Consider the following 72,089-nt stretch of genomic DNA (forward strand, 5'->3'; position numbering starts at 1 on the left):
ACAGGCACGGGCAGAATTTACAAGGGATTATATGTACAGGGGACAGGGCCACATGGACCACTGTCAGGAATTAGCATTTTTAGAAATTAGCACTTAGAACATAGGATATAAAATTACTGTAGCACAAAATTACACATGTAGCACACAACCAGGAACTACTGGTAACAGGTAAGTACCACCTATGCCACCCTAACCACCTTAGGAAAATATCGCGCAGGGAACCAGGACCTCACTAGCACCACCTGTACTAGGAGAAAACAACCACCTAAGTATCACAATACCTGTAGGGGTATACGCATATTACACATGACGCATAAAAACACATTCAGAGGTGCAGGTTAGGAACAATAGCGCCAAACACACATTAGCCACCACCTGTGGCATTCCCTAGGCCAACTGGCCTTGTCGGGGCTAGGACGCCCTATGTCCAGCAGAGTTAGGGCAAGACTGTGCAGGCTGCGCAAGTCAAAACGCAGAGGGCCACAACCTAAACGTTGCAGCTGCCCACTAAGTGCTGGGCAGCTGGGAAAATGAACCTGGCACCGGCGTGCCTCCTGGGCCCTCTCTGGGCTCGGGGATGCCCTACAACAATGGGGGAGCCTCGTGGGCTCAAAACAACTAGAAATGCTCCCTAGAGCCTGTCAGGGCTCTATTAAAATATTGCCCCCGACGTTGGAGTCCCGCTCGGGTGACTCGCGAGCCTCGCAGGCTCTCAAACAATGTGCCCCTTTGGTTGGAGCGCCTAGCGCTCTAAATACTCATGCCCCCTTGGAGCCTTCTAGGCTCTGAAAGAATGCGCCTTTTTGGAGCCTCGTGGGCTCTGGACCAAGAGTGGGGGCCAATGTTGGAGCGGCCCGCTGCCTTCCGGGGCCGCTCTTTTCGGTAAAACCACTGCCCCTGTATGTTAGAGCCTCGGGGCTCTAAATCAAGAATGCCCCCGCCGTTGGAGTCCCGCTCGGGGGACTAGGGACAATCCTGTGGCCCGCGTTGGAGCCTCACCGGCTCTAGAAGCACTGCCCCCGCCCTTCGAGGGAGCGTCCGGTGCTCTGACCACCACAGTGTTGCCCCCACTCACCGGTACTCTGGCGGCTGCACTTGCGGGGCTCCCTTGAGGGATTCTCTGTGCGTCTCCTCCCGTCCTCCGGCAGGGCTCAGCTTCCGCCCGTGAGCCAGACGACGGACTTCCCTCGCTCCGAGCCAGGCCCCGCCCAAGTCTCGGCGCGGGTTGCCTGGCTTCCTGGATGTCCCGGGCAGAGGCGGTGATTTCTGATCGTGGTGATGCGGGGTGGGCACCCGCTAGGGGGATGCAACAAAAGCGGCAAGGTCCCTGGCGGGGTGGGCACCCGCTAGGGATATTAATTTTCCAATAAAGCGGGGTAGGCTCCCGCTCCAGCACCACAATGCGGGGTGGGCACCCGCCAATTAAATAATTAAATAAGCGGGGTAGGCACCCGCGAAGGGCACGGAATAATCAGCGGGGTGGGCTCCTGTTCGATCGGCAAAAACGGGGGAATCCCTATGTCGGGGTCCCCCCGTGAATTTATCGTAGCGCTGCTGGGGCCACAAATAGAGCGCTCCTAGCGCTATAAGTAAAATAAAAGCGCTTCCAGGCGCTTTGGGGAGAAGGAAAGTCCAGCAAAGTTCAGGAAGCTAGGCAGGGGGCAAGGCTGGGCCAGGGGCCAGCTCACTGGGCCCTCCAGGCAGGAAGGCAGTCCTTAGTGGTGGTTCCTCCTGGCCTGCAGCAGCAGCAGTCCCCCTCAGCTTGGATCCTGGAAGAGAACAACTTGTAAGGGGACACAGCCCCTTCTTATACTGTAAAACCCTTTGTTCTTGGTTCAGGGTGAGGGGGAAAACCAGTCGCAGCTGGTTGGGGAGCACCCTTGATGTGCTCAGCCCCTCACTCTATTCACTGGCAGGGCTAGGGTCATCAGTCGCACCACAGGGGGTGGAGCCAGCATTGTGTGGGGAAAACCCAGCCCTATTCAGGACCCAGGTGTACTCCTCCCACCCATCTAGCTGCTGATCTCCCTATTCACCACTGGGTGACTCCTCCTGACTCTGGGGATTCCCTAGCCCGTCACATGACCTCAGCCAGCCAATCGCCAGACGAGGCACACATTTCACACTGCACACAGAAGTGCCCACTTCTAGAAGTGGCACTTCCATACTAGGTACATGCACGCCGCACACATCATCGCGCAGCATTTCATCACACGAGTCCGCATATACCAGACTCGACCCTGCACACCCCACGCCTCAGGAACTACCAGGGACACATACATTCCCCATGCATTCCTATGGGAGGGCAGGCCTATCTCACCACATGCACTCAGAGTGCACACGCACTTTACTCTGGGACAAAGGGAAAGTGCGCAGAAACCAAAAATCACTACCACCAGGTCACCAGTAAAAGCAAAAAGTTCTGGGGTGAACCTGCCAGAAGGGCCAAGTCCAACAGAAGGCAATAAGGGTGCAGGCCCATACAGGGCTCAATGAATTGATAATAATCTAATGTTGGTTATATATATATATATTACCTACTGGCGGTCGCCAGTAGGTAGTTATAGTTAGGACCACGTTTCCATAGGAAAACCTCAACATTCTATTTTGAATAACTTTGGCGCCGGTCGACGAATCCTCACGAATTTCTCAAAATAGGTGGGGCGCTACGCTCCGCTCCTACCCTGAAAGTCTCGGGGGGATTCGTCAAGCGGGGGCTGAGATAAAAGGGGGGTCCCAAAACGCGTTTTTCCCATGCATTTTTCCATAGGACCTTTAGAACGAGCTACAGCCCGAACGGCTGAACAGAATTACTAGAAATTTGGCAGAGAGGTAGTCCCTAGGTCAAGGAAGTGCCTTTTGTAGGTTTGGTGTAAATCTGTTCAGTAGATTCTGAGAAAATAGCCTTTAAATCAATATATATATCTGAGCCCGCTTACGGTACGCTTACCGTACGCTTACCGTACGCTTACCGTAAGCTTACGGTGGCGTGCGCGAGCGCGATTCTGATTGGCTCTTAGATCTTAGTAAACATTCGAATCGGCCGAAACCAGGAAGCGGCGTCCGCCATTTTGTCTCTCGCACTGAGTGTTGTTTATCAAACATGATGGCCAAAAACATGTTACGGGGCTGTTTTGACAACTCCCTCCCACATAGTCATGTTGAGGGAGTCCCCAAACATCCCCCAAGAGCAAAAACGGTTTTATTTTTTTTTCGGCAATTTCGCGGGGTACGCTTACCGTACGCTTACCGTACGCTTACCGTAAGCTTACCGTACGCTTACGGTAAAAAAATAAAAATAAAAAAAACACTATCCACACTTACCCCACCCCCTGTGCTTTTGGTGGCCGCAGGCCACCAAATGTGCAGGGCTTATTAATAGAGAAAAAAAACGTAATTTTGGCAACATTAAATTATAAAATTGAAATAAAAAAAACACTATCCACATTGACCTCACCCCCTGTGCTTTTGGTGGCCGAAGGCCACCAAATGTACAGGGCTTATTAAAGTTGATAAAAACCGTGCACGGAACGAACTGCGTTAAGTGGGCGCGCACGCCACAAATGGCGTAAAGTAACTTAGCATTTAAAAAACCGTACAAATTCACTGAAAAAACCATAGGTTTCACACACGTTATAGTTAGGAAATAGCATTTAAAAAACCTTGCTAATTCACTGAAAAAACCATAGGTTTCACACATGTTATAGTTAGCTGGACATTTTACTGATAAAAAACCAATGAAATTCCCCCGTTATAGTTACTGTAGGCAACTATAACTCACGCGACCGTAATCCTCTGCTGATGACATATGTGTCTTTATGAAAAAAAAATATTTGTAATATATGTATAGCTAAAATTTAATGGAAGAAGATATGGGCAAATAAGTGTCTAAATACAGTATTAGCATCAGCAGAGGATTGCGGTCGCGTGAGTTATAGTTGCCTACAGTAACTATAACGGGGGAATTTCATTGGTTTTTTATCAGTAAAATGTCCAGCTAACTATAACATGTGTGAAACCTATGGTTTTTTCAGTGAATATATATATATATATGCCCATTTGTATATAGCATTAACTTGCAATAAGCAGCTTTATTTATGATAGATAGGGACGAGGATCCACTTGTAGAAGCCACTCCGTAGTGGAATTGCCTGACGCGTTTCGAAGCTCCATATGCTTCTCTTCATAGGCTTGAACGGAGACGGTGTGTGCAAACGCTGAACACACTTCGCCATTTTCATATTGCACACCCACCAATGGGAAGTTCGAATAAGACTGTGCATTGTGGGAAATGTGGTCCGGATAGCACACAAATCTTGTCCTGTATAGACCATGCAAGTGGACTTGTCCTCAATACTGTTTGCCGCTGCTGGCCCACATTGCCTACATGATAGTTACCATGTCGGGTGGCCCTCATAACATTACGGGGTGGTGCACACTCCGTGGCAGGACGGCCGTGTATTACTTTCTGCTCCAAAGGTTGTCCACCAGGTGAGTAGCACTCGATCAGCAGCTTTATTTATGATAGGTAGGGACGAGGATCTGCTTGTAGAATCCGCTCCGTAATGGAATTGCCTGACGCATTTCGAAGCTCCATATGCTTCTCTTCAGAGACTTGAACGGAGACGGTGTGTGCAAGCGCTGAACACACTTCGCCATTTTCATATTGCACACCCACCAATGGGAAGCTCAAATGAGACTGTGCATTGTGGGAAATGTGGTCCGGATAGCACATAAATCTTGTCCTCTATGGACCCTGCAAGGTCCATATCGGGTGGCACCCATAGCACACTCTGCGGCAGGACGGTCGCGTATTACATTCTGCTCCAAAGGTTGTCCACCTGGTGAGTGGTAACTTTTAATATTCCCACTCCAGCAAGTGTAACATTAGGGAAAGTGTTGGTTTGCAGGGAGTGGGGAAGGAGGGTCAATGCAACAGTAGGGAAAGTGTTGGATAGTGGAGGGGTGAAATTTACTATTCCAACTCCAGTCAATGCAACAGGAGGGAAGGTGTTGGACTGCTAAGTGGTACATTTACTCTACCCACTCCACTCAGTGCAACAGTAGGGAAAGTATTAGATAGCAAAGGGATAACATTTACTATTACCACTCCAGTCAGTGCAACATTAGGGATCGTGTTGGACTGCGGAGGGGTACATTTACTAATCCCGCAACAGTAGGTAAAGTGTTGGATAGTAGAGGGGTAAAATTCACTATTCTCACTCCAGTATGTGCAACAGTAGGGAAAGTGTTGAACAGTGGAGGGGTAAAATTTACTATTCCCACTCCAGTCAGTGCAACAGTAGGGAAAGTGTTAGACAGCTGAGTGGTAACATTTTCTATTCCTACTCCAGTCAGTATAATATTAGTAACAGACTAATTAACTTGAACAAAACAAAATAATTTCAAAAACATACTAAATGAAGAATATAAATATCTCAGTACTAAAATATCAAATTTATTGTTTTTCAATTAAATTAAATAAATTATATATTTATTGCATTGCTTAATATATATAATACATTACTAGGAATATTATTATTCTTAAAATGCAAAACTATATTCTCAAAATAATAATAACCAATACATAAAATGTTATTTATATATTTTTTAAAAACACAATTAACACATACAAAAATAAATAAATCAATTATAAAACATTAACTATTTTTAAATTTATTTGTACTTAAATACCTCTCTACTCTATATTTCTACAAAGTAAACAACACATATTTAAAATTAATTCTTTAAATGGTAATATTAACATATGATACATAACTAAATATTTATTAAAATAGGAATAATAATAACCTATTACTAAAATAATTATATTTAACTGCCTCCCCAACATTTGTCCATATAAAAAAAACATACATTTAAAAAAAAGTTATTTGCATCATTTCTATAATTAAATGTCAATCAAACAATTATTTTTAATATTTAGCTATAAAAAATAATTATATTTAATTGACTTTCCACCCCTTGCTCCTACAAATGGCACAGGTCACACTTAATATATAACAAAAAGAGTATCTTATTTACATGTTTTACATATTTATTTATCATTTCTATAATTATATTATATTAATATTATTAATTAATTATTATAAGTAATTTCCTACACACCCTTTACCCATACAAAAATAACACACCAATAAAGACATGTATCACATTATAAAATTTGCATAATTAATTATCAATAAAATACTTAATAATTAATTTGCAATAATTAATAATTAATTATAATGAATTTACCTCCCACCCTATACCCCTACAAAACACCCAAAATGTACCCGATACATGATTATAGATTGTTGATTAATACATTATATTTAATTTACCTGCCACCCTGTACCTCTACAAAACACACAACCCACAACTCAAACTTAATGTTAAAAAAATTATTATACAATTAACCTAAATCATTATCAATTAATACAAAATATTATTTAAATATTAATTATAATTAATTCACTTCACAACTACTAACAATGAAAAAACGATACTAAAACACATTAACAATTAAACAAACATTCTATAACATTTATAATTAATATACTTACTAAAATACATAAAAATAATGTAAAAATTATATTCTTTACAACTATATTTTAGTCAACTATATCAATAATTTCGATATTTGGTAAACTATTTTGATGATCTAGAAATTGTTAAAATCGATATTCCTTATCTTAAAATCGATATTCTTGACAACAATATTTTTGCACACAATAATTATGTGTGTCAGTATTTCAGACTTGATATTTCTGTCTGATAATAATTGATTTTCGATATTTTGTCGGAACACCCTAGATATGTGATGGAGCATAATGAAGGGCATCAAGGGGAGAAAAATAAGTCAGGTAATGTACATGTAGTGCATAAAACACAAAAAAGGTCTAGTTCCAAAGTGTTTACAAAAACTCAATGTGCAAGGGGAAGACATGTATGCTATAGGTGTGGGAGTACTAAACATATAACTGAGTCCAATGCTTGTCTCGCTACTAAGGCTAAGTGTTTCAAGTGCAAACAAATCGATCATTTTTCCAAAGTATGTACATCTGAGTGGCGAAGTGTGAGCAGACAAGATGTTAATACTGTGAGAGATATGTCGAGTGACTATTATGACAATGAGGTTCTCTCTTATGATGAAGGAGTGGAAGTATTGGTTGCTGATGAAAATGTAATGGTTGAAGCAGGGTGCATTGTAGGTGAAATAAAAGAGGCTATTATCCTCCGAAGTGTGTAGTAAGGATTAATGATATTAAAGTTGCGTGTGGGCTGATTCTTGCTCTCCCTACACCATAATAGATACAACCATCTGTGGGAAACTGAAGGATTGTAGGTTGTTACTCACAGATGTCAAACCAGAAGATGATTGTAGGGTGGAAATACCCATAATGAGATATTTTAATGGTATGCTACAGTATAAAAACAGGTCGGCAAGTAACAATGTTCATGTTGTGGAAAAAGGAAAAACATTATTGGGGTAGAGCGAACAAAAAGTTGTTGAAAAAGGGACACGGGTGATTATAGCATGCTTTGGTCTGAGTTAACTGTTGTGGAGGTAATCGTAAGGAGGTGTGGAAGGTTGGTAGTGCCCAGTATGTAATACGTTTGTGATGTTTGGAGTTGTTACAAGAGGGACATGGAGGAATGTCGGCCATGAAAAAAAAGGTCTTGTTTAGATGTTTTGTGGCCAGGTATGGACAAACAGATTGAGCGGTATGTGTGCAATTGCACTACTTGCACGTGCAGTGATAAATCCCATAGTGTTGTATGGGATGAAACACCCATTGAGCCAGCAGAATATTACAAGAAAGCATGGCAAAAGGGGGAAATCGATATAAGTGGTTGATTCAATTGTAAGTGTTAAGATGGGTAGAATGATGGTGCTAGAAGACTTCTATTCCAAGTGGCCAGAGGCAGCTTTTATGGAGGAGGTTAGAGCGCCTAACATGGCACGTTTTTGTCACGAAATCTTCAGAAGCAGAGGGTGCCCTAAATGGTTTGGATACAACAATAGGCCACAGTTTGTGGTGGATGAGTTCCAGCAGTTTTCGGGAAGTGAGGGCATAAAACATTATGAAACTGCTGTTTATCATCCCCGGCAAAACAGCCTCATGGAATGTTTCAATTGGGTTTTGAAAGTGTGTGCATTTGGCGATAGAGAGTGATCTGGGTTGTAAAAGATAAGTCAAGCACATGCTTTGCGGTTACAGGAAGACACCACATTCTGCCACAGGTGAAATACAATTTATTTGTATCCAAGAGTAGGGTCGCTTGAATAAAAGTAACACTGGTGTGGATGAACAGAGTAAGTAATCCAGAAACAAAGAAGGAGAATCGATAGAAAAGGTGCCTTGGTATCAAAAGAAGTATGTACAAGAGCATAGTGCTAAATTAGGTAGAAAATGTGTGTTTCAAAGTGGTGATTTTCTCAGAGTACATTTGGTTTCAAATGTAAGAAAGGGATTTTCTAAGTAGTGGAGTCCTAAAAGAATAAGAGAAGTGAGAGGCAATACCATATGGTTGGATGATGTAAGACAGTGGAACACAAGGAAAGTAACATTGTGCAATGAGTTTGAGTGCCGTATTTGGTTGGATAAAAATGTGAACACGAGTGGGGCGGACATGATGCTAAGGTATGACACACAGGTTTCTTTAAATGGTATTGCGTCTCGTATGAGGAGAAGACCATGCTGGGCCAAAGATTATGTATGTGCATATGTTTTTGTTTCTGTGCAGGTCAAATCCAATCTAGGATGTGTTTCTTGTCAAATGTCAAATCTAATCAAGGGTGTGTTTCTTTCTAATATTTGCTCGGTCAGTTTACAGTTCAACTAATGTAGATCGTAATTTGCTTTTGTTATAAGGATAATAATACATGTGAGATGAAATTAATCGAAATGTTATTGTTATACGATGTTTTTATTTATTTAGTTATTTGTGGAAAAAGGAGATATATTATGTTTTGACTAAGCAGGGTTCCATGGAAGGGCTGGAGATCCCAGAGCCATTAGGAAGTGGATTCCTGCCAGGGGCTGGATGGCTGTAACTGAACTGCAGCAATAAATAACTTTATCTTCAGGATTTGGAGGGCATCTTGTTTCCAAAACTCTTGCTTCTGACTCAAGAGTGATAGCTAGCAATGGCGAGGTCCATCAGTAAGGCGAAAGGGAGCCATTGGCTTTGCCAATGCTTGTTTGCCCTGTAACCAACTGCTGTTGATTTGATTGTTCACTTTTTCATGTTGTTTCTATAACTCACAAAATATAAAATGCTCTGGTGCTTTTCAGGCCTTGTTAGCGTTACATAAGGGGGCACAAACAAAACACGACTGTAATTTCATTGAAAACGAGATGTTGGGGAAATGTCAATGTTTAAACAATTATCGGAATGGTCTGGAGTGAGGGAGGCAGCCTATTCCTTGGTAACCGCATTACACAAGAGGAGGGACTGTCGCCATCAGTTTGAGGCTCTCTGTGAGGCAATGTCCTTGGATAGTATGTACTTTCAAATCACCTTTCATTTCCTTACGTGTCATCCTTTATTTCCTATTTAAAGCATGAATGCACCGAGTTATCTTTCTTTGCTGTAGTCTCTCTTTGCATTGTTTCTTGTTGCATGCACACACAGAGAAGCGCGCGCACTTACACAACTCCACCTCTCCCCCTGCTCCCGCCCCGCTCAGTCGGCTGTGAGGCGCTGGCGCATAAAACCAGAGCAGCTGCCGGGGGTTCAGTCAGTCCGCGTCCAGCAGTCAGGCAGAGAGATCATGAATCAGCTCGCGCCGCTCATCCTCGTGCTGGCGGTGCTGGCAGGGGGCTTCGGTAAGTGCATTCTCTGCGGTCGGTGGGCTGTGTGGGTGCTGTGGGAACTTGAATGTGGGTGATGAAAGGCAGACTGGGCACTACTGACAAGCTAAATATGAGCCCCGAGCAGCCAAAGGCAAACAGCATCGACGTACCCTATACCTTTGACTGTTGTATACTGCACGCACCTAGATATACAACACCCATGCATACATTGACTTAGGATACAATGGCAGAGCAACATAGCCATAGACATCCATGCATAAACATACCAGCAAACCTACAGCCACCCATGCACACAAACAAGCGTCATTGAAGAAAGACACTCACACACATCGGGCAGTTGACATGCAGTCATCAGCAGACACAGACCAAAACATGTGTTATGTTATGTGGGTTCCTTGTAAAGTGCTTCGTTACTTCTCTAAAACCATCACAAGGTACTACATGTGACAAGAGAGTAGAAAGCGGGAACAAGAGAGGGAATTCTGAAAGGTGGCCGATGAAGTGAACCTGCAGTCGGTAGGAACACAAACCTTCTGTATCTTCACCTTCATGAGGAGTACCCAGTGATGGCAGCCAAGGGTCCAGGGCCTCTTGGTGATCAGAACTCTCTAGCCGAGGCCAGAAGCAAGGCCCAGACAGGTCCAGGCTGGTCCAGTTGTTGCTGTTCAACTGAGTAGTTGCAAGGAGGCCTCTGAAAGTGTGGCTTGTCCCTGTAACTCAAGAAGTCACTCTGGAGAGCTTGGGTTCAAGGGAAGCAGGCCCAGTCTTCTTTCTTCAGATAACAGGGCAGTAAGTCTTCTGAATCCTCCACAGGTTCAGCAGAGTTCTGATGAGGGGTTCTAAAGGCACTACATTTATACCTCGTGCCGGCCTTTGTGAGAGGGAGTGCCTTGATTTACCCTCAGAATTAGATCTTGTCAGTTCCTTCCATATCCCCTGGTACTGGCGCAAAACTATTTAGGGTGGAAAGACAAGGGCAGGCATTGTGTTACATTCATTTGTGTGTGCTGCAGACATGGCCCTTTCAAGCGAAATCAGGGCAGGATACAGCTCCTCCCCAGTGACCAATTCCTCTCACACCTAGACATTCTTTGTTCTCATGCCTAGAATGAACACACAGCCCACAACAGGACGCCATTCACAGTCATGTGACATAGAACATTGTCAGAAACGCACAATTGGTTTGGTCAGAAAAATGTAAACTCCGTTAAAGTGCATTTTCAGATTTGTAACCTAAAATCCAACTTTATCATTAAAGAGGATTTAAAATTACAATTCATTTGAGTGTAAGCAGTATATCTTTATCTGGTCCCAAACTAACTGAAGTTAGCACTTATTAAGTGTAGTAAGGTAACCCAGTGTCAGTCTGTGGGAGAGATAGCCTTAGAGCAGTGGAAAATTATTTTAGGAGTTTTCACTGCCATGGAATGTAAAACCTAAACATACATGTCATAATTTCTAAGTAGTTTGTAACCTGCCCCATAAGTGCCTACCTTAGGGGAGAAGTATTAAAAAGAAAGGTAAAGAGCTGACAAAAGGATCATTTTGCCAGGCAAGATGGCAGTTTTAAAACTGCACTACTTGTTGCAGTGGCAGGCCGGAGACGTGTTTTGCAGTGCTACTTTAGTCGGTGGACCAATGGGTGTTGCTGTTCACTAATAGCATTTAATTTACAGGCCCTGGGCACAGGTCACACCATACAAGTGAATGAAATGTGCCAATTAGGTGCAGGACACTTTATGTTTCAGGCACAAGGACTTTACCACTAGTTAGCAGAGTCCTATTGCCAACAAAATGAGTACAACAAAAACATGAGAGTGAAGGCAACATTTTTGGGAGAATACCACACCATGGATGTCAGGTCTAAAACTTGTGTTCATAGCAGTGTAAATTAGTACCATAGAAAGCAGGTTGGGCATGTTTGCAATGCCAGATGAATCACACAGGCACAAGGGTGGGTGCTAAACGGTGCTGGCAGAAGATGCTGCTTATATATGTTGAAGCAGATAAAGGAAATTAGGCCAGTCTATTTTTTTCTGCCAGTAGTTGCCTTTAAGTAATTGCATTTATTTTCACATTGAGGTGCCCGATGGTCTTCTAGACTGTGACAAAATCGACATGTATTCTGGAGAACAGGGAAGGTGGAATGGCTAGAGACAGAAGGTGCTTGACTTTGCAGAGGGATTAAAGGAAGATACAAAAACATTAGAAAATGTTGGTAACAAGAACATGTCTAAATGTATGAGCACTGGCAAAAGCAAAACAATGCTTGTTTATTTTCTTTGCTCTGAAAGACGTTACTGCCTTGCCAGCTTCTGTGTTTAATTCTACCTTCCACACAGCCTGTGAAGATCTCTTTCCTTGTTCAATAATTTGCAGATCAGCACTGCTTTTTCAAAAGGAATGTGATTGCAAAGGGACAACCTGGCATATCCCCCATTGAGTCTATTTGCCCTCTCCTCTAACCAACCATTCACATGGCGGTGATAAAGACTTGTTCTCTTATTCACCTCTCCTGTCACTTTCAAGTAGTGTACCCTCCCTTCAGAAGTAAATTGTACCCGTTATCTGTAACTACGTTTTAGGCAATCCTTCTGAAACAGTCATTTCTGTGAAATTCAACAACACCTCCTGTGTCAGGTTGCTTGACAAAACTGACCTCAATCCATTTAGACTAATAATCAATTAACACCAGAGTAAGCCTGTTTCTAAGACCAGAAAAGGGACCCAATAAATCAAGGGCAACTTTCTCCCACACAAATGTATGTTACTTTACCAGAAGCATGAGGGAACAGCTAGTCATAAGACAAATATTTTGGGTTCTACATGTGATGCGCCCTTTGACCATTAGTTCAAAATCATAGTCCGTTTTGGGCCACCCTGAGTCTTTTTTTATTTGAGGTCATCCTGGAATGTCCAAGATGTGCAAGATTCGCTAACACTCTTCCGAGGTAATGCAATGGAACATGTTTGTCACCATGATAAATCATTCTATTCTCCAAAGACAACCTAGATAACACTTTGCAATTCACCTTAGGCATATGTCTGTAGGCCATCCTCAGTAAAAAGCTCCTCAACCTTATTGAAAACTCAAATTCTCATGTAAAGCTCATCTCCACAACTCCTCTAAGATACATGTCTGATCTTCAAAATCAATTGTGGTCATCGGGCATTGACAACCTTCTGAACTCTTGTCCACCGCCAATTCTTCTTGCTACAGTAAGCAATTCAAGAAATCCGCTCTCCAATTACATTTTCCAGGAAAGTGCTCCACCAAAAAATTAAACTCTGGCAGTTTCATACTAACCCTTGCAAACCTGGGTGTTAATTTCTCAGACTGCGCACAAGACGTATAGAAAAGGCTTGTAATTAATTCCCAAAGTAAACTAGATATCGAACAAATAACTCTGAAATTTCCTTCAGTACACGTTTGCGGGAGCATCTCTTTCTCTGTGACTGAGTATTCCCTTTCAGCTTCCCTCAGAACGTGAGATAAAATTGACTACGTGTCCCGTTTTTGGCTTCTCTACGTGATCACAGGGGCCAAGACATGCTTATTCTTATCAACCACAATGAAAACAGGTAAACCTAAAATATATGGTTGCAAGAGTGGAGCTTTCAGCACGTATACCTTGATGCATGCACACCCATCCTTTTATTTCCTGCTTCAAATAAAGCTGGCTTTCTTCTGTAACAGCTTGGAAGTCGGTTCAGCAATGAAAGTGATATTTGGTAAGAACTAAGCTTAAAATTCAGTCCAAAGAAGGGCACACCCTGTTCTCTGTATTTATGAGCAGGGCATGCCCTATTGTGTTCACTAAACCTGGTCTTGAACGGACGCAATCAAAACTGATTAGGTTCCCTAGATATATTATTTGATCTCAACTAGAGCTACATTTGTAACTTCTGAGACGTAAACCACTATCCTAGAAAATGTGCAACATTTCACAAATCCTCAAAGTATGCTTCTGATAGTTTTTGCTGACAAACAAAATAGAAAGATGGAAAGCCAATACGTCCTCTACACCCTTAAAAAGTTTACCCATTATCCACTGAAAATCCGATGAAGCAGACACCAACTTGAATGGTGAGATGGCATTACTAGGGTGTCAGGATAATTTGGTGATATGCTGAGCATATGTCAAATCTAGTAAAGACTTATGTTATGTTATCTTATGTTATGCAATGTTAGGCTGATTTGTATGCGCAGCTTATCACCCGTGAGAGCATCCAGGCACTGGAGCAGGACTGTAGGTTGGGGTGAGCTCCTAGCTGATCAGCCAGGTCATCGGTTTCTTGCAGAATTTGAGTAGCAAAGGGAGGTCCTGATGCTTTGAGGGAGTGTATTTCCAGTCTTGGCTGCGATGTGTGAGAAGGAGGGTCCTCCTTACTTGCTTCTGAGAATCAGAGGGACACATGCAAGGGTGAGTGAGGCTGAGCTTAAATGTCTGGTAGAGTCGAAGTTGGGCATTGGGGTATACAGGTCCGGTGTTGTGGGGGGTTTTATAGGCGTGAACGAGCAGCTTGAATTGGCATAGTTTCTGGATGGGTAGCCAGTGTAGTTCTGTGAGGGAGGCAGTGAAGTGAGCACTTCTATGGACATCTTCGATGAGTCTGGGGTTGGTGTTTTGGATTGTCAGGAGTCTTTGAGTGAGCTGGGTAGAGATGCCAGAGTAGAGTGTGTTGCCTTAGTCTAGTCTGCTGGTTATAAGGACCTGGTTAACTGTGCAACTTGTGTACATGGAGAGCGATTTAAAAATCTGTGGGGCATTCTGAGTGTGAGGAAGCAGGATGAGGTCACTGCATTCACCTGGTTAGTAATTGTGAGTTTATCATCTAGGATGATACCGAGGTTTCCAGCGTGGGTCCCAATTCGGCTAGGGACCAGGGGTGCCATGCACATGTTGGAAAGGGTTGGGCTGAAGAAGGATTCTTGGGGGACTTCGCAAATGAGCTTCTTGGGCTCGGGTGTGTGGAGGGAGTCTGACTCATTGTGTTATGTTGGTGAGGAAGGAGGTGATCCACATCAAGACAGGTCCTTAAATTCATCAGTCATAAAGTCTAGGGATGAGGGTGCCATATAATGTGGTGTCAAAGGCCACTGAGAGGTCTAGGAGGATGAGAGCGGCGGTTTCTCTTCTGTCCATGATGGTCCGGACATAGTCTGTTGCTGCCAAGAGGGTGGTTTCCAGGCTGCGGTTTCTGCAAATCTCCGACTGAATGATGGCAGGAGAGTTGCCTGTGGATTTCTTTCTCCATGACTTTGGAAGGGAATGACACCATCAGGTTGGGCAAAAAGCTCATCAGTTTTCAGCAGAGGCTGGGCTGTGATCCATTTATCCTGGTTTACCTGATAGAGGGCTCATACATCAACACAGACATGTAATTCATTGTTCATTGTTCTTTTTGGCAATCGCGATAGGAGGCAACCATAATGAATTATCACCTGGTTCTATTGATCTCTCAGTTTGTAGTTTACTGAGCACTTAAGATAAATTTGATCTTACATTCAGAGTGATACTTTTCATCTTATGTTTCACAGGAGTGGCATCCTCCTTTAATTTTATTTTAAATTCATAATCCCTAAGTAACCCTATGGCATCACCAAACACACTCGCATATTCTTCAATGATACCTGAAAGGTAGCTGTATCCTTTTTCACATACATCATTCTCCTCACCAGACAGTAGGCACTCTGACCACCAACACAAATATTTCTGTGGATAGTTCCTAGAAAGAAATGACTAGGCACTTTATCTCAGAATCAGTACAATATCTTTTTGACTCTGGTACACCCACACCAAAATGCTCTTGCCCTTAAACTCAACATACACTTTTCCAATAAAACCTTTTTCCTGAAAAGCTTTTAGCAATTGGGATATTCCAAAAAATCAATTTAAGTCTCTTGAAACACTTCAGTCTTAATGTCTGGTTCAAATAGGGAAACATCCATTACCCCGCATTTATTACTCCGCATGTCATTACCCCGCAGTTTTTACTCCGCAAACTGTTACAACGCATTCGCCAAACTAACACCCTCCTGGAATGAGAATAGTAATTGCGTTGGAATGGGGAATGCATTGTAACAGAGTGCGTTGTAAAGCCCTGCATTTTAAAAGTTTTTGCTGAGTAAAAAATGCGGGGTAATGACATGCGGGGTAAAAAATGCAGGGTAAAGTGTCCTATTCATTCAAATAACCTTTTATTTTTCCAGTTTTATAAATAACCACTGTGCTTCATAATAGTAACCGTATATGGTTACAGGTAATCCCATACATGGGTCCCATGTACACAGTGTCACTGGAACCAAAGTATACCCAGCTGATGAGCCCAAACTAGCGTGAAACCAGTCATGGGTTTATTGTGTTTAAGTTCAGGGAGGACTTGGTCTGGCATTTCGAGCTGGACTGTTACCATTGGAGCAGAGTCAGACTGATTTGCATATGGCTGGATCCAAACGGAGGTGGTATGGTGTGCAAAATAATGATAGACTGGAATGCGGCCCCAAGTAATTACCAATGGAGATTTACTCAAGCATTCCATCCATCATTATTTTGCATACTTCAATAGTAACCCTGGAATCTGAATCTATGAGCAGATTAAGCATGACGTCAGCTATTTCGTTTTAACAGTGGGGTTGACAGCCCAGTCTGTCTAAACACTCAAAACTAGGTTTTTAACACTGGATTTCAAGTCTTTCACCCAAGACCTCATACATGCTACCAACTTTAGTTCTCTTCATGCATACTTTTCCAAAATGTCCAACTGTACCTCAAGAAATACAGGTCTTTCTAAGTGTCAGACATGTGCCAGTTAGATCAACAATGGAAAAAGCCTTAACCTTTCAAAGCAAAGGCTGTCGGGTAATTATTCTTACTTTCTACAACACTTTTGGGAGAAACACTGTTCGACTTTACAGCAAAGACAGATTAAAGTTGTTTTTTCTAATGACCCTCAATTCCTCTTAAGAAGAATCCACCATACGACAATCTGGTCCCAAATAATGTCAGGCTACAGACAGATAAGTGTTAAAAAATGAGCTGGCCCTCCATTCCAAAAAATACGGTAAAATGCACTTTTTTCTTTCCGCTCTATATCAGTGAGCCTCAATAGCCCCAAGATAAATGTTGAAGGACCTGTACCTATCCTTTCAAGTAACTGGTAACATATTCCGAATGTGCCTCGGGGGCGCAACGGGTGTTTGCACCCGCTTTGCGCGCCCCATGGGCAGTTTGCTATTACAGAAGGGGACGCAGACACTCTGTACTACAGAGTGTGCTGGTGCACATAAAACACTGGCACTATTATCAGAGGGTGTTCCCTCTTTTGCATGAGGCTGTGGCCCCACCCAGATATTCCCTTGCAGGCAGGTGCAGTCACTAACCCACCAGCAAAGGGATCTTTCTGTCCTATTAAAAGTTCAGGCGGGTTGTGGCCTGCACAGTGAAACGTGGAGCAGCTGCTTCAAAGCCATTCAGTTCTTCACTTGAATGCTCTGCCTCCAGGGCAGCATGAGTTTGTGGCTGCCCTGGGGGCAGCGCATTCAATGTAAGTGGTGCACTTTTCCTGTTTGCACCCGGCACACCTGTTTTAAGGTGTGCCGTGGTGCAAACAGGGAAAGTGCGCCCTATTCATAACACAGCCCTAGGTTGTTCATCAAGTGAATCTAGAAACAGAAGACCATGAATGACTGTTTGCATACCAGCCATTGTGGCAGTTATGTAGCCAAAAATCAGACAAAGAGAATATGTGCATACAACTTATGTGTTAGACCTCACCAAAAATACACTACCCAGATCCTGTTTAGTACATTAAGTGAATTGAGTTTCAGACATTGTGAATATTCAATACTGATAACATCAGTTATGACATTAGTTAGTTCACTCAGCATTCTCAAACAAAAACATGAAACCTGAAAACAAAAGTAGCCACTACAGAATATGTATAGCAATGTTATGTGTAGACCACAGTGTAATACAACAGTCAATAGAAATTTGAAATGGGTTGTGGATTATCAGGAATTTTCCCAAAACACCAGTATTGTCCAGCAATAAAAACACCAGTTAAGTGTAGTCCAAAAATAAATGAAACAATTAGCAGGATTAAAATAGTGTGGTCATCTCCAACAACTACCCAACACTCTAGTTAATATTGTGCAGCAATGAATAGTTCAAAAATAACTCCTGGAGAAGTTTATATACAAGTACCCTGCTACAGTTTTCGTAAAGTCAGGATGCACAAGGAGAGATGTGTGCATTACTAGATATAAGATGCTAAATTAAAAATAAGACACACACAGAGAATTGCGTCAAAACCACTGCAGCAACAGATAGGCAGCCTTGCAAAGGATCATGCATCGGGAGTTAGACTGACACATTTTAGTGTTGGTGTCCATATCATTGGACTGAAATGGATCACTCGCACATTTATAGCACAGTGACCACTAGGTGTGAGGTGTGCTCAATGCAGCCAGTACAGTCCAGTCCCCAAAGTATAGAAGTGACTGGTCAGTGTGTGAGCTGATTTTTCATTGGCTGTTTATGGACCTGTTGAATCTTCATTAGTTCCAAACTGCCCTGATTTGCACATGTGCACCACTTTTTTAATTGTCAGATTTTACAATATGACCACCTTTATTTTGGTGCCCAGGCTTATTTTCAATCCCAGACTGGCACTGGTGGCTGGCAGACAGAGATGAGCTCTCTGACAGCTCAGGACTGGACCTACCACAGCTATCCGCACTCTCTAGGCACTTCTTGTGGCACAGGTTATTGCGGAGAGACATGCATACTCTCTGATACAGAGCATACCATGAGGCGAGACAGCCTGTGACATTCTGATAAATAACTCACAGCAGATATAGAAGCACCACATTGTTATATTTAGAGATGCTGCATTTTCAAACAGCAGTCAGGAAAAGGAAGCATAATTTCTGTCAACTTTGTTGTATCCATAACTGGTTTCTTTTCAAAAAGCATTCGGACACTCCCTTCGGGACATAAATATAGACAAGGGCTGTACAGTGCTTTGATGCTTAATCCTTGAGCATGCCCACATCTGCATGGCCACCACTGGAAATACCTCTTTAGATGTTTACAATGAACAAAACAGCAGTTTGACAGAAATCCAGCAAAAATACAGGCGACAAAGTCTTCACCATCTGAGAATGAAACCGAGGTAATGAAGCAGGACAGTGTGAGGTATTGCAGTCTGTAGGCATCCATCACCAAGAGTAAGTTGAGTAGAGGAAGCATGGGAAGGGTTTAAAGTACTTTGTGGCAGGTACTCACAGAGCTGGGCAGCGACTCTTGAGCAGACCACCAACTGGTTCCAACTGGCATAAAACTCAAACATCATAAGCATACTAATGTCCATGGCACATAATGGAACAGGCTCAAGATACCACAAAAGAAACAGACACAGGAGCCTGACAATACACAGATAACTACTACTGCCTTCTCTTAAATCTAATCCAAGGTCTAAGAAGCACACACACTGACTGCCATATCTAGTTCTGCCCTCCTACAGTCACAAGTCCTTCCTTTCATAGACATATTTATCTTTCTCATCATTCCATCCACAGTGTGATCACTTGCACCTTCAACTTGACCATCTACTCCTGCTTCTTCTACTAACAGATGTGTGCCGTACAACACACCTTTTCACCAGTCACTGATTTCACCAGGCAGCAGTGTGATCTCAAAAATCTTTAAAGATATCATTTTCACAACCTTCACAAGGGATGTAGTGAGAGGCTCACTCAACAAGTCCTCAGAAGTAGGTTCTTTCTCTCCCAAGTGGGAAACCTCCTTCATTAGGTTATTCTTCAAAAAGAAAAACCTTAACTCATTTAACCCAAAGTGATAGAGGCCAATGTTTAGTGGCCGTTTCCTATGTAAAACGTTTGAAAGAGCAGCCTTTATACAACTTTGCAAGTTTACTGATGAAACTCGCATTGTGAGCTAAAGAACTAGCATTCAGCCCAGGTAGAGGCAGGGGTAAAACCCTTGAAACCATTTGGGCTGACCTAAAACTCACAGTAGACAAGAATAGAGGGGTACAATATTTATACTGGACCTATCTGCATACTTTGACACTGTGTACCACCACGTGCTACTACAAAGACTCCATCATCTTGGAGTAAGTGAAAATGCTCTAAAATTGATTGCTTCTTACCTAGATGGCCTGGAAGACTTCTACAAATCAAATCTTGACAACTGCCTTTGTACTTAAAATGCATTAATGATGAATAACCACTTAAAGCTTAACACCTCAAAGACAGAGATAATGACCTGCAGAGAATGGCTAAAACACTAACCTACCTCCATATGGCCCAAGGAACTTGAAGCCCCTGCAGCGATATTAAGAGTTGTAAGAAACTTAGGGGTTACCATGTATTCGGACTTATCCTTAATACACCATGTCAACAAGGTCACAAAGACTGTCTACTTCACAATTATATCTTCCCATACCTTGAATACCAACAAAAGCTCCAAACTATCCTCACACTTGTAATATCAAAGCTTGACTATGCCTACATCCTTTACCCTGATGCCAGTTTTATCATACGCACAATATGACTAATCCAAGTGATGCTGTGATTCTTCTTCTCCACATCGACCCAAGAAAACGCATGACTCCTGTCCTGCAATGTTCAAGGCACTCAGCATCAACCACATAGCCTCCCAAAGTAAAGGACTAGTATGCCTATAAATTAAATAAACATTTTCAATATAGCTAGATCATACTACACCTTGGAATAGAACACAAAACAATAATCACACCTTCAAGACCGAGAAGATCGTCAACATCCAGCTAACAAACTTAATAAAATCCAACGTCATCCTCAACACATCTCAATCAGGTTTCCGCAACAACCACAGCACCGAGACCGCTCTCCTAGCTGCTACTGATGACATCCGCACACTCCTCGATCAAGGCCACACTGCAGCCCTCATCCTTCTAGACCTCTCAGCAGCCTTCGACACCGTCTTCCACCGCACACTACCCACCAGACTCCACGACGCCGGAATACAGGGAAGTGCCCTAAATTGGATCCGCTCCTTCCTCGCCAACCGAACACAAAGAATAAGAATTACTCTTTTTCTCTCTGAACCCACAGAGATCAGATGCGGAGTACCCTAAGGATCCTCCCTCAGCCCCATGCTCTTCAACATCTACATGGCCCCCCTCGCAACCATCGTCAGAAAACACAGACTCGGCATAGTATCCTACGCCAACGACACTCAGCTCATCCTCTCCCTCACCAAGGAACCCAACATCACAAGGCACAATTTTCAGGAAAGAATGAAGGACATCGCATCCTGGATGAGCAACAGCAGCCTGAAGTTTAACTCAGGGAAAATGAAAGTCCTCATCCTCGGACCCAACCCCTCTGTGTGGGATGATACCTGGTGGCCCCCTGCCCTGGGAAACCCTACCACGCCCATGGACCACGCCCACAGCCTTGGCATCATACTCGACCCCTCCCTCACCATGAACTGACAGATCAACGCCGTATCCTCCACATGCTTCAACGCCCTCTGCATACGCCACAAGACCTTCAAATGAATCCCCCCTGTCACCCACGCTCTCATCACCAGCAGGCTGGACTACGGGAACGTCCTCTATGCCGGAATCAACAAATCCCTACTTCACAAACTCCAGACCGTCCAGAATGCCACTTCCAGACTCGTCCTCACCATCCCACAATAAGACCACATCACCCAGCACCTATCTGACCTCCACTGGCTCCCTGTTGAAAAAAGAGTAACCTTCAAGCTGCTCACACATGCCTACAAAGCCCTCCACAACACCGGACCCCAATACCTCAACAAAAGAATCTCCTTCTGCACTCTCAAGAGAATTATCCGCTCCGCTGACCAGGCCTTTGCCAAAATACCCCGCATCAACAGAGCCAGAAAGGGAGGCATAACCTTCTCCTACATCGTGGCCAAGAACTGGAACAAACTCCCCCTCAACATCAGACGAAACCCCGCACTGCAAGCATTCAGGAAGAGCCTCAAGACCTGGCTCTTCGGATGATCTGAGCTGCCGGAAAACCCCACCCCCCTCCCCAGCACCTTGAGACCCTAATGGTTGAGTAGTGCACTCTACAAATCATTGATTGATTGATTGATTGATTTAGTAAAATCTACAATTTACAGTCCACAGCTATGAAACAGCCCACACGACACACGCCTTTCTATGTCCAGGTAGGCTATGAAGGGCTGACCTGTGCATAGCCTGGGTATCATACAGTAATGTCAATTCCTCCCTCGTGGCCTTCACTAATACTGAAAACATAACATGTTTAGCAGTCTTGTGGCTATCTGTAGTTTAAACAGGCTACATAATAGCTCTCTATACTGCTTGACCCTCTTAAACACACATAAAACAGAACTTGTTTGAGTCATTCCCAACGCGCACACTGTACTAGCCCACAGCAATATAAACCACTCAGGCATGGAATAACTAAAGTGATCTGCCAACTAACACTGGTGAGTGGAGGGCTCTAATTGTGTTCGCTACTGCAGGTCCCAACTAGCGACATACAATGACTGATTCTAGACATCTCACAATAGAAATCTGATATGGCGTGATAGTAACAAAGCTCATTGCAGCAAATCTCCCCCATTCCTCCCTCCAACCAATGCCTGCTCAGAACCATATACTTCAAAACTAAAAATCTCAGAGTGGCCAACCCAGCATGGTGGACCAGGAAAACAAGAAAGACTATAGTGGGGCCTGCAGTACTGTTCAAAGATGCCAGTTTACTGAAAACCATAAACAATGTGTGAATTTCTCACACCTCTTCATCCACTGCAGTGCAAAGCGATGTGCCCCACAAACACAATAACTGCACCTCAGTGGCCACACGTACATGAGGGAAACCCTCCCTACATAGGATCAGCATGAAGGCGGCATTCTTTCTACCACTCAATCAGCGGCCTACATCGGTGGTAAGAACTATATAAATTGTAAGCTACAATAGGCTACAGGATACAATTTAACAAATGTGCACACAGCCATTGAAAAAAAGAACATTGTGTACTACAAAGCACTGCCTTTGCAGACTGAATGCTGAGACAATGTATTTGTTGGTAGAAAGTGCTGACTTTTCAGGGATCAAATCCAACTTTCTCTGACTGTCAAAAAAGTAGGACTGAAGGTCAAGAGGCTAACATATAGTTAACGTTTCGGCAAACATTTTCTTGGCTGCACAGCATTGAGTGTTCTACTTTCAAATGTACATTTTTCAGAATATAATCTTGGTTAACAAGAGGAAGACATTTATTCTGCTGTCGAAAATCATGGCGGTCTGAAGGCAACTGCACTGAAAATGTTTCCCTCTAAGTTTGGGTTCCCACCTATATCAGGTAAATAAACATACATGTGTTCTGTATTTTTGTTTTCCTTGGTAGTCGAGTAAGATAGGCATTGACTTTCAAGATAATGGGTACTGTGATTGCTGCTTTAATTGGAGAATGGAAGTAGGAGTCTTTTGCTGGGGTCAGATCCTTTACATTGTACTCCATAGTACATACTGGATTACAGTGAAGCAAAGTGAATAGCTGAGTGTTGAATACATATTGGAGCAGGTGCAGCAGGAAAGTTCCTATTTACAAATTAAAGTCCTGATTAGGAATTGCATGTCACTGTCAGGGTAGGAACACTACACCCGTAAAAAGTTGACACTCCTCCGTCCATGTTTGTTGTATTGGGGCCAATCTTCCTGGACCATTTTGGTGTAGCTCTACTTATCTGAGGGATTGACCTGAGTTTCCTGTTCATGCGTTTGTCTGTGGGCTACGAGCCACCCCACCTGTGACCTGTCAATCAGTAACCTCAGGCCTAGGTCTTAGACCCTGCCGGGTCTCGTAATTCGAGTCCGGGTTGATGGAGAGTTCATGACGGGTGAATTTGATAATAGAGATGCAATTTCATTCTTACATATAAATGTATAATTCGAAACATTGGCATCAATTTTTTCAATATTAACACTGTACTAGCAGGAACCACAATTCCAGTCAGGGTAAATCAAATATACACCATAAATTAAACTGCGCTCACCCTCAGGTAGCTCGGCACAGAGCAGACCGGCTTAGCTTACGAAGCAATGTGCAAAATATTTGTGCAACACTTCAAACAGTAACAAATTGAAAACACCACAAAAAGACTTCACACCGCTTCAGAAAAATAGCTTATATATTTGTGAACAAAACAATACCAATACGATAAAAATCCATTTAATATAACCAGAGTTATGAATTTTTAAAGATTACATTGTAGCGATTGAAAATTTAAAGCACCAATCTGGTTGTGCTAGACCAAAGTAAATCCAAAAGTTCATGCTGACGGTGATGGAGCATGGGTCGGATACAGAGACCAGCCTTGGCCCGCTGCAAAGTAATTTAGATGCGTCAATGATGGAGTCGAGATGTTGGGAAAAATAGCTGATATGTTGTTGTTGAACCACTGGGTTGAAGGCAATGTGTTCATGGCGTGAAAAGTTGAAGCTGTAACAGAAACTGGAGACTTTGTGCCACTCAATTGGCACCACTTGGTAGGGCAAGACTTGCAATAAGCAAGGTCCTGGTGCTGTTGCAGGTTGATGAGAAGTCTTTGATTTCCCTGAGACTTAGAACAGGGGAAAACCAGCATGCCCTTGAGGTCACACTGGGTACAAGTGAGATGGGTCCAGTCCTCTTCAACAGCGCAGAGGATATCAGGACAGCAAAGCAGAAAAACAGCAGTTCAGCAGAGTGGCAGTCTTTGTAGTAGCACAGCAGTGCCTCCTTCTGGCAGAGTTCTTCACATGTCCAGCAGTCTACTGAGTTGGTAGGGCCAGAGGTCCAGTACATATACCCAGTTGTGCCTTTGAAGGGGGGTGACTTCAAAGAAGAGTCTTTTGAAGTTCACAGAGGTCTTTTCTTCCTGCCCTGGCTCCAGACTTACTACAGTGGGATATGCAGCCCTTTGTGTGGGGACAGAACATGTACAATTCAGGTGTGTCAGCTCCTCCGACCCATCAGATGTGGATGAACCATCAGTCATACCTAAGCTAATTTTGTGTGTGACTATAGAGGGAATGCACAAAGTACAGTTATCGCCTACCCCAGATGTGTATTGGAGACAGACTGCAGGCGTACAGGGCTATGAGCATAAAAATGGCATCTTTTCAAAAGTGGCATTATTAAAAGGCTAATGATAAATTGACTTTACCAGTAAAGAAAATGTATCATTACCATTCCAATTATATGAAGCAAGACAGATCTACTCCTTCTCAATCAGGAATTACAGCTTAAAAGTTTAATAAGGAACTCCCAATGTTAACCGATGAACTAAGTAGGCCTCGCTGTAGTGAAAAACGAATTTGGGTATTCTTCAAAACTAGGACATGCAAAACGTAAAAGTACAGGTCCTGCCTTTTAAATGCACAGCACACTGCCCTATGGGCTACATAGGACCTACCTTTGCGGTGAATTATATGTAATAAAAGTGTGGTTTAAGGCTTTGCAAGGGATTTTAAATGCAAAGTTGACATGGCAGTGTAAACTGCACACTATAAGCTCTGCAGTGGCAGGCAAGACAGGTTTAAAGTGCTATTTGTAGGGGTGGCACAATCAGTGCTGCAGGCCCACTATTAGCATTTAATTAAAAGCCCTGGGCACATGGAAGGCACTGTACTAGGGACTTATAGGCAAATCAAAGATGCCAATTTTGGATAAGTCAATCAAGCCATGTTTAGGGGAGACAGCATATGCACTTTAGCACTCTTTTGCAGTGGCAACATGCTCAGAGTCCTAAGGCCAACAAAAACAATTAAGCAAAATTGGAGGCACTGTCACGACACGGAGACGGATTTGAGGGGACACAACCATACCAAGAACATCACCCACACAGACGGATGCCATGACTGTCATAGTTGCTCGCAGGTAAGGTGGGTAACCCCACCCTACGGGACACTAGGGGGAATCAGGGAAGTTGACAGTTCCACATAAGACTGAACCCTTTTGTAGTTGTTCCTTATCTTTTAAGTTCGACAACTATCTTTTGGCTTCTCATTACGGCCCTTTCCATAGACTCTACACCATCTTCATCATGGAGTTTTAGAATCATTGATAGTAAGTTAGGAGCCGGGTCTCTAACGTCTCTGCGAAGCAGGCAGTGTAAGCACCGCATTGTTGTATCTGACAGGCAATAAGGCAAAACATTCAGGGGATTCCACCCTAAGGGTGACAGGTCTAACAGTGAAGATGTCATCTGGCAGGGGACCTTGGCTGAGGGTTTGATGTGGCCAGCTTAATGAGTCCAGGCTACAATGCAGCACTTCCCCAAAGCAATTTTTCTGGCCAAGTTAACTGGTTGGTAAAACCTGATCCGGTGTTCCGGCACCCAGAAAATTTGGTGGATGACTACATGGCCAAACCTGATAACGGGAATGACACCCCACATGGGAATTCCACTCCAACCAACTTGAAATCACAGCCTACATATTGTTGCAAAGAGATACCATCAATGTGGTGTTATCTGACCTAAGTAGCAGACGCAGTGTTGGGAGTAGGGCTTTATGGGGGCCTGGAACCTGCACAACTTGTCCTCTTAAACTGGTTGCCAGGACTGATTGTGTCCTACTAAATATTTATGATTGTCGATTTGCCAAGTTGCCAGGATTGAAAGATGGAATATCACGCACCCTTTGGACTTCGGTGACATCATTGGTTTGACTCCTTCTCATATAATTAACTCTTCACCAGCTTCCTTTTTGCTGATAAATACCACGGGGAAGGGCAAGGAATGAAAACTATTGAAAGTAGATCGGATGTTCAGAACCCTGGAACTTTCTGTTCCTGCCATTTACCAGCCTGCTGAGGGGGCACTGCATGGCATCTTCTACAGCCATCAATGTAGCCAGCTTCAATCTTGTCTTCATGCACCAGCTGGACTGGCAGAGTGCAGAACATCAATAATGAATTACTCACAATATAATGACCTTGTTAAGGTGGACTAAAATCTTCCCTACCTTTAGTCTGTAGAAGTTCTCTGTAGTATCTACTCTAAATCAAACATGCTCTGCCTAGCTACCAATAATCTTCATCACATTTCAACGGCTAGTTGGTTGCCTAGTTCTGGCCTTGGATTCCCACTCACAAAGTAAGGACAGTGGTAGGTAAGAGGAACACAACTATGATAAAGTGAATTCAAAGCACACTGACCAAAAAACCTTTATCCCAACAAGGAGGTCTGCAGGCTAAATATTTGTCACTTTTAGATAATAATTTGAGCTAATATAAAACAAAATTGTACATTTAGCTCCAAGTAGAACACTCTGAACCAAGATCTAGATGAAATGCTGCAATGGACCATATTTTCCTTTCATGCCCATAAATATATGTTTATATTTTAATCCCACATTTGGAGATAATTTCATATATTTCCAAATCCTTTCATTATGAAAATGCAAGTCTAAAATCGTGCTATTAAATGCAACAAAGTATTTTTTCAAATATTACTCTTTATCATATGAGTAAGGAAATGAAGGTAGCGACCACACACTAAGTGGCAAGTCAAAATTGTTGCATTTAATAGCACCATTTTCATAATGAAAGGATTTGGAAATATGTGAAATTATCTCCAAATGTGGGATTAAAATATAAACATATAATTATGGGCATGAAAGGAAAATATGGTCCATTGCAGCATTTCAAAATATGGTAAAGCGCATATTCACCACAAATATATGCGTGCAACAATTGCCTAACATTGAAGCAAACCAATAAACAGCAATGGGGCCGAAAAATAAGATTTTTTGTCCACGTAAGTACAACTGTGGTGTACAGAAAAGGCTTCACTATTCTAAATTCTGTTTCTTGGCTCATAGTATCAACATAAGTAGTTCCCTTTATTGAATGTTTGAGGTCAGGGGAGGAAAAAAGTTGAGTGTTAGCGGGCATTTATATAAATAATGTTTGGGTTGCCCACACTTTCCCAATGTACATAGAGTAGGCTTTGGGTCAAGCTATCAGGTTTACAGTGTTCTTATTGGTTCACATATATCCTTTTTTTTTATTTTTTTTATTGTATTTATTGACTGCAAACAAGGCACAGTAATGTACATATCCGTGCGCCACCAACCAGGGGCTCGCCACCTCTTCTCATATATCCAGCCAACTGTATCGGCTATCCCACATCCCGGAGGTCGGGCATCGCCGTGCATAACTGGTTCAATACCCACTGCTTACCAAGTGTCCCCCCACATCGACGCTCGTCTGTGGGGCAGTCCCCCTGTCGGCGGCCAGGCTCTAGTGTGTTCCTCCCTCAGAACGTAGGGCACAGTCACGTGTTTGTGGCCGTAAACTCCAAACCCCCTCCCCCCTCCCACGGTTCCCCCTAACTCCCCCTACCCACCCACCCCAGCTAAACAATTGAGGTCCTAAGTCAGTCGCAGCCCCATTCGCTTCCCGCACTCAGCCTCCACTCATCTTCCGCCCGAGTGGCACCCCAGCACATTCCGTCGTCTCCTCCCTGATCGCCGCCGATGGGTCATCTTGCGTCCCCCACACAAACACCCCCCCCCGGGAGCTTCCTCTTCTGCCATCTCCGAGACGGGACCCCCATCAGAGCCCCCCGCTGCAGTCTCCCGCCTGCCCAGATAATCTACGTATAGATCCCAGAAGTTTTTTGGCCGGCTACGCGGTGGCAACAACTCACTGAACCTCTCCGCTTGGGTGCAGCAATATAGCACATCGCGCTTCCACTGCTCCACCGTGGGCAAGGGACCCCGCATCCAGCACATTGCAACTCGTCGTTTCGCAACCAGCATCCCCATATCCACCAGGCGTCGGGCCGCCTTCGGCACCACCTTGGAATGCCCCAACAACGCCACTACCGGGTCCGGGGCCAACTCCACCCCCGTCACCTCCACTATCTGTTGGTATACCGCCTCCCAGTAGTTGTATATGCCCGGGCATTGCCACGCTAGATGCAGGAAGTCCGCCGTCGGGTGTTTGCACCGTTCACATACAGGGTCTTCCCGCAGCCCATATCTATGTAAGCGCTCCGGCGTGTAGTAATACCTGTTGAGGAACTTGAAATGGACAAGCCGATGCCTGCCATGCAGAGAGATGCGTCTGATCCCTGTGCAGCAGTATGCCCACATAGCATCGTCAATTGTAACATCTAAGTCTCTTTGCCAGTCCAATCTGCATTTTGCGAACTCATGGACCCTCTGAGATTGCGCCATTCGGTACAGCTTAGAGATCAACCCTTGGGGGTTGTCATTCTTAATTATGTACGTCAGTTCCTGAACCTCCGCTGGCTCCGCCATGTCACACCCCAACAATTGCTTCCAGGCATGCCTGACTCTGTGATATTGAAAACGTTGCAACTGCGTGCCCCCTCCGCCCGAGGCTGCCACCGCCTCCCATGTCTTGACCTGTCCGTCAGCAAACATGTCACCCATGGTGTGCACACCTATCTCTTTGAGCGATCGCAGCACTCCATCCTCATTACAAGGGGCCAGCCATACCGCACAAACAATTGGCATTGCCGGTGAATAAAGCTGCGCCCCCGACTCGCGTTGTAGTATACAGTTCCAGGCATGCCTAGTGGAGTTCAAGGAATCGAGGAACCCCGTGCGTCGGTCCGGGTGTCCAAAAATGACCGTGGGGAGCGGCTGCGGCGCCGCAAACAATGTCTCTAACTTGAGATACGGGACAGTCTCACCACCATGTATCCAGCTATGCGCCTGAGCCCCCTGCGCCACCCGATAGTACAGCTCCATATCGGGTGCTCCCAGGCCGCCCATCTGGTAAGGCAGCGTCAGTACCCTCCAGCTGGTCCGCGCCTGCCTGCCAGCCCACGCCAGCCTCAGCATTGACGCCTGGAGCCGCGCGAAGAAAGCACGGGACAGCACCATGGGGATGTTCGCAAACAGAAACAGAAACCGAGGGAGCACCACCATCTTCATGATGGATATGCGCCCCAGTAACGAAAGGGGCAGCTTGATCCAAGTCTCCACGTCGTCCTCCAGTTTACTGATGGCCCTTCCGTAATTCTCAGACAGCACCACCTCCGAGTCCCTATGGAGCTGGATCCCCAGGTATCGGACCGGCTCCTCAGACCATTGCAACGGGTATTCCATGTCAAAAGGGGTCGTGACCGGTGTCAGCGGAAACACGATAGACTTGTCCCAGTTGACCTTCAGCCCGGAGAGCGCTCCAAATTGAACCACCTCCCTCAACATTGGGGCCAGGTTATTTTCTGGGTCCCTGACATACAGCAGGGTATCATCTGCGTACGTGGATACCGTTATCTTGTAAGTTGGAAAATTAATGCCTCGTAGGCTGTGGTATTCACGCATAGCGCACGCCAGCGGTTCTGCTACCAAGGCGTACAAAAGGGGCGACAGGGGGCAGCCCTGCCTCGTGCCTCTCGAGATTGTTATCGGTTCCGTGACTCGATCGCCCAATCGTATTCTCGCCTTGGGGCCACTATACAGCACTCCTATCATTTGGAGGAAGACCGGGCCCAGCCCCATTCTTGTCAGGACCTGCCGCATGAATGGCCACTCGACAGAGTCGAAGGCCTTTTCCATGTCGAGGAAGACAGCAAGCGCGAGCGCGTCTGGGCGGACATGTTGCATGACGCCAAACACCGTCCGCAAGTTGTATGTGAGGTTCCTGCCCGGAACGAACCCCGCCTGCTCTGGGGCAACCAGTTCAGGAGCGAGAAGGGCCAGACGCGTGGCCAGGACCTTGGCATATAATTTCGCATCCACGTTGAGCAGCGATAACGGCCTATAGGAGCTGCACTCATCGGGTGGTTTGCCCGGTTTCGGTATAGCGACCAAGAGCGCCTCGCGCATGGACGGCGGCATATGTCCTTTAACACACATATCGTCGAACAGCGTCGACACGTGTGGCAAAAGCTGGTCTATAAAAGCGCGGTAGAACGCAACAGTGAGGCCATCAGCTCCCGGGGCGCTCTGCGCCTTCATGCCCGCAAGGGCCTCTAGAATTTCGTCCCTCTCGATGGGCAGGGATAGAAACTCCCTGTGCTCGCTCGCTAGGAACGGCAACTTTATATAGTCCAGATAGTCCCCTATGCTGTCTTCCATCCCGGTTTGCTGAGAAGCATAGAGCCCGGCGTAGTACGACCGAAATCGCTCCACCACGTCTTCCTCCGCCGTGAGCAGCGAGCCATCCCCAGACTTGATCTGCGTGACGGCGGCTCTGCGTCTACGGGCCTTGAGCAGATTAGCTAACACCGACCCCGGTCTGTCGCCCTCACCATATACCCTGGCCGTAGCATACTTCCCCAGATGTAGCACCTCTACATCAGCAGTCTCGTGGTACTCCGCCAGGAGAGTTTTTATCTCCTCAGTAACGTCCTCTCCGCCCGTCTCTCGCAGTCTGGTCTCCAGAGCAGTCAGACCGCGCTCCTGCGTCGCAAGGCGCTGCCGGATATCTCGGAGAACCCCCGAGTGTTTGGCCATCGACACTCCTCGGATGTAGACCTTAAAGGTCTCCCAGACAGTCTGGAAATCCTCCACAGAGCCCAAATTGGTGTCAAAGAATAGCTCGATCGCAGCCGCCAGCTCCTCCTTAAAGAGGGGATCCAGCAGCGAGTAAGGGGGAAATCGCCAAAGAAACGGCGGGGGGACCTTTCTGGGCGCCGCCAGGGAGATCAGTATCGGCGAATGGTCGGAAAGCGTGCGCGGGAGCACCGTGCACTCGCGTATCTGCGAGAGGAGGGACGCAGATAGTAGCCAGTAATCTATCCGCGTGTGCAGGTTATGGTATGCGGAGTAATGTGTGTAGCCCCCTATTGCCGGGTTACGAGTTCTCCACAAATCCACGAGATCCAAGCAAAGCATACCACGAGCAATCGCCTTCGCTGCCGCTGGTTGCGCTCGTTTCGGGCCGCCTGATCTATCCAGCTCCGGGTCCAACACTACATTAAAGTCGCCGCCCCAGAGCACATTCCGCGCGCCTGCATCCCCGATCGCGCCTGCCATCGCTGTGAAAAACTTCGGGCAGTCATAGTTCGGCCCATAACAATTAACCAGGAGTAAATCCATACCCTTTCCCTGGAAGCGCGTGAGCGCAAATCTGCCTGCGCTGTCTGTGGCGACGTGTTGCACTCTGTGTTCCACCCGCGTGCTAACCCAAGTCAGAACCCCTCTAGAGTGTGTAGTGAACCCCGCCGCATGTGCCTCCCGCAGCTCCCTAGTGCGTAGGATGGGGCTATTATTAGGAAGATGCGTCTCTTGCAGGAAAGCAATATCTATCTTATGCCTCTTAAGGTAGTGTACGACTTTACGGGCTTTGCGGTAATCATTCAGGCCCCTAACATTCCAAGTGAGGATTCTTAGTGTGTCGAGCCTCTCAGGCATGGCCGTTTCGGCGTTCGCCATCGCCAGCACCAGGGCGCAAATCCCTCAACGGAGCGCGTCTCAAAGCGCAGGAGCACACAAACAGATAAAACCACGCACACCAACCTAGTGACCTCAAACCCCCGTAACACAAACCCCCCCTCCCCCCCACCCACAGCAGACCCACCCCAACTTGGCCTTGCAGATTCCCATACTTGGGCACCCCATACCTCCCGCCACCCCACCCACAACTTGTGAACCCTCTGAAAGGTGTGGCTCGCACACGCGGGCGGAGGTCGCTCAGCGCTCACACACTAGTGTGGAAGCGCCTAGTACCTAACGGCCGCTGCCCGGCCCAACGAGCCACTATTGTCTCTCCCGTCCCATCCCAGCGCAATGTTACCACATCTCAGCTGCCCTTCTCATGTAGTAGGGCCCAGCAGCGCCCTCGATAACCATATAAAGGAGTGGACAAACTGGGGGAGGAGTCACTGACCATGGGCCTCCCATTCGCGTCCAGCCAGGGGGGGGGGGGCGCATCTCACATTGTACTGTACTCCATAACGACATCGTCCAACTGCTCCCCACCCGTTCTCCCCCAAGCCTACCTCCCGTCAGCCAAGCACATCATGCCAAAAATACAAACTAGGCGAGTCCTCTCCTCGGGGTCAGTCCTGTGTGTCCAGATCGCCGTCCCTCTCGTCCTCCCGTAGTGGCGTCGCTGGGCTCCGGCGCTGCTCCTTAGTCCAGTCCTTCAGCGCCTTTTGGAGTGCTTTAGGGTCGTGGAAGATGTGCGACTTGCCCTGCCGGTTGACCCGCAGCTTAGCCGGGTACAGCATTGCATAGTCAACTCCCAGTTCCCGGAGCTGCTTTTTGGCAGGGGCAAACTGGCGCCTGGCTTCCTGCACTCGGGCCGTGAAGTCCGGGTAGAGCGAGATAGGCGACCCTTCGTAGGAAAGTGTCTTCTTTTCCCGGGCAACCCTCAGCGCTGCATCTCGGTCCCTGTAGTTCAATAGTTTAGCTATAACCGGTCGGGGTGGTGCTCCCGGCGGAGGCCTGGGGCCCAGGGACCTGTGCGCTCTCTCCACCACGAACATCCCGGAGAACACATCCTTACCCAGCAGCGCTATCAGCAGCGTTTCCACGAAGTTCTCCATCCGACCCGTGGCAGTGGACTCCGGCAGGCCAGTGATTCGCAAGTTGCACCGCCGAGAACGGGCCTCTAAGTCCTCCGTTTTGTCCTGCAACACCTGCATTTGGCGCTCGAGCTTCTTGTGTTCAAGATCCAGAGTCGTCTGCGCGCCCTCCACCTCCGATATGCGACTGTCGGCTTGGTCCAGGCGCTCCGAATGCTTGTCCAGGCGCTCCCCCATTCGGTCCATTCGGTAGGAGAGCGCGTCAATCTTAGCGCCAAGGGCGGTAATGCCGCTCTGCAACCCTTTCTCCATGGACAACAAGAGCTCCCTCAAGTCCCGGTCGTCCTCCGTGGGCGCAGACGCGCCTCCCGTAGCCCCCTCCAACGGTGGCTGCGTCTTGGGGCGCCGCTGCTCGAACGACAGCTTTGACTGGGTTTTATCGGATTTGCCCATCGCGGTCCCACACACCGCTCAGCGCAACGTCGTCCGGCCTGGGCGCGCTCCAGCCGCCACGCAGCTGCGCCTCGATCGAAGGCAACCCTCCGTGGGCGTCCGGGTGGCTTGCTCACCTCCAGTCGGCACCACCAGGCATGCCAGTCGTCTGCAGCCTTCCCCGCGCCTCCGCTAGGCCGCCCGCTCTTCCTCAACTCCTCTCACTCCAAGCTCGACGCATTTGCACCCGGCCCCACACTAGAGGCACCCCAACGGTGATCTCTCCTCTCCTGCTGTCGTCTCCGCACTGTCGCAGCAGGGTTGCACCAGTCTCCCTCGCCCAGGCCGCCACTTCAACTAGGCCCGGGAATGCCCCAATGGGTCTCACTCAACGTCGCTCTGCACCAGCTGTAAACTCGACGTCCGCCACTTCTCCTGCTCGCTACGGGGTTAAAGGGTGCAGCTGACCTTCCTTGCACCGAGCGCTGCGGGGCACTCCCAGGGCCTCCCAATGCGATCTCCGCTGATCCCGCTCGCGTCTCTGCGGCACCCCGCTCACTGCGCTATCTGCTGCCTCTGCACCCGCTGCAGGTCTCCACCTCCAAGCTCTGCTGTCCGCCGCGCGGAGCCTCGGGTCCGCCCCCCGCGGCTGCCACTGGCCGTTCGTTGCACCATGTCGTCGGCCGTCCTCCTCACGCGAGGCTGGGGATCTGCGGCCTAAGACACGCCCCGGGTCTCCAGCTCCGGAAGTCGCCTCGCCACTCGATCGGGCTTAAAGTTCCGCCGGTCAACTGCCCAGCACCTCAGGATGTTCCGCTGGGGCCGACCGTTGTTCTGGGCATCGTTGGGAACAGGATTTTTGATGAATATACAGCGTGGCTCGCCGGAGCTCCGAGCTCAAGCAGCCATCTCCGTTGCGAGCTAAGCTCCGCCCCGGTTCACATATATCCTTCCAGTGCTCATGTTACTTGCATTCAGTGAATATATGAATTTCAGGGCTTTCTCAGCCTTGTATTCGACGAAACACAACAAATCTAGAACTGTTCTTTTATAATGATTTTCTATTTTTGTATGATGTGCTGAATTTTCTTGCCATGTACCCATTCCATGCTGAACACAGCCTTCAGCATTGTGCTCTAGGAGTTAGCATTTAACCAAGTCATACACCAACCCCCAAGGAAAAACAATAAACACTTTGTAAGTCTTTTGGCTAGGTGCAGCACCAGTTGGCTGCATGGAATCACTGACACAATATCATGGTAAACAATATAGTTGAAAAAAATATTTTTATCCACACTTTTGTTCTCGTATGCTTATAATTGTAATTACCAAAACCTCATGAAAAATATAATTGACACTAATATCATCCAAAAATAGTCAAATATATAAATTTTTAATATAAATTGAGTTTAAATGAGTACATGTTAAATACAGATATAAAATTGTAATATAATGTAAATTAAATATATTCCACTTATATTTAATACTATATATAGAAGTCAATCTACATAAACTAACATATGCATGTATATATATACACAAATCAAATGGATTGATGGTTTTTTGATGCTAGCCCTTGACGTCACCGCATTGTATACGAGCATAAGGCATGAAGATGGTCTAATGGCAGTAGCTCATTATTTGAACCAGAGGGATAACCTGGATAAAGAACATAATAACATGCTGCTCCATATGCTTAAATTTTGTTTAATAAATAATGTCTTCATGTTTAACAATCTACTGTACCGCCAACTTCAGGCGGTGGCTATGGGGGCCAGTTTCTCTCCAAGTTTTGCCTGCTTACATATGGGCGCTTGGGAGGAACTGTTCCTCAGAGTCAAGTACAAGGAAACGGTGGATAAATATGTGGTAGCATGGTATTGTTTCATTGACGATCTGTTTATTGTATGGAAAGGAAATGAAGAACAAGCGAAGGAGTTCATTTCTAATATCAATGTTAATGATCTCAATCTTGCCTTTACATTCACTATGAGCCAGACATCTGTAACATTTTTAGACACTGAAGTTTATATCAAGAACAACTCTATTGAAACTAGGTTGTTTCGCAAAAAAAAAGCTGGCAACACTTTATTACATTCGGGCAGTGCACATCCAGCACATTTAATAGCTAGCATCCCGTATGGGGAAATGCTCCGAATCAGACGAGTCTGCAGTAATGCATTAGATTTGGAGAATGCACAGTTGTCTAGTAAGATAAGATTCATCCAAAGAGGATACTCTAGACGCAGCATTGATAGTGCCCTCTCGAAATCAATGCAGCATACAAGACAGGAATTATTGAGTGTCTATACTACTATGGCCCTAACTGAAGAGGGAACTCAGGGAGCTAACATTACCAGTATACCTCAAGGTTCAGAGAATACTTTTAGAATTATAACTGGTTATAGCAAGCAGCACAAAGACATCTATAGGATCATCAACCATAATTGGCCCATAATTTTGAAGGATCCTATTATAGGGCCATTACTGCCTAAACGAATCTCCTTAACATTCAGTAAAGCTCTGTCAATGAGGGACCATCTAATCCTGAAATTATTGAAAAATCCACTTGGCTTCAAACTAATTCTGGCTTCTTTAGATGCAAAACCTGTAAATCCTGCACACATGGGGTAGACATATCAGGATGGGTTCAGCACTACGAAACATGAGATCAAGAAACTGCTGACCTGTAAAACAGAATATGCTATATACATACTTGAATGTCCTTGTTCCCTCAGATATGTTGGCAGCACTAAGTTGGCCGTACACAAACGGATATTGCAGCACCTAAGAGCCATATCGAATCAGGACAACACCTACCCTGTTGCTAGGCATTTCAAAGACACACACCAGAGTGATAATCGTCTCCTCAAATTCTTTGTAATTGATGCCGTTAATGCTAGCAGACGGGGGGCAATAGAGAGGTCAAACTCCGCAAACTGGAAACTCGCTATATACTGCAGCTCGATACCAAATGTCCCAAGGGTCTGAATGTTACGGAGGATTTATATACATGCTTACCATAATAGTAGGCTTTATTCTGGGTTATTTTAACATAGTTTGTCAGCTGATACTTTTTGTGATATTTCTATTGTGTGTAAACAGGATTCATGGGTGTATTCTATCAGGCTTGATAGGAATACAATCTATATATCTAATTGTTTTTATAACATTAGAGTACTAGTAAGGTCCTTAAATGATATTTCCTTTTATAATTCACATGGTTTGTTGAGCTCAGTGAGAAGTGTGCAGATAATTGTATCACAATCTCTGATGTGAAGACATCATAAATTCATCTCAGTTCACCTAGATTTTCTATATTTATTATTTTATGTGTCCAGTTGGGACTATTCTATGATATTGTCCATCTCTAATTGGGTAGCATGGCAATATTGAATACTTATATTCCAGTGAGGAAACAAACATAAAATCAATATAATAATAATAATAATAAAAAAATCATTTATTACTATAACATAAATATTTTTTAGGCACAGGGTGTTACTCACTTTTGCATTTGTTCACTCATTTTTAGCACTTTCTCCCTCCCCACATTTGGTGTTTCGATGTATTAGGCATTTTTCTGTAGTTATGGTAATCTTTTTATTATTTTTGTATCATTTCTCATTATATTGTATGAGTTTTTTGTGTACTACTAATGATTGTTAGCTATTAGCAGAACAAACCATAGGATGTGTGCATAGCTATTAGATATCTTGTTCATGTTTATAATACATGGTTTAATTGACTTTTATAATTATATCTTTATTCGTCACAAACTGGCTGATATTAGCCATAGGCATTCACGCCGACAGTATAAGTCTTTATTAGTGCCAATATGCTGCGGGAAAATTAGCAAACTTATTTTTTACCATAGTGGATAGATCAAAATCCGCCAAATCAATGTGATTATACTGTTTTTCCCTTTGGTGTGCACAATCCATTTACGCCATGGCATTTAAGCTATTTAGTTTTTTACAGTATTTTAAGAGTAAAATGCAAATATGGATTTTTAACTGACTTTTTTATATATTTATATATTGTCTAGTATTTTAATAGCGTATTTTGCACATTTCTATGCACAACTATAATTCAAAATGTTTTGATATATTTGTTATGTTTAAACCAGTTTCTGCTTATTTTGCACAATCAGCTCTGAGGCCACGCAGAAGTGGCTTGTTTATGTCTATGATCATTTTGATCACATGATTTCAGGCTGAACTCTGAACTTTTACCATCACTATTTATTGGGTCATTTTAAATACTTACGTTGTCATGTGAACAAGGCTCGTGGGAGCCGAAACGTCAAGACGACACTGCAAATAAAATAAAAGCAGCACTTAACTGAGGGTCCGTGTCCGCTTGGTCTTTGGAGTCGAGGCATTCTATTGTCATCCTCAATCGTCTCAGCGGTATTTGGAGATATATATATATATATATATATATATATATATATATATATATATATATATATGACTGTATTTATATACAAAATATAATGTAAAACAATAAATACAAATATTTAAAAAAATTATAATATCTAATTATTACTATGAGTCTCTGTCTTTCTCTCTCTCTCTCTCTCTCTCTCTCTGTATATATATATATATATATATGTGTGTGTGTGTATAAAGATAGCTATATATACATATATATCCGCAAATTCGTCAAAGTATTGGACGCACTCTCAGAGGTCAAGTTGCTACACCAAAAGTTTTAATTCTTGTTAACCGCTACGCGTTTCGACACCAGCAAAGTGTCTTGATCACACGATAATTCAGTTTCACAAAACTGCATAAATAGACAAAGAACATAGAAGAAGGACCAACAAGTGCATAAGTATGCAAAGTAACGGTGGCGGCCATATTGTTAAAGGTTAAATTTCACCTAATGACAAGTCTTTACAATTTGTGTGTCACATAAAATTGGCCATTTCAATCAGAGGCATTTATAGCCCGAAGTAATAAGATTACCAAATGCGAGGTGTCACAGGCACTCGTGTTATCAAAGGCAAGGCAATTTTAACAAAAATAGCATTAAGCTAGTGTTTGCATTTTGATCCTCCAAGTGGAGGAACTTGTACCGGACCAAGTGATCCTACAATCTGGCGTTACTCCAAGATCAATAAAGACCAGTATGTAAATTCGTAATTCTTGTATCAATTAATTGTAGCCTCATGAATATGAAATCATGTATGAAATACAACACAATTACATGATTAATATATGCAGTATACGAAAGCCCACCAGACTGTCAACAGTGTCTATTATTGAGCACGTTAATCAATCATGACCAGCTAGTTAAATAATGCATTTCCCAAGTGGGTAAACAGGTTAGTTTTTCTTTTTGCCCATTAATCCTATAACAAATATTAATGCAATAGGTTCATGGATCTTGAAATCTACATTGCATTCGAGATAGAGGAGGGCCCGTGCAACAGCCAGTGCTATGCAGCGAGACACAAATTAAAAGCATCTGACCGACAAGTGTCAATGGCCTGAAAAAGGTTTTTTTCTTCTTTTGGTTATCTCCAAGTTCATTATAAACAAGTGTTCTACCACAAAAAAACTACCAACAATTGACTTATACACGGGATTAATGTCCATTAATCCCGTGGACCAGTTGAAAGATTCTGCGTAAAGACTAACTCAATCAGTCCGCAGACTGTTTCGAATATTTGTTTTCTGGCCCTCTGCAATCATCAATTTTCCCATAAGTCACTTTGTATATATTACGCACTTTCACCACAGCACTGAGCACTATATGTCACCTTGTCACAATTATAATTCACCCTTAGTTCTTGACAGCTATTGAATGTTGGTATTCATAAATGACGTAATTTATATAAAAATTTCATTGAATACATTTTATGGTCTCTATGTGTGTCAATTTTGATTAATTATTTTTCCTACAAACAAACCAATGACGGTTTAGTTGTTTAAGAAATTTTTTATACCCGACAGAACCGACTGTTATTTTCGTATACGATTGCCCAGGTTCTGAGGGATACTGGGTTACCCCATTGTTATCACAACAAGTGTTTTACCCAGCATTTCCATGTCATTGAGACCTGAAGAGGTTGAAACGAGTAATGGGGATTTGCTTTTTGGACTCTGAAATAAATGAACAACTTTATTTACCTGAAACCGGATGGTGAGCTCTTGTTACACTTTCAGAGAAGGGAAAGTGTGTTTACTTTGGAATATTTGAGCGTTGACGTCTCTTACAAGCACTGACCCGAGACTCTGGGCATTCCTTTCCGTCAGCTTGCATTTGGAAATATTTAAATAAATAAATATACATATGTGTGTGTGTGTATATATATGTATATATATATTTGCACAACAGAACGTCAACGCCGCCGCTCCGTCTTCGTCCTGGGTGCTCACCCCGGCAGTGATGAGCCGCCGATAATCATCACAACCAAAAATGCCATGGCGTTTAGAAATGGAAAGCACTCCAAGAAATTCAAAGCATTGGTGCTTTATTCAGCGGACCCCCCCTTTCCCAAACTTTGACAGACGCGTTTTGCCGACTGGCTTTCTCAATGTCAGCTTTTCTTGTGCTCCATGAAAACATTTAAATTTTACATGTGTCACATGATTTGTGGTAGAAACCAAAGACGGACTTAGGCAATATTGTTAAAAAATGCATGGTGGCCATCTTAGAGTGGCTTATTTACAAGTGTTGTCCCTATGTTACTAAATAAGATAAAGTGCAGTTGTGCAAAATTAAAAATATAATAGCACTATATGTTCATTAAGCGCAATGCTCATAGGGGGAAAAAGATGTTAACAGAATTCATATATGAATATATATACAATATATACATCCTATATACAGAAAACACACCTATCACAGCATAGATCTCAGGCCGATACGAATAATTAAAAAAATAATGATAATTTGGATAAATATCCAATTCATTTAGGTTCGTGTCGCCGGTATGTCATCCCCTAATTTTGATTTATTACACCCAAAATGGGTATTGAAACAGCTAGTGAGAGAAATTTGATGTGGCTGAAAAAAGGGCACAAATATATTTTGCGCACTCTAGTTTATAAAACAGTAGGGAAAGTGAAGACTTTGGATGAGTTAGATTTACTGTTCTTACGCCAGTCAATGCAACAGTCTTGTACCTTGGAGGGGTTATATTTACCATTCCCACTCCGAACATAGCAACAGTAGAGATAGCATTGGATTTTGAAGGGGTAACATTTAATATTTCCACTCCAATCAGTGCAAGCGTATGGAAAGTGTTGGACTTTGGATGGGTAAAATGACTATTCTCACTCCAGTCTGTGCAACAGTAGGGAAAGTGTTGGATTTCGGACGGGTGAAATTTACTATTCCCACTCCAGTCAGCCAAACAGTAGGATCTTTTGTATCTCCTTTGCGAAAGCTCTGCTGACTGAAGTTATCAGAACCAGAGGATAGCTCTGCTGTCTCAAACCTGAGAGGGCGGAGAGAATGTAACCGGGTTCGAGTCTCAGCAGGGACAATCAACATCCTGTGATTCTGGGCAAATCACTTAATCTCCCCATGCCTAACAAAAATTAATGTGTCCATATGTAACAAAACTGGTCCTCATGTAAAGCGCTCTGATACCTGATATCATTGGGTCAAGTTCGAGCTATAAGAAAATCTTAAAAAAAAAAAAAAGAATTGACATTGTTGACTCTCTGTGAAATTTCGCTTCCAATTGAACCACTTCCAAGTAGTCTCTCTGTGGTGTCTTGCTAGACTCACCTGGAATCTGGAACATAGGTTGTGTTCCAGATTCCAAAGCAGACAGTTTGGCCCAGGCTTACAAGACGGATTGGTCTACTTTATCTCCTGAAGAAATAAACATCTTACCTACATTTCTCCATGCTGAGATGCCTCATTATTACACTGGCGACGAGGAGGGGATAATAGTCTGTAAGCCTGGAGCCCTGAAGTGTGCAGACCAAGCATCTGTCGTCTTCTCAACCTCTGAGGTTCCTGGAAGTAATTTCGGAGTATGTGTGGTAACTCCATGATCTACATGGTGAAATCCCCGCATTTGTAAGAGATCGGGTGAGACTTTTATGCATTTTCATATACTTTGTGCATTCCTTTGCACCAAGCTCGAGCGCCGATTCCGGTTCAGCTGTCTTGCACATGCGCGCACGCTGAACAACTAGAGCGTTAACATTTGGCCTTATTACGCTGTGACTTCTATACGTTCCCTAATTGAGTGTGGCAATTTTAACTCATTGGGGAACTTTTACGCAATGTAGCGGCCATTTTACCTAGTCAATATCAGTGTCACCGTCAATGCGTGTGCTTCCATCGGTGACACACGTACCCGCACAGCTGATTTAAACGTCGCTGATGCGCATAGCTCATTTAAAGCAAAACGCGCACAGCTGATTTAAACATCGCTGATGCGCACAGCTCATTTAAGCGAAACACGCACAGCTGATTTAAACATCACTGATGCGCTCAGTTCATTTAAACTGGGACGCGCACAGCTGACTTAAACATCGCTCAGTTATTAAAGACATTGCTGATGCACACAGTTTATTCTAAGTTTAAAAACAGCAGTTTCTGAAGTTTTTCTATAACAAACTATTGCATACAAATATTGTTAGTTCATGTTTCTTCTTCACTTACTAAATAACTTCATGAAAATTTTCTGATTGCAATCTACTAGTTCATATTTTATTCACATTTTTGCATTTTGTTTATCATACCTATGGAGGGTTTTAATGCTCCTGCACCATTTCCACCATCTCCTGGTGAACCTATTCTAGAATGGAAGCAATGGAAAGAAGGTTTAGAAGCATACATTGAAGCCATTGGTGGTGATGATTATACTGATAAAAGAAAATTAGGTATTATAAACAATGTCTTAGTGCAGAAGGCAGATGCATTTTAAGCCACTTGCCATCAAGTACGAACCGCACATCGTCATCTGATGATGATACTGATGTATTCGAAGAGGCCATTAAACAATTGGATAAACAATATATAAAAAAAGGTAATGCAGTGGTGTCACATCACAAATTTCTCAGCAGAGGCCAACTTGTTAATGAGTCTATAGACGTCTTTGTTAATGATTTGAGGATTTTGGCATCCAAGTGTAATTATAATACATTTCATGACCAAATGGTACATGACCAGCTAATGCACAAAGTTGTCGATGTCAAGCTTCAGGAAAAGTTGTTAGCTGCTGAGGATTTGATATTAAACAAAGCTATTGATATAGCTAATCGTCATTAAGACATGAAACTTGGTTTGAAAGAACTTGCTGAACAGAAGGTGTCTGAAGTTTATTCAATTAAAAAGTCTAATACAGAGGAAGCCACGTCTAGTAAATCAAAGGTCAAAACGCAATCCAACCAAGACAGAAAAGAATATATTTGTTTCAAATGTGGTATTCCTGGTCATCTAGCCAACGACAAAAGACGTCCTGCCATTGGTCAAGTATGCAGATACTGTAAACTAAAAGGTCATTGTACAAGGATGTGTAGAAACAAAAACAGGTTTAAAAATAGAAACATTGATCATAAAAGTCAAAATGATGAGAACGTGAAAGAAATCAGAGGTGACATTGAGGACGATGAATTTCTATTAGCTGTTTATGAGATTAACAGAAATATGAAAGATGCTCCTTTTTGCACTGTGTTAATAGGGAAAAAGAATGTGAAGGTTATGGCTGATTCCGGGGCCAGACATACTCTCATAGGAGATGAATGGTTAAAAGAGTTTCCCGATGTATGTTTATCACCTCCTGATATCAAATTGGTTGGGTATGGAAGAAAACCCATTGATGTATTAGGGTTTTTCACAACTACTCTAAATTTTAAAGGTAAATCAGTTTCCTCCAAAGTGTATGTTACATGGGAAGGCTCATGTCTTTTAGGGTGGCCTCAACAAAGAGAGCTCATGATCACTTTAGATCCCAACCATCCCGATCAGGTACTTGGGTTCTCAGATTTGATTCTTCGTGCTGGTATCGACCCAGCAGCTGAGCATTCTCATAAACACTCAGCACTTTCAATTTAACTCACAACCCTCGTTCACCGCACATTTCTACGGTTATCATCACTAATCACCACCGTTTTTTATTACGGAACATGTTCCTCATGTATAAATACATTCACTAAGTTCAACATATTTTCATTTACAGAACATCCCCAGACGAAGGCAATCATGCCAAAATGCATTGGGATTATTCAACATGGGATCATACAATGTAATTCACCAACCTAAATGCATTCTGGGAATTGAAGTTCATGAAGATTGACCTATTAAGTTACATGAATTGTGAAGCAACAAATGCATTAAAAGACATTGTTTTCTAAAGGACTGTAAGCTTTCTTGATTACAACGTCAATATTTACAAGTGAAACCTTTGTAACAAGGACTTTTTACCAGTGCCCGGGGGACATACCCCACGTCCATGGGGATGCTTTATTATTGATTCCAGGGCCAGACATACTCTCAAAGGAGATGAAGGGTTAACAGAGTTTCCCGATGTATGTTTATCACCTCCTGATCTCAAATTGGTTGGGATTGGAAGAAAACCCATTGATGTATTAGGGTTTTTCACAACTACTCTAAATTTTAAAAGTAAATCTATTTCCTCCAAAGTGTATGTTGCAAGAGAAGGCTCAAGTCTTTTAGGGTAGCCTCAACAAAGAGAGCTCATGATCACTTTAGATCCAAACCATCAGGTACTTGGGTTCTCAGATTTGATTCTTCATGTTGGTATTGACCCAGCAGCTGCGTGGGAAAAAGAGTTCCCAGTGTATTTTCATCTGCTAAATTGGGCCTTCTAAAAATGTTGTTCACAAAATCATTCTAAAACATGATGCAGTACCCAAAGTTCACAAGGTTAGGAACGTTCCCTTACATTTAAGAGAAGCAGTTAAGGGAGAGCTTGAAAGATTGTGTGATCTAGATGTAATTGAAGAAATTGAGTCATCAGAATGGTTATCCCCGTTGTTGTCGCACACAAACCTAATGGTAAAGTCAGATTGTGTGTTGACTTAAGAGATCTTAACAACAATGTATGGGTGGATAGACATCCCCTGCCAAATATTGGAGAGATGTTTACAAAACTTAAAGGTGCCTTGATATTTTCGACCCTTGATCTGTCCAGCGCTTACCATCAGATTGCCCTTCATGATGATAGCAAACATCTAACTTCTTTCATCACTTCAGAGGGGGCTTTCAGATACAAGAGAATGCCTTTTGGGTTAATATCTGTTTCTTCAGTTTTCCAAAGGTTAATGCACAATTTGTTTAAAAACTTTGAAAACGTGTTATATTACCAGGATGACATTCTGGTTTTTGCTTCTGATTAGGCCTGGGCGGTAAATTCCGTTCCGTTCGCGGAATTTGCGGAATTTGGGTAATTTCACGTTCTGCGGAGAACGCGAAATTGCCCAAAATTCTGCTTTCCGCGACTTCGCAAAATTTTTGCTTGTTCGCGTTCTCAAAATGCGTGTTCACGAGATATTTCTCCCCGAGCATGCAAACAGCGATTGTGAACAGGAAAAAAGCATCGCGAACAAGCAATTCCGCGTGTTCGCGGAATTTCTGCGTGTTCGCGGAGATTTTTTGCCGTTTCGCGGAGATTTGCGTAACGCGATTACGCAAATTCCGCCCACCCCTACTTCTGATGCTAATGAACATACTGATGTATTGCATAAAGTGTTGTGCATATTACAAGATAATGGTTTAAATTTAACAAAGGACAAATGTAAGTTTGGTGTATCATCTGTGGATTACTTAGGTCATTCAATTGACAAACATGGTATTTCTCCTAAACAAAATCTGATTAGAGCCTTTGAACAAGCACCTAACCCCCAAAATAAGGATCAGCTCAGATCCTTTTTAGGTCTTGCTGAATATTATGCAAAATTCATACCATTATTTGCTGACAAGACTGTGCACATGAGAACCTTGATGAAGAAAAACATGTCATTTTTGTGGAATGACAATTGTGTTAAGGAGTTCAAGTATTTGAAAGATTGCATTGCATCTGCACCTGCTTTAGCCACTTTTACCACTGCTTTTACCACTGCTTATGACTCTGTAATTGTTTCAGATGCCAGTAATGTTGGCTTAGGTGCTGTTTTAATGCAAAATCAAAATGGTTATTTAGTCACCATTGGCTTTGCATCCAGACAATTGAAGGGTGCTGAATGCAAATATTCTACTTTGGAAAAGGAAACCATTGCATGTTGGTGGGGTATTGAGTATTCGCGAAAATATGTTTATGGTACTGTTTTCAAAGTTAGGTCTGATCACTGTCCTTTAGTAGATTTATTCACAAGAAAAGGGTGTGGAAGAGTCACTTCGAGAATTGCCAGATGGCAATATAAATTGCAAGAGTTTCATTTCAAAGTTGAGTATATTCCTGGAGTCAAAAATATTTTAGTGGATTGTCTTTCAAGATTACCTGTGGCTGATGACAATTCTGTTGAAGAGGACAATGATTTGGAAAATGTGATCTCTATTTGTGAGGTATCCAATGGATGTATACAGAAGAAGGAGTGGAGATTAGCATGTGAAAATGATATTATCCTTAAAGAAGTTATTAAGCACGTCAATTCTTCATGGCCCAGGAAGGCATACTTACAGAAATACTCCTAGGAATATGGGTGATCTTTCTCCTTTTGAAAAAATGAGAGGGAGGAAGAGTTTGTGTAACATGAATCAGGCATGGATGAGAGATTTGTTGTGTGGTAAAGACGACGAACCTGTGTCTATTCAAGACCGTCATGAGGGAGTTGTCATCAATTCCCCTGTGAAGATCAATGATTGGGTACGAGTAAAGAAAGGTAGGATTGTTAAATCGGGTGAATCTCGGTTTTCACATCCTTTGAAAGTGGTTCGTGTTGGTCATCAGGTTGTAGAACTATCTGACGGAAATGTTTGGAGTTTATCCAAGGTGGTGAAAGTTCCTCAGTGGATGTGGTCAAGTGAAAAGACTGTTGATTCTTCTAGTACGTTGTCTCCCAACGCTTCATGCAGCAGGATGAATTGGAGGAAGTCAATGTCTTCTCACTGCGGATTTCCAAATAGCCAACGTATGCAAAGAATACATCATCGTCCTGCTTGGTACAAAGATTATCATGTGGGCTAGTGATGTTTCTCTGTATGACACTGTTGCTGTCATGTAATTCATGCATGCGTTATCTTATGTTCTGGTTTATTTATATGCATAATTGTTTTTGTATTTGTGTTGTTCATCTGTCAACAAAGGGGGATGTGTGGTGTCTTGCTAGGCTCACCTGGAATCTGGAACATAGGTTGTGTTCCAGATTCCAAGGCAGACAGTTTGGCCCAGGCTTACAAGATGGATCGGTTATCTTTATCTCCTGAAGAAATAAACATCTTACCTACATTTCTGCGTGCTGAGATGCCTCATTATTACACTCTCATCATATTAAAATAAAGGAAATGGAAATGTTACCTACACTTCGAACAACAAGGCCATGTTGAATTGCATCCCCAGATCATTTTAAATGCTTGTAAATGCTCTGGATTTTTAACTAACTTTATAGTAAAATTATTCTACCAAATGCCGAATTTGGCTGCAAAACCCTAGTGGAGAAAGCTCTGCAACACTAGTTTAGTGTTTGAAGTTTAATGTTTGCCAGTCTTTAGTAGTGAGTTTCATGTAGCCTTGTTACATGCAGAGGAGTAGGGGAAATAGATTATACCTAACCAATATAAAAAGGACTACTATGTGTGTTACAAGTACTTTTATATTCTCTTCTGTTTATTTTTCCAAGGTGGGCCGCAGGCAGAAGAATTCACGCTATGGACTTGTGCCAACCACCATGGCTACTGTCGTCGCCACTGCTTTTCTCACGAGCAGGCCATAGGCCTGAGTGGATGTCCCCGTAAATACAGGTACTGCCACACTACAGTTTTATTAATGGTGCTTGCTTCAATGAGGAGTATTGTTAGGGGCTATGGTACTAAGACTTGGAGAATTTCTGTATATGAGAACAATAGCCCAATACTGAGGTTATTATTTTGAACATCATAATCAACGAAAGACAACTTGCCTCTAAAACAAAAAAGCTGAGTATTTAGCTATGATTTAGGGACAACTTCCAATCTCCAACGAGCCATGCAATTCAAACCCATGCATTCAAAAGGGCCATTAATCATGAAACAATTATCTTATTTAGTTGCAAGTTCTTCAGTATTTAATACAAAACATGTCAAAATGAATACCATTAATCATGAAACAATTATCTTATTTAGTTGCAAGTACTTCAGTATTTAATACAAAACATGTCAGAACGAATACTCACAAAACATGTACATAATTTCTACCCATACATTAGTGTGTTTTTCTCTGGGCCTCTTCAAGAAATTGTTCTATACTCACTTAATCTCATAAACCACAGATACATATACATAGCATACACACCACACACATCCATCTTCCGGTAACATACTTCACCTATCACTCAATATCAACAGAACAAAAATGAAAATAATCCAACAGGGACCAACGTGGAGTTGTCTCCACTAATGGCTCTAGATATAATAATTAAAATAGGTACATAATTTGTAGAGAGCCTTATTAAACCTTTATAGATAAAGTATTTAACTCAATACATTTTTATATAAGTACATGGGTCCTTAGTCCTTCTATGTAAATATAGTGTTCGGTTCAATAAATTTTAGTGTCAGCACATCAATCACATATTATGGTCCTTGTATTTCTGTTCTTGGTATGCACTGAAGCACATTTCGGTGAAGACCACAATAAGGGTCACACCTTCTTCAGGCTGCTCAAATATAAAAAATCCACACTTTATAATAAGAAGTGGATTGGGGGCGGGTCCCAGAGAAGGGCCCTCAACTACTATCATATGAAAGGAATAAGGACAAAGACGGCTCGAACGTCAAACCATACAAAAATCGGTAAGGACAGAGACAGAATTCTTGATAGGATCTCCCATATTTTTAGTCCCACAGATAGAATCCAGTCCAAAGAGGAGAGCACAAGTATAAACGTGTGGGCGGCAAATGCTTCGCTCCTGGAATAGCCAGCAGTTGATGGTCGCTCAGTCTGCGATCAAAGTTGTCTTTTGTTGTTTATGGAATGCTTTGCCCCTGTATTCCTGCCTATATTAGTTTCACAGGGGCCTTCATCGTGTATTTAATAATTGTTTGCACATTATCTAAATGTTATGCTTTGTCCTTGCCTGCAGTCAAAATGTTTGGAACATTCCTAAAAAACTCACCCTGGAGGCACTGACTGTGTCTGTAACATTGAATTATGTATTCTAGAACACTGCTCACGGTGTTAACTGCAATTAATCTTCTATGCACAGGACATTCCCCACAGCTATAGGCCTGAGTAGAAGATAAGTGTAAAGTAGGGCTCTCTGGGACCCTGACTCTGCCTCCGGGCGGCAATGTCATCACAGCCGGAGCAGGGTAGTGGGAGGCAGAAGAGATAAAAGAAGACAGGAACCAGAGACGGGGGGTTTACAGCTAGATCTTTAGTCAAGGTATAGGCCATGGCTACCTCGCACTAAACAGCTGCAGTTAAATAAAAAAACCTTACAACATTCCTCGTGTCATGCCTCTCTACTTTCACCGACACGACAACTGGTGATGAGAAGGTAAACACAAACTCACATGGCTATCTGAGCAAGTGCATACCTCACGTCCTGCATTCATGCTGTGCTCTGTCAGCCAGTCCCAGGGCACTACAAGAGACAAGACCCATCTCCTCACCCGGCGATCTTATATACCGCCTACATTGAGTGCACAATGTTCCAAGCTCTACTGCCTGCACTACCTTCACCGAGTGCGAGTCGTGCTCTGACATCAGTCAGCCCCCCCAGGGAACCTTGCACACGCTGCTGTACCTGCTTCACCTTCCAGCCCCATGCAGCTCTCAAATAAGCCCACCCAGAGTCAAAGCAATAGTGTCCTGACCTCACAACTTCAAACTCCTCATTTGTGCAGCATGGAGTGCCTACTGCGCATTCTACATAGTTGCCCCAGTGCCCTGGATCTTGATCCTGGTCCAGCAGCCATCTTGGATTGAGACACCTGCCCTGACACACTGCTCTTCCTGCCTGAGAGTAGCCATCTTGGACTAAGGTGGCCCATCATCTACAACCCAACCGTGCTTATTGCTGGTGGCCATCTTGGATTGGTAGACCCTCGCCTCCGAATTTGTACCTACTATGCACTGCATCTTAGGCCTCATTGACTGTGAGCGGCCATCTTGGTTTGGTATGGCCCATTGCTTTCAAGTCTAACCCTATCTTTTGCTGTCAGCCATCTGGGATTGGGAGCTCCCTCACCTCCCAAATTGTTTCCAGTCTGCCTTGCTTTTCAACATCCATAGTTTCTGCCCCAGCAACGCTCCTGGCTATTCTTTCTCCTCTTCCAGGATGCTGTTCCACATTTGTCATCCTTGCTATAGCAACGTTCCTGGCTGTTTCGACCTTGTGGTTCATTATCCACTGATGCCTACTACTTCCAGTGTGGTGTGCATTTGCTTCGTCTTCACTTCTGCACTGTGTGTACTCAATCTGTTGTGTGCCATTATCCCTGCTGACTTGCATACGATGCTGCTGTGTTCTTGAAGCCATAGCCCCTGGTTGATATCTCCTAGAAGCACAACATAGGGTTGCAATGGGCTGACTGCATCATGAAATGTAATGGCTTCATCGAGGTGCTGATGAGTCTGATGACACCCAGATAATTCATTATCTCAAAAATCTTTTGGAGGATGGCGTCAAAAAACCCCTAAAGAAAATTCCCGAAGGACAAGCCAACACCTATTGCAAGCTCAAGGACGAACTTGCAAAAAAGATTAATCCTGCCACTAATGTGGACTATGAAAGGTACATGTTTGGTAAAGCTCAACAATAGCCAGAGGAATTGATCCATGGTTTCATCGAGCATCTTGAAACCCTCATCAAACACTGTCACTCTGAATTCTCCAATGAACAGGCCATGTGCCTTAGGATCACAGATAGCTGTCAATCAGAAACATTCTGAAGGCGAATGCATCAAGAAACTCACTCTCTAACCAAGATGCTTGCCACGGCCCACACAGAGGAATGTGCTGAAAAGCAGTCAGCAGACATGGAAGTGGGCATGAGCACTGTGAAACCTGTACTGGCCATATGCAATGGACAACAAGTTCTGTTGCTTAGGCTTAGATAGACCCAAAATCTGCAATGATAGTAACAGTGGGTTGTGGTCGCTTTCATTACGTTCCTGTATCACCATGTCTAAAAGAGAGGACCAAAATTCTATATTAAGAAATATGTAGTCTATACGACTACTTCTCAAACCATGGCTAAAAGTATGAGAACCTGTTCTGTCTGAATGGGACCACCCATTGACTGCCCTAACTCCCCGCTCCAAACACAGACCTTTTAGTTGTAGAGCAGCTTCAGTCCATTTTTTAAATTGGACATAAGTCTAAGGATGGAATATTCCACTGAGCATCCTCCTCTGCACTAAGATTACCATCATCTTGATCTAAAGGCTCAAATGAACAATTAAAATCTCCGGCAATTATCAAATTGCTGCATCCCCTATTGTTTTCTAAAAAGCTATCAAGAAGGGTAACTATATTGGATCCTTTAACACCCGGCATCCCTCTTGCATATACATTAATGATCAGTATATCAGGTACATTTGTCAGACGAAGCCGTATAGCCATAATATCCGGACTATCGATAGATACTTCCTCCACCTTATAGCCTGCTTGCTGTCTTACCCAGAGAGTAAGTCCACCTGAAGGTCTTCCTCTCTGTCCCCCCAATGCTACTTTTAAAAAGTTAAAAAACCCAGGATAATGAATTTGTTCCAGTGACCATGTTTCCTGGAATGCCCAAATGTCATGATCTTCGATAAATGCTGACCATTCTGTTGAGGCAGTTTTTGAAGATAATCTCACTATATTCCAGGAAGATATTAACAAGCTTGACTTTGGGTGCCCTTGAGTCATAGTACTGAAAGTTACCTGGGTGTTGGGTACATGAGCATTAACCGAGACTTCCGAACTAGAGACACAGGTGGGCATTGGCAAACTTGTTGAAGGGATTTTTATGGGACCTTTCTCCCTCACCTCAAAACTCATTTCCGTCCCACTTTGGCAATCACCCCCTAGAGCACTATTACTACAAGCAAGTTCACCCCCTTCCTCTATAGCATCCCTATTTTGGGAGGATGGATAAAAAATCCTTAACCTTCAACCGACCCTCTCTAAAGAGGACCCTTCACTGCCACATACATATGGTTTACTACAGCAATTACTAGTGTTATCTGTGGGAGGGTTGATTTTAATCCTAATATTGGAAGTGCTCATATGGGCGGTTCTTAGGTCAAATGCCACTAGGTTCTGTGCAAGATCTACAGACCTAAGTAGTAAGCTAACACAGTCAGTACTAAGTTCCTGAGACTCGACCCTTTTGGCAGATATGATGGCATCCCTAATTATCGAACGACTATTCCTCACATGTCGGAGCTACTGTATGATTTTGTTGATCAAGGACTGCTCATCTTCTTTAGATGAAATGAATGATTCTTTCGGAATATTAATCAAGAAGACATGACGTTTTGAGTAATCAGTAATAGGCTCTATACGCCTTCTGCGGCAATGAGATTGAGCTTATAAGAATGGATGAATAAGACCTTGCTTGGTCAACAAGACCCTTATTCTGATCATGGTACCCATTAAGACTGGCTTGGTTTACGCCAGCAGAAACATACCGTGTAACCTGCCTTGGTTGTTGACTAGCGTTATTTAATGGGCAGGGAGTTAGCTGGGTGGTTGTTAAGTCCTTACTAAATCTGCCTTTATAAGCGCTATTGGAAATACTATCAGTTGTGTTTATAGTCTGGAGGGAAGTGGTTAAATTAGCTACATTGTTAATATTAGCAAAAAAGGTAGAATCTTTGTGTAAAATATAATTAATGGTATCGGATAGTAGTTCTAACAAACCCTTCAAGGTGCCCACTAACTCCATAAACCGTCCTGTCTGAGCAACTAGGTCTACTGGCTGGTTGTTTAAAAGGCCCGAACACTTACATGTACATGTAACTTGAGTTGTTGAGTCAACCAATTCCTCAGGTGGCACAATCCTTGTGTTCAATTAGACAAGCTTATTGTCCTCATTTATACCCGTCAAGGGGGTGAATCTATTTGTACATACTAAAGCAAACTCGGACTGGAGCTCACAACCTAAAATAGGTTGAGGGGGAACTTGTAAGGGCGAGCCTACATTTACAGCAGCCCTTGTGTCGCATCTTAAAGGTGTTCACTGTAATGACTTTTTAAACATATCGGGTATGGATTTCACATTACGTGGGGAAAGGGCATGATTAGTGACTGGTGCTATTGGTGTACCTATATCAGAACCCATCGGAGCTATCAAAATCTCTTCACACTCACTTATTATATTATCTATACGATTCATGACACAATTATTCCTTTTAGCCACGACCCTTTTCATCAACTTCTTAGGCTTCTTACCCTTTCCTGCCCCTCCCCTACGCAGATCGTCCACAGCCTTTCTGTTACCTGTACTATTAGAAGGCTATACGGCTGTTAAAAATGACAATTATTGACCGGAAACAAGCAGAATTATACGCTGAATAATACAGTTATAGCACAGTCAAAGTCTGATGGGTCAGTACTGCTCAAGGTAATTCAGGGGACAGGTTCAGAGGTCAGCTGGTACAAAGTTTCTAAGGTGAACAATAGAAAGATGGATAACAGTACCTTTGATAAAAAGCAGAAAAATCCTAAAACAAATTTTGGAGGTGTGACCCAGCCTCCTCTGGTCTCTGATGGGCTAAGACGGGCCCGCCCTTGACCCGGGCTCTGCCCAGGTCGCGACCGCGTGCGTCCCGCGTGCGTCCCGCGGTGCGGAGGCCGCAATTGATTTTAAACGCCTCCGGGTGCAAGAAACAGGCGTCGGCGCCTCCTGGTGCATTAGCAGGGCTTGCTGGGGCTTGGAGTCTGCTGGTGAACTGCAGCAACTGGTGGCAAGCGGCTCCCACAGGGCGGAGGCTGAGATTGATTTTAAATGCCTCCAGGTGCAAGAAACAGGTGTCGGCACCTCCTGGCGCATTAGCAGGGCTTGCTGGGGCTTGGAGCCCCTGGTGAACTGCAGCACCTGGTTGCAAGCGGCTCCCGCGGTGGGGAGGCCGCGAATGATTATAAACCCCTCCGGGCGCAATAAACAGGTGTCAGCTCTCCTGGCTCATTAGCAGGGCTTGCTGGGGCTTGGAGTCCCCTGGTGAACTGCAGCAACTGGTGGCAAGCGGCTCCCGCGGTGCGGAGGCGACGATTGATTTTAAACGCCTCCAGGCACAAGAAACAGGCGTCGTGCCTCCTGGCGCATTAGCAAGGCTTTCTGGGGCTTGGAGTCCTCTGGTGAACTGCAGCATCTGGTGGCAAGCGGATCCCACTACTTCTACAGCTTCAACTACAGCAGCAACATATGTTTGGAGCCACCCATGATGCACATGATGGTGCATCTTCTCTGCGAAGCTGGTCTCACCCTCAAATCCAACAAATGTGAATTCCATAAGACCAAGTTGAAATTCTTTGGACACCATTTGTCAGAAGGGAGTATGAAAACTGACCCAGACAAGGTTGCTGCCCTTGCGTCTGCCAGCCTGCCATGGGATGTCCTCATGCTCCACTCCTTCCTGGGTAATAGCCAGCTAGTGCGACAGATACATTTGACACTACACCACCATCAGTGCCCCTCCCAGACACCTCACGAGACAAGGGGTAGTTTTACAGTGGTCTCTTGACTCTGAGCAGAGTTTCCACCAAATAAAGACTGCTCTGGCCAAGGCCACCAACATGGCATATTTCAACCCCAAGCTGCATATTGAAGTGATGGTTGAAGCAAGCCCAGCAGGGCTTGTCACTTTTCTGGCTCAAAACTCTGGAACCCTGGAGGCCCAACATCACATAGTCGCATGTGCCAGCAGAGCCTGTCAGATCCTGAAAAGGCTTATTCCCTACCCTAGAAGGAAAGTCTTGTTGTGGTATGGTGCATCATCATGGATCATCTGGCCTTCCTGACCATCTTTAGGAATCCCAAAGCCAAGATGCCCCCTAGAATCAAACAGTGGGAAATACGCCTCCAAGAATATGGTTTTGGTGAAGCATAGCAAGGAGTGGAATGATGACTCAGAGGAAATAAGGGCATTCTACAACTTCAGGGATGAACTAGCAGTCATTAGTGAAGGACTGATCCTGAAGGGGTCACAGATAGTGATTTCTAAGACACTCCACAAACAAGCCGTTATCCTAGCCCATGAAGGACACAGAGGAATGGTTGCCACCAAGAGGGCACTCCAAGATAGGCTGTGGTTCCCTGCTCATGATGGAGCCAGAACCTAAAAATGACACCTACAGATCTGCCTGCTCTTTGCTGCTGGAGATGTCAGAGATACCAGAAGGTGTGTGGGAGAGGGTAGCAGTTGACTTCTTTTGTCCACTACAATCTGGTAAATACCTCTTAGTAATGATTGATGAATACTCCAGGTTCCCACTGGTTAATGTGGTCTTCTATACCAGTGCAGCCTAGTTCCTCAAGGTTCTGAATGACGTCTCTGCAACCTGGGCATCTCCCACGATTTTAAAGTCTGACAATGGGCCTAAAATATTTCCTGAAATGCTTTAATATTAAACACCAATGCATAACCCCACTCTGGTCTCAAGCGAATGGAATTGTGGAACGGTTCATGGGAACACTCAAACAAACAGTGCAAAGAGCCAACGAAGAGAGACTTTTGGTGAAAGACGCTCTCTGTCTGGCTCTGAGTGCATACCGAACCACCCAGCACTCAACAATGGTAAAAAGTTCAGCCACACTCATGTTTGAGCGATCCATACACACCATGTTACCACAGTGGATGTCAGAGCAACCTGTGAGCTCTAATGTAGTCAGAGCCGCGGACGAGAGAAGAAAAAGAAAATGAAAGCTCATCCTGGTGTCAGACAGCAGGTGCAGGAAGCACTCTTCAAAGCAGGTAACTGGGTGGTAGCCAAGTAAAAGCAAAAGAAGAAAGCAAACACCTCTTTCAACACTCAACCCTTACAAGTCACAGTGTTTAAAGAGAACATGGTCACAGCGTTCTGCCCTGGAAAATACATAACCAGAAATGCATCACATTTCGGGTATAGTGAACACAGTCAGGACCTTGAAGACCTCTCAACCTTGGCCAAAGAACTGACATGCTAACTCTTCTTATCCTGCCTGACCTGAGGTGTACTGAGCTGTGGCCTCCAACACTGAAGATTTGGTCTAGTGATATCTACACCTCCCAGACTTATTGAGGACGTCTGATTTATAATAATGTTTAAATGGGGGAGATGTAGAGTCAGGGTCTCTAGGACCATGACTCTGCCTCTGGCCAAAGACAGGAGGCACAAGAGATAAAAGGGGACATGCGCCGGAAAGAAGGGTTTTAGAGCAAGAACTTCAGTCGAGGTGTAACGTGTGGCTACCTCGCACTGAACAGCTGCAGTTAAATAAAGAAACCTTACAACATTCCTTGTGCTGTGCCTCTCAACTTCCCCCGACACGACAGTGAGGTTGTTCTTTTTTTTAAATAGGCCCTTAATACTTGTTGACACCCAAAATCAAGTAGCCAATGAGATTATTAGTACCTGTGCCCCAATCTTACCCAGTGCAGACACACAAAGGCCAGCGGTCCTTTTGCCTCTACTTTCCTAATTCACACTCTTGAACTTCCTGGGCAACAACAGTAGTGATAGCAATATTATGCATTCTGATTGGCTGAACCAGTTTCAGCATTCCATATAAAGTGATGATCATGTATGAAAGCTAAATCATCTTATCTGTTAGATCAGAAAATCTGAATAAGGTGATACTCTACACACTGTACTTTCAGAAACACATTGACCCTGCTCACACACTGTCATACCGGTTGTAAGTGAGCATATAGGTCTTATGTTCCACCACAGAAAATATTGTATTTCTCGACTGTACAAAAACCTCAGCTCACTGAGTATTATTACAGTGATATTAATTATCCTCTTTAAAAAGATGGCCTCCGGGATCACTACAGGGTAGCAAAATGCAAGTCCAAGTCTTGAGTGGTAAGCCATGACCCAAGTAATTTTTTCTGTCACTGCCCCACCAAAAGGAACACTTTAAGAAGACAACTAGCATGACCAAGGCTTTAACCTACCATCCAGTCAGCTCACAGAGGTCACGAGTCCTACCACTGCTCCACAGCACCTGCCAACTGTGTCCTGTCCGAATTCCCATCCACAGAAACAAACTTATGAAGGGCAACCAGCATGCCCAAGGCATCAAGCCTGCCCCACTATCCAGCATATTCACAGAGGTCATGTGACCTATCGCTACTTTGCATCGCAAGCCAATCTCAGACAGCTCAGTTTTCCTGCCAACAGGTTTAAGAAGGCCAAAAAGCATGTTCAGGGCCTTAGTCTCACCTCACAAACCTGTGTGCTCAGAAAAGTCACATATCCACATGCTGCTTTGCTGTTGCAGCCAATCACAGCCTGCCCCAGCTTTCACACCACCACGAAAAAGTTCAAGTAGGCCACCTAGACCTCTCAAGGTCTGTCTTGCCCAAAATCCAGTATTCGCTCAGAGGTCCTGCAGCCGACTGCTTCTTGGCAGCCCCAACCAATGAAGGCCTGCCCAACTTTGCCATCAGGTTCAAGAAGTCCAATCAGCATGCCAAAAGGCTCACTTAGTCTCAGCAAATAAGTGAGCATGCTCACAGAGTTTAATTGAGCTAACCACATGTGCACAACTCAAGGCAATCACAGCCTGCCCAACTCGTCCGCCACCAGAAACAGGTTCAAGGAGGCCAACCATTGTGGTCAATACCTCAATCTCACACCACAAGCCAATGCCTTCAAGAATTTCACATGACCAATCACTTCTCCACTGCCTCAACCAAACGCTATATCCCCATCTCTCAAACCACTGAGAAATGATTCATGAAAGCCAATGAACACGCCCAAGGCTGCAGTTTCATCCCACAAGCCAGAGTTGAAACCAGAGTTTGCCGAGCCTGAACAGGAACAGTATCTGTTCTCCCTGCTCCCTATTGTAGATGTCACATAACAATGAGTAGGCATGCAGATGAATGGTATGTGGACTGTGGTTGGGCTCTCCCTAAATCCACAAACTGGCCATTTGGTGTGCGTGGTCGCCAATCCAAGAAGTAGCCTACAGAAAATTGACAACTCGATCCAGGTAGTACTAATAACTGGACACCGAGAGTAATGTGGATTCTGGCAGGCGGTCCCCTGGTTTGTCCTATTCAGAAATCCCCACCTCTTGGTGGGGATCATTATGCTATAAAGGGCGATGCTGTGGCTCCCCTCCCCTCACTACACTGCAGGCTTGCCGCGCATGATCAGCAACGTGTTTTTACTAGAGAAACTTTGCTCCCAAAGCAGGAGTTTCATTTCATTAGCCTAAAAACACAAATATCAATAAAGCAAATGGATTGTTCTCCCTGTGCACTGGGTCCTTACAAGATTTTCTCTGCCCACATTCACCATGCCTCACAGGAGTTGCTAGCACCTTATATTTTTGTAATATTCTATATTTTAACTGTTCTACTTTCCTATAGTTATATATAAGATCCTTGGCCTGGTCAAACTGGTTTCAGTAATCTCAATTCAGTCTCAAATAGGGGTTTAAGAACAAATCAGGATTACACATAGTACCCAAAGTGTGCAGTTTTTCCCCTGCACTACTTTCCCCAAGTAATACCTGCAATAACTTGTGCAGGAAAACACTACAAACTGTTGAGTTATTAATGTGACGCTGTATTGGTCTAGCAGCCCAGTCCCAAAGTGGTGTTACCAGACAGGATTTCCAGCCTGTAAAATAGACTTTTGTGTTCCTGCACCTGAAACATCCAGGTGCAGGAACACCTGGTGACTTATAGTGAGTCAGTGTGGGATCTGCCCTGATGAGTACCACTCCACTCAACACATAATAGTGGCCTTTGTGGACACTCTACATGCGTTAATGTTAAGAGCTGGGGGCACTTCAGGAAAACTGTGTCTTGTGTAGTTTCCCACGACAGCCTCTAGAATTCTTTGAGATAACAAGAAAGTTTGAAATGTGCCAAAAACCTAGGAAAAATCATGAGGAAGCTGATTTGATGTTTATACCCTATTGCCAATTCCTTGTCTGTTTTCTCGTTCAATACGACTGCCTTGCTGTCATGATCTGATGACCATGTACCATAATAATTTCCTTTATTTGATATATATAACTTCACAGATGTCCCCGGTCAATCGGAACTGTATTTAACATTGGATATGCCTATTTTGCACTGACGTGTGTTACCCTATTTCTGTCTAAACTTTTCTCCACAGCTTTTAGTCGGCTGCTGTAAGTCATCAAGACCTGCTATTTGCACCTGTGAGATGGCTGTTGCCCTTGACACTTTCCATGTTGTTTTTATCTGTCCTAAATTTGCCTACTTGAGACATATGTATATTTATCCACTACTTTTGCCACTGAATTTTAACCAGGTGAGGCCTGCTCTGTTGTACCTCCAATTTTTAGACAATTGTACTGTTTGTTGTAATGTATCTAAGTTTTTTTTGGGGGGGGGGGCTGTTTCATTCTACTTGTTGAAATAACTTTTGCCTTATTCGTGTGTGTTTTACGAACTTTGCATTTTCATCTGCTTTTATGATTCACTGCGATAATTTGAATTACGTGAGTTTGATTTGATTTTGACGCCACGCACGCATGCCACTATCTAACCAATGTCCTTTTATCTTGTTAAGGTGCTGTATACCGAGAGGTTAACTCCCAAGGGGACAAGGACCATGACCTTCAGAATAAATTACTTAAATGCTTTGCCTTCAATTAGCCCATGTGGTAGTCTGAGTGCAATATTGTAATAAAGACCTTACATTCCCCAGGCATCATGTGAGCCCTGCGAGACAGCCTGGAACACTGTGGGGGAACGCTGCTTGATCTCTTCTGAAGTTGTGACATAAATGACCATGAGGTTAACTATCTCTGGGCTCACCTTAATAAAGAAGTATTTATCTGGAGGTGTTGTACATTTGCTAACAAATTCTCTAAAGGGTGCACAAAAGTCAAGTTCTTTCACTAAAGCACAATTTGAAGAAATGTTTTTCAGCCATGCAGTTTTGTGTGGTCCAAAGGCTCTTTCATATGCATATTCAATTTTTAGTGTTCAAGAAAAACCTACAACAAATATCAAAATTCATTAAAATTGAATTGTCATAAAAATGGCTAAAATCACTCAGCAGGTAAAAGAGCGCAGATCCAGTGTTTCTGCATCATTGAAGCTTCTGGGCTTTCCATCAAAGGTTTATTAGGTAGCCACATTGAAGAAGTTGCAAATTAATTATGACTGCTTTCCAAAAATTGATTATTGATAGATACACATTTCAGACTTATGATATACAACATCACATAACATATTCCAGAGGCAGCTACAGACTGGGATTTCTAATACCATTTTTTGCACCCCTTTTTAATTAAAAGACAGCATTTCTTAAATGTCTATGAGTACCAGCACTGACCGTGTGTCAGTTTGAATACAATCAGGAAAGTGAGGTGGTAAGGCAATACATGAAACCGCAAATAGCTGTAAGAAGAATGTCAGCACGTGCACACGGACATGAAAATGAGCACCTAAAGTGAAGAGCAAGGGTGGAATCTACTGAAAGTAAGCAGGATCCCATGAGCATTGTTAATTTTCTTTTTCTGCTCCTATTTTCCAAACCACTGACACCAAGAGCAATAAGGGCAGTGCCCGGAGAATCAAAAGGTAAGCAAGAGAAAGCACCATGGGGCATATCTACAAGACGGCGATAGAAAATTATCGCCGCATTTGCGGCCGTTTTCGGACGAAAAGCGGCGATAATTTTATCGCCTAATTAGCAAGGTGACGCTAACGCGTGAAACCTTGCATTAGCGCACGAATTCTTAACGCCCAGCCTTGCATCTCTAATGAGATGCAAAGTGGGCGTTCCTGACCTGACATGACAGGAGAAATGTCGCTAGCGACATTTCTCCTTTCATCAAGCCCCACGCTATGAAGCATAGCGGCAAGAAAAGTAGCGATAAGAAAAGTAGCGATAACCCCTGTTATCGCTACTTTCCTTACGCCTGCTTCAGGACTGACTTAGCCATGATATCCTATGGAAGGTGGATATCATGGCTAAGTTTGTGAGGCCCTATCAACAAGCTAACGCCACATTTCGTGAGATTATCGCTGGGTTTCCAGCGATAATCTCACGTTAGGCAGTTAGCGCTAGGATTTTTATTGCTCATGAAATAAGCATTGCTAATAGCACGCTATCTCAGGGATAAAAATCCACGCTAGCCGGCGATAATTATCCTAGCGCTAAGTGCGCTTAGCGATAATTATCGCCGGTTGTTGCTGATATGCCCCCATGTTCGCCTGGCTGCCTCTTGTTGACATCCATACGCAGCAGATACAATCCAAGTTGTGCCAATTGTCCATGTTTCACAGTTTGAGGTATCTTTTCTGTTTCGGGATCTTTAAGTTTAGTGTAGAAAGTCAGTTTTGGCATTCAGTTCATATAAACTGGTGCCGTTCATTGGATGTTCTCCAGGAGCACAGTGGGCTTGTGCCGGTGCTTTTTTGTCCCCTGAGGACTTTGATATTATAGAACAGACCACAGATGTGTGGCAACCCCTTCTATAATACAAATAGTGCGCCGATCTTAAGAGGGTGTTCCCTCAGTTACATAGGGGTGTGGCCACATGCAAATGAGGGAATCCTTTGACTCTGCACCTGTCACATATTACAAATGTGTGTGCATGGGCAAAGAGGATGTCAGAAAGTGCATTAACTATCCACCATAGTGTCAGTCCACCCGAAGGGGCCATTTGAAGGGGGAACAGCGGTTCCAGGGACCTCCCATGCATCCTCCTACAGTAGATGCTGTCACTCAATGCACATGGCCACAGGAGGTCTCTGTTTCCCTCTAAAGTACAGGCTGTTTCATACAACTGGTCTGTTTTTTACCAATGCGCTGTTCTCAGTGTGGGTTCACACTGTCCAGGTCTCAGCCAGGTGTGTGCTGCAGGGCGTCAAATCCATAATGCGACCCCAAGAGCATGCAGGCTTTTTGCAGATCAGGCCACAGACACATGCATGGCACTGGTGCAGTGCCTGCGCAATGTGAAGCGGCATTGCCTCCTTTGCATTGGTGTGGTAAAAAGGCCCATGGAAATCACACTAGCTATGTACCACCTAGGGCGTGGCACAAAATGTGCTTCCAATAGCACCCTTTGGGAGGGGGTATAGAGGGTGACAGTGCACACATGTAATGAAACATGGAGAGGCAATGGAAACGCCACTGCATGTGTCAATGCTGAACGCTCTCCAGCACATACAGTAACACAGTGATTTAGCATAATGGGGAATGGCACAGTGGCCAGTGGCCTGTTCCCCTTTCATCCTCATGCAGGAAGTTGTCCTATTGCCACAATGAGTGAATAGTTCATAGTAGAAGAAAGTGAAAGATATTGAGGGGTTGTTGAAGGACAGGGGACAATAAAACAACTCACCAAAGACCCTAATAGGGGAAAAATACTTTGGCAGTCGCCTCTCAGCAGTTATTATAATTAGGTATCTCCCTTACTGATTCTTATCACTTCAATGAGGTAATCTAACAGGTTTGTCAAGGTCATGACCAGGAAGCTCCTGGATTATAGGCCTATGTATGGCCTCTAGGTGGTGTCATTTTTTTGCACAAGCTATGTGAGCATCGCCCCTTTCTTTGAAAGCTCTTTACTTGCTTGCCCCTACCCCAACAGCTTTAGTAGCACTCTGATCAGAATGTGTAGGTGTATGCTGAACTTTAGTACACAATGTTGGCTAACATCTGCATTTCTACTGGTCCCAAGATGGAAAAACAAGCACATGCAACCTATTAAATAAGTAACCATCAAGGCATGGCCCAGAATAAGAGCAAAAACACACAGCAGATCTTATTGAAATTTAAAAAATATCTCCCTGGAATATGAAGCACAATTTCCAAGTCAGGTAGACGTGGTGTATGTTAGGTACTGTGCTCAGCCATATTAGGCATTGTAGGCTTATGCTATGAGATAATATATTGCAAGGCCCGGGACACTATGGGCTCCATGCTCATAAGGGATGGAAAACAGAGGGCTGTTTAGCAGCTTGTGCCAAATGTTCTAGCGTCACTGAAGGTCATAATGAACTAAAAGACTCAGCACTGTGCCCCTTACTTTTAAATCTAGAAGCTGTGTCCCTGGCACAAGTTCTTACCCCTCCTGATGTACACTTTCAAATTATGATTACAAAACAAAATCACAAATTGTCTCAACCACGTTAATCGTGTGATGCAAGGACATTTTCTTTGTCAGAAAAGAGCAAAAATGAAAATTCCGCAGTTTGGTGTAAAAAACAAACAAATACCTGTTGTATGGCCAGGGAACTTGGGAAGCCCCTCACCCACTATTACCAACACAAAAACACAATAGCTTGGCACTCGATTCAACACTGACATGTCTTTTATAGCCCAAATCAACACTGTGGTCAAGGGTGTCAACCACCTGCAGCTACAATTACTCTTAAACACCCTGAGGGTCTATTTGTAAAGAAATGTTAGAGTATGTAAAGTTGTACCCCTTTTGTGATTTTTTTACGTACTCTATCATGCCTTTGCTAATCAGCCACACAATATTTAAAAAGAGGATCCAAACTCTAATCGCCCAGGTCGACAAAATGTCTTGAGTCCCAATCTCCCACTTTGTTGGAGAAACTCAGCAGATACTTGGCCGCCACTGACATCTAGATCCAGGCTAAAGTACCAAACATCCATTGCCAACAGGACCAGAGTCTGTGATCTCAATACACAAGGGGGTTGATATACTTTGTCACTGACCTGTTGCCCTTTCTCAACAGAGTACAACATTGCGCACTTTCTTTGGTGAATGTCTTTACCATGAAAGATCCTGCTAATAACTCCAAACTGTTGATATGAAGGTCCATCTCTTGCTCTGACCATATCCTGTATGACTGGTGTCTGAATCTACCATCTTCGACCACTATGTATGGTTTCATGCCGATCACTGCTCGCCCATCCCATATGAGTCAGCCATCATTTAAACTCTGTACTAGCTTCCTTTGACCAAGAGACCTGATCTGAACATGAAAGACCCTTCCTTAGGTGTAATGTTTTCATCATCTACAAGGCCCAATAGTTTCTTTAATTGATGTCAACAATCCTCTCTCTGCTCTGGCCAGATTGCTTAGCATAATCTGCTCCTCAACGCCTTCCTTGTTTCCTGAATCTTTCTCCCAGGCAATTTCCACTGTGTTTGTATTCACTCTATTTCAAAGCCAAGAAAGTCAAAAAGCTGGGATTGGTAAAGGACTGATCTCTTCCAGTTTACCACAAAGACTAAATCTTGTAAAAAAACGTAATCACCATTGAAACCTGATCTTGCAACCTTACATTGTCTGGTGCCTTGGACAACATATTGCCTAGGAACAAGTCATTCATATCCACTTGGACTTCAGATATGCTGTTTGAAATTTGACGAGCTTTGTGAAGCACCATGGGGTGGAAGATAAACCAAATGGAAGACAGGAAAATTCTCATTTCCATATTTTCCTTTGAAAGCATAGAAATGTATTGCAAGGCTCTAAAATCGGTATAGTCAAATGTGCCACTTATGCCCAGATGCATCATTCAAGTTCTCTGTCTCAAAATAAGCTGAAGCAGATGAATGCCCTCCATTTTAAAGTGGTGATAAGTTACCCACTGATAGATCTATCAGGCTGAAGACTGGACTTAACTCCAATGTGTTTTTATCACCAGAGTAGTTGTCTCAGAAAACCATTAACTGCATGCCTGCTTCTACAATAGTGCCCTTGTCTAAAAGGTGTTTAACCTTTCAGTCCAAGAAACTCTTTTTACTTGGAAAAAACGAATTGGGAACGGGCGCTCCTGCAATAGTTCCTGCACAAACCCTTGATGAAAACCAACTACCGGCTAAATGACCCATAGATTGTGCAATACATTTTGATAACTGTTTATAAAGGAAGCAGGCTTGCCCTCCAGTCTCCCTTCCACATTGCACTCCTTGCTCATGTGTGTAATTATCCATGCACAGTCTTGGTTTACTCTCTATAGCCTGCCACACCCCCTTGGCCTCTTGGCGGAAAGAAGAAATGGCGACCTCTTAACTGTCTGCCTCAGAACCATAGTGAAGTGTATGTTGATGAATCCCTGCAGCTGAGCCGCCTCCTCTATGGCTAGCCCTGCTGAAATACTTCTATCCAAACACTCTCTTGAGGGACAGCTGCACTGTGTTCATGGAAGTATAAGTATCCATAAACACAAACATGGTTATTTCATTTATGAATGGCTTTCTGAATAGTGGTCGCTGAGCAAATGTCTCCGCCTGATTCACTGCAAGGTCCCTTAGCTTCACGATGATCTTCTGCAGGAATCCCTTCCTTTATTCAGTAGCAATTGCTCAGGTAGCATTATCCAGAATGCAGACTGCAGTCTGGCCAGACTGCACTCTCGACATCTGGATTCTCCAGATTTCCTGTTCCCTTTCTTCACTAGAGGACTGCTAGTATCCATAAGTCTGTCCTAGCACCCCTAGCAGATCCTATCAATATCCTTTTAGGGTCCTTTGTAACTTTTAACATGAACATCCCCAGTTTGACATCACCATGTTGCATGAGAGCCATTTTGCATTGGATGTCTGGACGAGGAAACGCCACCCTCATTTTAATTTGTATCTCTTCATCCAGTGGGGTTCTGAATCATTTATCTAGTTATTTGGGTTCTTTACTGGATAGCACCCATTTGACTGATCTAATATGTACAGTTAGCTCTGGTTCAAATTCTTCATCATCATCTACTTTAGCAGAAATATTCTCTGTACTCTAGTCTCCACCCCTTCCCTAACTGGGGAGGTTATTCTCCCATGTTTTGGTTGCAAGGACACATCCCACCTGGATCCTGGGTCGGTATCCATCCCTGATGAGGCCCCATGATGGCCCTCATATATTCCATCAGTCATATCTGTGATGACCCTTATGTGTCTGTACATTGCCATCAGTCCAATTCGGTGACAACGTCTGTGTCTCGCACTTTCCTACCTCCCGTGGGAAGCTCAATACACAGTACACAGCCACCACAAATAGAGAGCACTCAAACCTCATCAAAGTTTTACTTTTGTGATGAAGGACTTGCTTGTGGCTCTCTTTCTCTTGTCATTCTTATGGCTTCCTGCATCTTTTTCAGCTGCTGCTTCAGCTCTTTGGTAAAAGGACACCTTGCCCAGTTTGTACCCATGCTGTTGGCATTCTCACTGTCACCCTTTATACCATAATTTTTGTCTTTCTGATCTATCCTGTTGTTTCCTCACAGGAAGGCTTTTCAGACACTTGAAAGACAGGCTCCCCAGCCTCTGATACTGTACCACTTACCGTGGTATCCACTGAAGTCTCCATGACTCTCTAAGAGGTCCTAGCCAGGGAGGTATCACACTCCTGCGACTCTCCTTCATGGGACTCATAGGATTCATCTCCATCTTCTTGGTCATTCTCTGTTTTCTCAGTCACCTTGGATCAGGTTAATCATCCTCAAGTGCAGTGAGATCTGAGGTATATCTGTTCTAGTGTATTCAATCAATCAATCAAAAAATGTGTAAAGCGCGCTACATACCCGCAAGGGTTTCAAGGCGCTGATGGTGGGGAGAGGGGGGGTGCTGTTGCTACTGGTCGAACAGCCAAGTCTTGAGGTGTCTCCTGAAGGCGAGAAGGTCTTCGGTTTATCGTAGGATGAGGGGGAGGGTGTTCCAGGTCTTGGCGGTGCGGCGGGAGAAGTATTTGCCTCCGGCTGTGGTTCTACGGATGCGTGGGACGGTAGCCAGGGAGAGGTCTGCGGAGCGGAGTTTCCTGTTGGGTACGTAGAAGGAGAGTCGACTGTTGAGATAGGCTGGGCCGGTCTTGTGGAGTGCCTTGTGTGCGTGGATCAGGAGCTTGAAGGAAATTATTTTGTCGACAGGGAGCCAGTGCAGGTTGCTCAGGTGGGGGGTGATGTGGTCGCGGCGTGGGACGTCGAGGATCAGGCGTGCAGAGGCATTCTGGATTCTTTGCAGTCTGTTGATGAGCTTGGTCGCCTCAGTGTCTTTTAATTGTTATTATTATTTTTTCTTCAAATACCTGTTCTGGTGGATTTAAACCAGCGAGCAAGGTAACACAACCTTCACTTATAATAAGATCCCTTTCATGAGGAAATTACCAAATCCTAAATAGAGTAAAGTATAAATAATGACCAATGCCTTCTACCCACTGCTTCCTTTGTGTGTCACGTGTATCCAGACAGGGCGTTTCTATTAAAGTTCCAGTGTTCAGCTGTACCTGCTTCCTAGGACAGAGATGGGGGAGCATTAGATAGGCTCTTGCTTATATCCACCGGGTAGGTGCCGATCTGTGCTCTTACTTAGAAGTGACCACTCAACTCCATTCTCATTCACCATCCCCCCAGCGGCAGCACGCTCCTCTGGAATAACAATTTAACAAAGCCAGCAATTTAACAAAACTACATCAATTCCTGCTCTATGCGTGATATGATTCAGTATCAAATAATGTTCAATGCATAGAATTCAGACCATTAATGAAGAACTTGTCTCTGGATGAGCCTCAAAGAAAAGAGGAAGAGGGGTAATAGGCAAAGTACGCATGATGGTTTGGCTGGGCCAAGACAGCCGTCTAAGCAGTCTTGCGCACTTAGTATGCACAGTCCACTCCTCCTCCCTGAGCCATCAGCCCCACCCACCCTAAACCCACCCGCAGCAATGAAAGATAGAATGATAATAATCTTATTATTATCATATTATTCTTCCCTTTTCCACAGCTCTGAGAGCAGTGGGGCAACGCTCCTCTGCCTTAGCTGAGGAGCCGCCCCTGGTCTTGACATAGAATATAATGTGAAAACCTATTACATTTTCTCTGGCTTATGAGTGAATTCGAGAATATCCATAGAATTAATAATTCTTTGAGAATATCACTTAAATCTTATCTTAATATGGTGTTCCTGATATGCATCTCTCTGCTCATTTGACCAATTCTCGGAAGCAGTACAAACAAAAAAACACAGCAGCCCAATTAGCATGTTCCCTGCTGCTTGTGGGAAAGGTAACTGAACAGCAAAGTTTGCATAAATTGGTTCAATATTATTCTTTCTTAATAAAAAATAGATAAAATAAAAGTCTTCTACTAGTCAAATGTGAATGATGGAACTATCTGTGGCGTGAATTTAATTTTGTTAGAGTTATTTTTAAATAGCGCAAAATCTGTTGAAATATTTCTAGTTAAAAAGAGTTAATTTTAGGCTAGGGTGTCTTCACTCAATTATCTATCACTTATGTTCATTAATTTGAAATAATGTCTTACTTATTCTTTCAGCATCTCTTTACTTCATCTCTGCACTCGTGACATTTGTTTCTGTGTTATCAATTGGTTATAATCTATTTGCTTTGTCCTGTCATACATGATAATGCAACATAGATTTGCCATTTCTTCTCCAGAACAATGTTTCTTCAATATAGCCTGTGTTTCAGTGGTTAAAAAGAGATGAAATTAGGGTAATTGGGTAACCCTGTGTTGGTGGCAATTCTATTGCTATCAAAGAGTGACATGCGCAGCATGTGTAAAACTGGTCCCTGGTAAATAGGGCCTGATTTCGATCTTGGAGAATGGGTTACTCCGTCACAATGGTGACGGATATGCCTTCTGTCGAAATATAGAACCTGTACGCTATAACGGGATTTATATTTCGGGGATGGGCCTTAGTCTGATCTGCCTTTAAACAGCATTGAAGTGTTTACTTAATTATTACAGCTGTCTATCTCAGGGCTTTCCTTATTCCTTTCTCTACTTCTCAGCAAGACAGCGGTCCGTGTGAGTGCCACTGAAAATACTACATGTTTTTCTGGTATGACCCCTTTACATGATAAACAAAACATATTAAAAAAGAAAGAACTCACTTAAACAAAAAGTAATTGTTTTAAAAAGATGTTGAATATGTGTCAAACGTAGTAGACAATTTGGAGCAGTTGGAATTTGGTCATTTTGGGCAGCACAGGAAAATTGAAGGACAGATCTGCAATGCTGGATTTCTGTGGTGAAAAGGACTAGTTTTTTTTAATTTTTCCTGGAAGCATATTTTTAGACTTGGAACTGGTTAATACTTCTGCAGAATATGGGTGGGAAAGCTGGGGGGTTTTGTTCTACTTGTTTTATGTCATCACCAAGTGCTGACTGTGTCTGTTTTTTCATATACCCTGTTTGACTTACTCCCATAGAGAGCTGACTGGAATAGAAGATGAATAGATTTAAATAGCTGCAGCCTGGAAGCAAATTGAGTTGTTTCCAAATGTATCCTGTTACTTGGACAACTAAGCTTCTTCAGGGCTAATAACTCTGGCCATTACCTGATCTCTAGGATACAGAGATCCAGCTGTTATCAGCAAAGCCTATTTGCCTCTTTCGACGTCTCCCCTGTGGCACAAGAGAGCAGAATGTCCTTTATGCTCCAGTATCCTCAGAGCTTGTCGTTAGCAGAAGGTCCTGAGGACAAAGAAAGAAGTTGCGAGGTGCCCTTTGGCAATTTTAACCCAAAGACTAATGTCTGAGTAACTAGTCCTGACTATTTGGGCTTTCTACAAAGGTAGTTTACATTGAAACATGTCTCCTAGATCATGGGCTCATTGTGTCATTCCAGTGCCTGAAAACACATACTCTGGTGCACCCCCTGCGTCCATCATTTTTTTAAAACAAATTCTCTATATTTTGTCCACAAACTGTCTTTTAATAATAAGCATTAAATTAATTTTTGCTATAAGCTTCAATCCCTCCATCAGAATGTCTCCATCTGTATGCCAATTTAGTTAAGAAATATTTTTATCCAACTTGGATGGCCATTTTATGTTCTTTTGTTCTTCACTGCATTGTTCGTTTTGGGCACTTGCACATATACCACAAAATAAATTGGGAGGAGGGAGAAAGGAGCAGGTAAGCGGTTCACTCAGGTTTCTATTAAATACCCAAATATCAAAGGGGAGTGAGCCACACCATTCTGGAAGCCAGAGTCTCTTGAAAAAAAAATTGGGGAGCCTCTCCCACTACTTTCTATCAGTGGTGTATATGATATCACTGCTTTACTCATAGAAGATCGTTTCATCATCGGGTCTTACCTCCACCAGTAGGAAAAGTGTCTGGATACAGAAATATGGTGGGATCTGCAAGAGTGAGTTAGAATGACCTCCTACCCCAAAAGGAAAACCATTTTAATAAAACAGGGCTGGGGTAAGGTTAAAAAAAGTTGAATGGGTTATGGGCTTATTATTAATCCTTAACATCCTACATCTTTCTACCATTGTGTGCTTAGGTAGGTCGTAGGGCTTTCTTCAGGACCTATAATAATCAGGTCCTCAAATTCTCAGATAGGACAGTCCCTCTACAGAACCTGTTTTTCCTTGATGGTAAGTACGCTTACTTACATATTCTGGGCAATGTGTTGTGCTATTCCCTCAATACGGGCCTTGTATTGCCCAATAGGATGTAGGGTACAGGCGGGTAAGGTAACAATGAAGCATCGTAGTGCGTCTGACCCGTGCACAGCTGGTGGCATCCTCCCTGTCCAGATGGGGAGAACTTCACCAGCAGAGCACGGGTCAGACACAAATTCCAAACTCCCGGGCCAAATTTGGGTGATGATCTCTGACAGGTGTAAGGTCAGGGAGACTACTAAAGAGTAGTAGAACAGTTACATTGTCATAAAAGCAGTCTCAAGACCAGTTCCAGCCCCAGTTAGTGAACCGTCATAGACTTCAATGGAGTGGTCCCGATGCAAGTGATACAGAATACTGAGTATGCTATAAGATGGGGGGATGTTGTGTGGTTGACGGGGGCTTCTTGGGGTAACTCCTTGGTCCACGGTCCAGGTGGTCCCTTATTATTTGTAAAGGTCAAGGTGGACTAGCGCTTCTAAATGAGCGTCGACGTTTCGACCCTTGTATTATCATGCAAGATGAAAGACATTGAATAGGGTCTTCTTCAGGACAAAGCAAATATATCCTGTGTATAGCCTACATAAAAAGAAATAATATTTTTAGAACTTTAGTGTTTAGACCATTATTTGAGTGTGAAAACCGGTGAGATCCACATACTAGGCTCACCTTTAAGGTCCCAGAAGGAAATCCAAATAGTAGAGAAGATGGCTAATGAATTGCTTCTTCTTAGGGCTCATGAATAGCTCCCAATGGAGTAAAAACTAATGCAGGGGAGGAGCGGGCACACCGTGCTCTCATACCACCTAAACAATAGATATTTAACTGTTGTTTAGTATATTTTTGTGTTATACGTGAGACAGTTTACTAACCTCAGGCATCAAGCGCTCGGAGAAATCCAGTGGTTGCAGCAAAATTGGGGGCAGTCTGCCTCCTGAATTAGGCCAAATCGGGTTTCCAATATGTCATTGCTTAAGAAACCATCTAAAATGAAATATTAAAATTGTCACTATGGATGCAAAATTCTCATTGGCAATTGATTGTTATAAAAAGTAGTTGTAACTTACTGACCTCCGGCATCGACTGCTCAGAGTCGTCACTTATTAGGCGAGAGGACTCATGTTTAAACAGCGCATTCTACTCTGATCCCCGGGGTAAATTAATTGCAAAGCTCTAAAAAAAATATAGAGCAAAACCTGTAACTATTTCCGAACATTCCATATCAGGGCCGGTAATTCTCTTAGGGGTAAGAACATACCACCAAAATTGCTTGCACGGAGCATAGCAGCAGCGCGTCTTCTCCTTTGGAGAGACAGCTCGTATCTGAAGGCATTATAAGACCTGCACGTGGCGTGATGACGTTGCCTGCGCTGATGATTGGAACACTTGGAATGTGAATTCCTATGCGTTTACTTCAGACTCAAGAGTTGCCAGGGTGTTACTGAAAAGTATATCGAAGTTAGCACAGCTGAGTGGTCAGCCTGTATCCCAATACTCGCCAATGGGGCTTCTAGCCTTTCCACAGTAAAAATAACAATTTGGGGGTTTTACTGTTTTACTATTAGGACATATAAAAATGAATGTCCTGCATTTTAATATACAGCACCCAGTCTCAGGACTCAATAGGCCTGCTGTTGTGCGGTGACATATGCATTAAAAAGGAAGGTATGGGGTCTGCAATTAATTTAAATGGCAAAGTTGAGTG

General features: G+C 43.7%; 1 long non-coding RNA gene across 1 annotated transcript; it reads left to right on the top strand.

Annotated features, from left to right (window-relative positions):
* Positions 1-9,715: 9,715 nt before the first annotated feature.
* LOC146806026 (uncharacterized) lies at positions 9,716-59,854 on the top strand. Its single transcript, XR_014967546.1, has 3 exons — positions 9,716-9,833; positions 47,543-47,663; positions 59,593-59,854. It is a non-coding gene; the product is annotated as an uncharacterized LOC146806026 (long non-coding RNA).
* The last annotated feature ends 12,235 nt before the right edge of the window (positions 59,855-72,089 follow it).

Source organism: Triturus cristatus, chromosome 8 (assembly GCF_964204655.1).
Source record: "Triturus cristatus chromosome 8, aTriCri1.1, whole genome shotgun sequence".
NCBI classification, from domain to species: domain Eukaryota; kingdom Metazoa; phylum Chordata; class Amphibia; order Caudata; family Salamandridae; genus Triturus; species Triturus cristatus.